The sequence below is a fragment of the Cyprinus carpio genome, chromosome B15 (assembly GCF_018340385.1).
Source record: "Cyprinus carpio isolate SPL01 chromosome B15, ASM1834038v1, whole genome shotgun sequence".
NCBI classification, from domain to species: Eukaryota; Metazoa; Chordata; class Actinopteri; order Cypriniformes; family Cyprinidae; genus Cyprinus; species Cyprinus carpio.
In genome coordinates, this window is record NC_056611.1 from 3,123,578 (window position 1) to 3,195,666 (window position 72,089).

General features: G+C 38.4%; 1 protein-coding gene across 1 annotated transcript; it reads right to left on the reverse strand.

The window, feature by feature from the left end:
- Positions 1 to 28,941: 28,941 nt before the first annotated feature.
- On the reverse strand, positions 28,942 to 44,086 carry LOC109056930. Its single transcript, XM_019074120.2, has 5 exons — positions 43,880 to 44,086; positions 41,032 to 41,290; positions 40,826 to 40,859; positions 39,699 to 39,873; positions 28,942 to 31,190 (listed from the first exon to the last, which is right to left on the reverse strand). Exons 1-5 carry the CDS (start codon positions 43,920 to 43,922, stop codon positions 30,835 to 30,837), a joined length of 867 nt encoding a protein of 288 aa, XP_018929665.1. The 5' UTR covers positions 43,923 to 44,086; the 3' UTR covers positions 28,942 to 30,834.
- Positions 44,087 to 72,089: the final 28,003 nt, after the last annotated feature.

Here is a 72,089-nt window from a genome sequence, read left to right on the forward strand (position 1 = left end):
CATAGTGCTTATAAATAAAAAAGTGACTGATATCAAGCACCAAGCCATATATTCTTTCTTCCTCATTCTGTAATAATCAGATTTTTTTCCCATCACGACTGGTCATACCTTTCACCTTTGTTATTATTTTTTTAAGGCGATACCGCTTCTACCTACTGAGTTCATCAAAAGTTGCTTTTCTCATAGCAACCTTGCTAGACACCAAAAAACGCTTCAAATCCGGGAAAAATGGCTCAATTTGTGGTTTACGAGCTCCTTTAGTTTAATCAAGAAAATCACTTATTTGTTTTACTGTATACAACTTGGGAATACTTAATCCCGTTCTTTCAGCATCTTCTCCGTCAGATAGACTCTCTAAACCCTCTAGATCACCGTCCGAATCATTTTCAGATTGAACATATTCTGAACTCACCGCGGACATCTGAGTGTAGCTTTCTTTAGCTGCCTCACTTTCACCATTTACTTCATTATTCTCCATCTCTGTTTGTTCTTTTTCTAATCGTGTGTCATCCTCACTAACATTTGGTGTGGACTTTTCCCCAACACCAGCTTGATTTTCCATCGTTTCAACACTCTCACAGCTCTCCGTGTCTCTATTAACATTACTTTGCTTTGTAGGCACTGTTTCAACTACCGCTATGTGTTCATTTTCTAGTTCAGCACCTTGTTCGGTTATTTTCGAACGAGACGGCTTATCTGTTTGTTTATTTGGGCACGTTTGCCGCACATGCCCTTGTTCCCCGCATGAAAAGCATCTCATTTGATCAGAGCTAATAAAGATTGTATAATCTTTGCCTTCATTTGTTAATTTCACAGCCAAATTAAGCGGATCCTGTTGGTCATTCAATATCATGTACGTATATCTCCGAAAAGACATGACGTGTCTGATATCTGGATTTTTCAAACCTAACGGGATCATCTTAATAGGCCCTGTTAATTTGCCATATCTTTTAGAGTACTCCCTGAATAACTTCATTCTTAATGAACGGAGGAACATTCGATAACACAATTTTCTTTGAAGGACTCGATAATGGCAGTACTGGTAAGAATGTGTCATTAATTGTAATTCCACGTTCAATCAGATTATCCACTATTTGAACATCGGTAAGAAAGACAACAACGGCTTTATTCATTCTAGAGGCTGACTTGATATTTAGCCCACCAACCTGTTCACTGACTGCAACCAACACGTCTTCCACAGATATGGAGTCATCTGGTGTGCATTTAAATCCATGTCTGAGAATCAAGCGTGAGAAATCTCCGCTTGATCCCATCTGGTCAAGCTCACCTTCGCCAACCTCCGTCAGCGCATAAGCTAATTAAATATTTTTAAACTAAATTCGTATAAAATCTAATATATATATATATATATATATATTATATATATATATATATATATATATATATATATATATATATATATATATATACAGTATATATATATAAAGCGAAACAAACTCTCAAAAGCGTGCTCCAAATTTCCAAACTCCTCCCACTACCCACAATCCCGAGAGAGAGAGAGAGACAGACATAGTATACTGAGTATATTCTTCTAACCTTTTCATCCATCTTCACCACCTCTCCTATTAGCTTCGTGAATATCATGTCCTTTGTGTCATTGTCATCCAGGAAAGCCAGGTCTTTGAAGCGTGGATCAAGGGCTGAGGCATAGTGGAGGAGGTCTTGGAGATATGTGTAGCGGCCGTCAAATTCCTGCCTGAATCGCTCCTTCATCTGGGAAATTACTGGTAAATCACTATCATCTGGCTGGAAATGTCTCTTTAATTTGGCCTGAATTGGGGAGATCATTGAGATGGTGGGGTTTTTTTCCTCACTGAGGAGAGTGGTTGCCACTTTCAGTGGAGACATCAATTTGATGACATCTTGAATTATTGCCATGTCTTCCTCTGTCAGGCTGGCCATGCATTCACTTCTCAGCAGGGTGTTCAACACAGCAGGCTGTTGCTCCCAAAAACGCTCCAACATGTCAAGGGAACTGTTCCATCTTGTGGAAACATCATGGATTAGCTTGTGGTTTGGCAGGTGTAACTGGGCCTGCATTTCACGCAGAACTTCAGTTGCTTTTGGGCTTCTGTGAAAAAATGTTACCACCTTCCTCACTTTCGCCAAAAGCTCAGACACTCTGTCCAGTTTGAGGGATTTTTGAGAGGCCAGATTAAGTGTGTGCGCGATGCATCGCACATGGGGGTCCATTTCTGCACCCACTCCGGCCAGCATCATATTTTTTGCATTATCCGTGACCAACGCTGTGTCCTTGTTGTTGATGTTCCACTCGCGGCAAACGTTCTGCAGTAAAACTGCTAGATTATTCCCTGTGTGAGCCTCATTGAACACTCTAGTCTGAAGAACATGGTTTTGCAAAACCCACTCATCGTCAATATAGTGTGCTGTGACAGTTACATATGAGTCCGTGGCACAAGACGTCCAGCCATCAACCGTAATTGCAACTCGTTGGGCATTGCGTAGTGACTCGGCTATCTCTCGTCTAACTTTGTCATACAAAGCAGGAATTTGTTTCTCAGTAAATAGCTTTCTATTTGGTATGTGGTACCTTGGCTCCAAGACGTGGAGGGGGTACTGGAATCCCTCGTTCTCTGTAACGCTGTAAGGCTGAATGTCTTTACAAATAAAAAAGGCGATCGCGTCAGTTATTGCTTTGGAATGAGCAGAGCTGACAGCCAGCGGGGAGTGAAAAAAGTTCTGCTAGCGGTACCACAGCTGCTAGTACTAGCAACAGCTGATCCCGAAGGGGAGGGAGTCTCTGCTGCACTCACATTGTGTCGGCGCTTCAAGTGTGTTATTAAATTAGTCGTACTGCCTGTATATTTTATAGTTAATCCACACATTTTACAAATTGCATGGGTTTTGTCAAGATTTCCATCTCCCTTATAAAACCCAAAGTGTTTCCAAACACTGGATTTAAAATGACTTGGTGGAAGAAAGAGTTCCGAGTCTGCCATGTCAATCCGTTCCAGGTGGTAACTCTCAGGAGGACACCTCTCTGTCTCCGTAGTGTTGTTGTGATACGTCATAATACCGTAGCAGCTGCAGTGGTGATGAGAGAACGTGCTTTCGCAACAGTTCAGAAAGGAGAAATCAATCTAAAAGTTACATAAAATATTGGTCGCTTTATAAATAGTAAAAGAGTAGCGCATCTACTAATAATTATATATGAATAAATTGTTTTTTACCGATGCAGATATGTTAGAAACAATGCATCGCGATACAAATGCCAAATGAATCCGATGCACGCTTATTTAAATTTTTACAATTAACATTACAAATAACTAAGTAAGTATTAATGAAGAATTATAATTAAGTTATAAGTAAAATATAATGACGTTATAAGTATTTATAATAAATATAATGACGTTATAACATTTGGGGTTTAAAACAACATACTCTAATGCAATCATAAATTCAAAGAGTAGGGTGAGTTCAGGTTGATTGGGACAATTTTCCCAGCCATTTTAATGGCAAAAAGTGTCCCAATCATTTGATTTTGTAAACTATCTGATATACACAATAATAAAATACTGTATAGTTATATAGTTATGTTATATTAAACTGACTGTCAAAGTGCAAAATTGCAACAAATGCAACATCAATGCAAGAACAAAATGTATGCAACTTAAACTGGATACGGAGGAGTCATAAAATAAGCAGGTCATGCGGTATTTACTGACTGTGAATGGAGCCGCTCTGAGACGTCAATCATCAGCTGCGCACGTGAGCAGTGCTTAGTGTGAAATCCCACCGCAACTATCCATTGCCAAAAAATAAGCACTCTACTATATCACAATTTTATTTCCTTTTCAATTAGTGTTCATTACAAAACTGTGGGAGGACAGATTATATTAAGGCCGTTCATCATTGTAAAAATAGACATTTGACCTAGAGTGCCATACAGAAGAGAAATTAATCCGTTTGAAAAGGCTATTATTATTCCTGTATGTGCTTTAAGTCTTCTATGTGGCCCACATTTTAATCTTTGTTTTGCATAAATTACAGCTGATTCATGCGAAATATCCACTCCTGTACGTACTTTGCAAAACCATCAGATGATCTTTTGTAGGTGTACAGACTGTTAAGCCACGAGATGCATGAAATCACAGCAGATGGCAGTAATAAAAAAAAAAAATACTTTGTGATCTAGTCATAAGACATTGTTTCAATGCATTACAGGCTCGTGACTCGTCAGAAAGCTAAACAGAATGTAGCTTTTGGTTGCACTACATCACTACTTGCTGGAAAAAGTAGTTAGCTACTGGAAAAGCTACACTGTTTTAAAAGTAGCGTTGCTAGTCTAAAGCTACTGAAAAATGTAGTTATGCTAGTAGTGTCACTACTTGTAGCTGGCCACTCCCCAACAAAGCCATTGTGCAATTGCTGGACAGAATCATCTCGGTTTCCAGTTTTGCTCTGTATATACATGCATTGCTTTATCTTGAAGAATTTGCATGAATGATAAAGCTAATTATTCATTAAACATTGAGCAGCTATTCGTTTGACCCACATCCACGTGCTTGTCTTTGACACACAAACCATCGCTGATCTTTGCGCTGTTGTAACCCTCCACTAACAGGTACACTCACACAATATCACCACAGATACCCTTGACTGGCCCTTTCCCTGATGAATGTATATTTAGGTACTACAATAATAACTTCTTGTTTTATAGCGTGTTGCCACCACTTAAGAAAACTATACTCATGTTTGAGAATATATAGACATTTTTCGTCAGAGAATCGAGTGAGACACTATCTTTAGGTTTTTGTTTTTGAACTTCTGTTTTTGTGGTGGCTCTGTATATTTCTATAGCATCACAGTTGAAGAGTAATTAGCAGGTGAAGTGGATTTACTTATTGTAGAGTATCATTGTAATGTTTGAAGCAGACATCATAACAAATGTCAGTAGACTGCAAATATTTTAAAACGATCTGTTCATTCTTAAATTTGTATGACCTTATGTTCACGCTGAGGAAAAACAAACCGGGAGACAGAAGAGAATGAGTGCAGCACTGAAAAGGGTCTATACGTTTTCCTAATATCCTAACTAAATTCTAGTGAAGCAGATAGACCCCATTAGAGTTATAACAAACCCAGAGGTTTATTGAATGAACAAACAAAAGAAACAATAAACCACAAGACAGATGGAAACTTAAATTGGTATAGGAAAATCACAATTCATTACTCACAGTGCTACCATACTTTATGCGACACCCCACCCCTTCAAAAAATGCAATGACTAAAAATGGTCAGACCAAGGAAAGAAATTCCATTAACTCAAATACAATAAAATCACTCTTCTTAAAAATCCATTGGGACTTGTTTAAACATAGATGACTCTTTATCTGACTTGTTTAGTCCAGAAAGATTGACTTGTTTGTATTTAAATGACTCTTGTATTGACTCGTATGTAACCAAATGACTCTTAAAGGGTTAGTTCACCCAAAAATGAAAATTAGCCTGTGTTTTACTCATCCTCGAAGCAACCTAGGTGCATCCTGACTTTCTTCTTTCAGACGAATCCATTCTGAGTTATATTAAAAATTGTCCTGACCCCTCCAAGCCTTTTAGTGGGGGTAAGCGGGTGTTTGTTGTCAACAGTTCAGAAGACATGAAATAAAGTGTGTGCATCCATAATAAAACATCCCTCACACGACTCCGGGGCATGAATAAAGGCCTCGTATTCAATTCCCAGGGCACACACATGCTGGTAAAAAAAAAAATAAAAAAATAAAAAAATTATGGTCTGAATGCACTGTAAGTCACTTTGGATAAAAGTGTCTGTTAAATGCATAAATGTAAAATCACAAATAGCTGCATTTTATGATGTTGAAGTTACATGAACAAATTTTGTTTATTTTACTTAATTGACTGATGCTTAAGTCATGTAAAATCAACATACATTTTTTTTTAGTTTATGATCTTAGTAGCATCTGCTCAGTAGTATATAAAATGTGACAGAATCAGACAGAATGTGATTTCAGACATAGTGACATCCCTGCTATAAAAAAGAAAAAAAAGAAAAAAAGCTAAAAACCATAAAAGAAATTCTAATGATTTCTACTACAAATACAATTACAACCATTAAATACCATTAATTAAAGGGTTGCTATTATGCTTTTTCAACTTTATTTAGTCTGTAATGTTGCTGTTTGAGCATAAAAAAAGATCTGCAAAGTTACAAAGCTCAAAGTACAATTCAAAAGGACATATTTTATTTAACAGAAATAACTTTTCAAAAACTACAATGAACGACTCGTTTGGACTACAGCTAACATTTTCCAGGATTTGTGATATCACAAAGAACGTTGAATGGGAGGAGACCTGGTTGAGCTGCACTAGAGAAGGCAAGTGAGTGTTATCACTATGTCAGAGATGCGCTAGTGTTCCCAAGACAGAAAAGCTTAGAGTGGTTACAATCAATAGGGTTTAAATTGCGGTCAAATTGATTTGATATTGATGCAATATTTAAACTGAAGCTCGCAGCAGGCAGCTATGGTAAGAGGCAGGACATTTCCGGACCAGAAGACGAGTGGAGCCAATCACAACACACACAGGCCCAGCTAACCAATCACAGCACAGACTGGCCCAGCTAACCAATCACAGCACAGTTTGCATTCATTTGATGCAGGAACTATTCAAGCCGTTCATGCCAGACTAGGGAGAGAGGTATTATAATAATGAAAAATAATGTGTATTTCGAACAACCTAGTATGAGAGCCTGTTCTAGTACACCCCTAAAACAAAATCAAAAATTTTTAAGAGGATAATAGGACCCCTTTAAAACCATTATAAATTGTTTCCTGTAGTGTGTTTTGGGACATATTCCATTAGGATTTAGTGGTTTTAACAAGACACCAATAGAAGGCAACCAATTACCAGTAGAGACCAGTACATTGCATTTACATTTAGCAGACACTTTTATCCAAAGCGACTTACAGTGCATTCAGGCTAACATTTTTTACCTAACATGTTTTCCCTGGGTATTGAACCCACAACCTTTTGCGCTGCTAATGCAATGCTCTACCACTGAGCCACGGGAACAATAGGCTCCATTACAGCTGGCATTAAAACCAGTACCCATTGTAAGTCCCATTATAACCAGTAAAACCATTACAAATTATGTGATGGTTTCTATTATTTTTGTTTGTTTGTTTGTTTGTTTTAGCAGGGATGTTGTGTCCCAATGTGCCTACTTAAACTACACCCTTAAAGTATGTTCTCTTTTGGTGAAGAAATAGTACACACTTTTGAGAGTGTAGAAGAAGAGTAAGCAAGCTGTGGGACATACTATCACATCATACAACTCCGTCTTTAAAGGACCACTCTCTTGCATCCTGTCACTGTAAACTGGCTTGCCAATCATATTGTCACCGTTAACATCCTCCACAATTACAAGCAATATGATTCACATCGAAGGGTATAATCTCTTTAGGATGGATCATGTGGGTAAAGGAGGGGGAGTAGCCATATATGCTAAGGCATCGTTGGAATGTTGTTAAATTGAATCAATAACAAAGCCAAAATTCTTCGAACTATGTGCCATCAAACTAAATCTCCCCAATGGCGCTTCTCTGACTGTGGTAGGATGCTACCGCCCACCTTCGGCTGCAGCTGGAGCAACTGCCCTGCTGTCTGACTTTTTGCATAAACTGCCTAACGAGTATATTTTCCTAGGAGACTTGAACTGGGACTGGCTATCGACTTCATCACCGTTAAGAGATATATGTTATGCGTTACATTTGACGCAATTAGTACAGTCACCTACACGCCTAAATCTAAAACGAATGAACAAATCTACATTAATTGACGTCATTCTGACTATTGCTCCACATAAGTACTCGGCTACTGGAGTTTTCTGTAATGATGTCAGTGATCATTGTATGGTTGTCTGTGTTAGAAATTGCAAATTGACTAAAACCAAGCCACGATTTATTTTTAAATGAAATAACAAATGTTTTAATGAACAAGCTTTCCTTCATGAAATCTATCAGAGTGATTTAAACTTAGTTTGTGATATGGATGATGTTGAGCTGGCCTGGAATTATTTTAAAAAGACCTTTTTAGCCATAGTTGACAAACATGCCCCTATTAGAAGATACAGAGTGAGGGGCAGAGATAATCCTTAATTTAATGACTCTATTGCAACAGCTATTAGAGAACGGAATGAAGCATGGATCAAAGCAAAAAGAAATAATAATGATAAATGTTGGTTAAATTATAGGGTATTAAGAAATAAATGCACAAGACTAATAAAAAGTACAAAAAGTGAATATTATTTGAATTTAATAAATGAAAACAATGACCCCAATTTTTTTTTTAAAAGCAATTAGATCTTCTTCGGGTGAGGTGCGACCCTCCACTATCCCTGAAGTTATAATAGCAAGTCATGGTGAAGTAAGGGGTAAACAAAATATAGTAGACACTTTTAACAAGCACTTTATTAATGCAGGAATAGTTACTCAGTTGACACTTCAAGCCAACTCTGCAGATAGTGTAACCTCTATCACAGACTCATCTAGTGTAAGTTTAAATAATTTTAACTTTACTCCTATATCTGTCTCTGAAGTACGAGAGGCACTGTTAGGCTTGGACTGTAAAAAGTCTGCTGGCCCAGACCAGATTGAGCCATATTTCCTCAAAACTGCTGCAAACTTGATTGCTGATCCTATTTCCTCCATTTTTAATCTTAGTCTATACAGTGGTTCTATCCCCAAGTCATGGAAATTTGCATTTGTCCTCCCATTATTAAAAAGTGGAGACCCGTCCGCCTTAGACAATTATCGACCAATCTCCAGACTACCTGTCTTGGCTAAATTGTTTGAGTCTCTAATAAATGACAAACTAAAACATTTTTTAGCTGACAACTGTATTTTAAGTATGGAGTTTTGGTTCCTTGCTCCTGTCGTCTCTGGCTTGCTTAGTTGGGGACACTTCATTTACAGCGATATCGTTGACTTGATTGCAAATTATTGCACAGATACTATTTAAACTGAACTGAGCTGCATGATGACATCACTGAATTCAATGATGAACTGCCTTTAACTGTCATTTTGCATTATTGCATTGTTGGGGAAGTCGTGGCCTAATGGTTAGAGAGTCGGACTCCCAATCGAAGGGTTGTGAGTTCGAGTCTCCGGCCGGCAGGAATTGTGGGTGGGGGGAGTGCATGTACAGTTCTCTCTCCACCTTCAATACCATGACTTAGGTGCCCTTGAGCAAGGCATCGAACCCCCACTGCTCCCCCGGGCGCCGCAGCATAAAAAAAAATGGCTGCCCACTGCTCCGGGTGTGTGTTCACAGTGTGTGTGTGTGTTCACTGCTGTGTGTGTGCACTTCGGATGGGTTAAATGCAGAGCACGAATTCTGAGTATGGGTCACCATACTTGGCTGAATGTCACGTCACTTTCACTTTCACTGTTTTCCTAATTAATGTTGTTCAGTTGATTTGACGCAATCTTTTTTGTTTAAAGCGCTATATAAATAAAGGTGACTTGACTTGACTTGACTTAAGTCCCACTCAGTCTGGTTTCCGGCAAGGACACAGTACAATTACGGCTGTAACCTCTGTAATGAATGATATTGTTAATGCTTTAGATGACAAAAAGTCTTGTGCTGCTTTATTTATTGATTTATCTAAAGCATTCGACACTGTTGACCATCATCTTCTTCTGCAAAGATTGCAAAACATAGGTTTTAGGCCCCGTCCACACGGAGACGCGTTTCTGTGAATACGCACAAATTTTTTATCGGATAGGCGTTTCGTCCACACGGATCCAGCATTTTCGTAAGGTGAAACCGCTATTTTTTGAAACCGGGACCCAGAGTGGATAAATCTGAAAATGCCGTCTTTGCGTTTTCGTGTGGACAGCGAATCTGAATATTTTCTGAAACGATGACGTCATCAGCCCACGTACCCCGCTAGTCAGACACCTCTACGTCACGTAACAGCAACAAAAACATGAACAAACACTGAACGATTGTCTTTTTATTAACTAACATTAACACAGATTAATAAATGTATTCCATGTTTGTTTGTGTGCCAAGCGCAAGGTTTATGAGCATAGTCCATGTCTTCTTCTCCATTTTTAGTGTATCTCTGTGGCAGAATTACAGCGCCACATGCTGGTCTGGCATGTATACTACATCGTTTTATGGTTTCGTGTGGACGCGGATATTTCTTGAGACGAGAAAAAAAAAAGATCGGATTGGGATAAGCTCCAGCTTCGTGTGGACGTAGCCTTAGTAGCAATGTGCTAAATTGGTTTTCTAATTACTTGAGTGGTAGAACTCAGTGTGTGGCATTAGATAACTGTACTTCATCCCTGCTAGAAGTAAAAATGGGTATCCCTCAAGGATCAGTTTTGGGCCCTATTTTATTTTCCATTTATATAAATAATTTAGGTTTGAATCTGAATCAAGCTAAGGCTCATCTGTACGCAGATGATACTATTTTGTACACCTCTGCTATGTCATTGAAGAAAGCAATTCATAATTTACAGTCTGCCTTTAGTCAGGCACAAAAATCTCTGGTAGGATTCAAGTTGGTATTAAATGCTAAAAAAACATAAAGTGGTACTCCAATAGAGAGAGTGACTTCCTCCAAATACCAAGGTATTTGGCTGGATGATAAATTGTCTTTTGGGGTCCATATTGAGAGCCTTTTAAAAAAACTCAGACCCAAGTTAGGTTTTTATTTTAGATTAAATAAGTGCTTTCCTTATTCAGCAAGGAAAAGGTTGGTGCAGAGCACATTTTTATCAGTTTTGGATTATGGTGACCTAATTTATATGCACTCTACTTCAATTTTATTAAAAAAACTAGATGTACTATACCACTCAGCTTTACGTTTCATTACAGGTGCAGCAGCTAGGACTCACCACTGCACTCTGTATGAGACTGTACAATGGTCCTCCCTCTCCCTCAGAAGGAAAATCCATTTATTGATTTTTATTGCTAGAGCACTAATGGGTAAATTACCCATCTATATTTCAAATTTGCTTATTTACCAAAATAGTGTTTACAGGACAAGGTCATCAAAGAAAATACTATTAATTATTTCATCAACCAAAACAGCCATTGGTAAAAAAGCTTTCTCATCATATGCACCAAATGCCTGGAATGAACTCCAAAACACTTTAAATCTAGTATCACTTCCATCTATTAATACTTTTAAAAACCTTTTAAAGTCAACTCTGACTGAACAGTGCAATTATTTTTAATTAGGTATCTTATACAATTGTATGTTTGTATTTGTTGACGTTGATGTCTTGTTTTGTTTTCTAGTATGTATAGTGTATAGAGATTTGTGGTGTATTATGTAATTTATGTCCTGTCTTTTATGTATTGAAACTTTTAGCCACCAGTCTTGGCCAGGACTCCCTGGGAGAAGAGTTACTGTAACTCAGTGGGACCTTTCCTGGTTAAATAAAGGTTAAATAAATAAAAATAAATAAAATTTAAATCATTTCATTTAACTTCCTACTGTATCGGAGAAAAAAGAAGTAGCAAGTTGGTCTGCCAGCCATGGGTGTTTATGCGGAGAACTCTGCTCATATTTTTTGCATAATGAATTAAATGAATCCTTCGCCAAAGCGCAATGGATTGTGGGCAATATTAGCCATTAGAGTGTGCACGGATCCACACTTCAAAAATCTATCTGAAATAGCAGACCAGAGGATCTGAAGATTTTTTTATAATTTTCTTTTTTACTTTTCAAAAGTTTTTAGAATAACAGATATACAGTGTGATCGTTCTGAAAAGCACTGTATGTGTGTGTGTGTGACAAGGCCAATGCATTAAAACTGTTCCGTTTTATCACCGTTCTATATTAATGCATTGCTTTAATTGATGTGTGCAGCCACGCACACACACACACCACTCGCACACAGAGATCTGAGATCGCGCTGTTCAAAAAGTAACATTCAGCAGCTCATAAACTCAATGCACAAAACTCAGCATTTGAATAGTCAATAGCAAATACTTAAACTAATTACAAAACATACTTACAGTAGCTGATTCAGAAGCGCCAGATTCTCTTAGTGTGATAGGATGAATGAGGTAAGTGGCTGTGATTGACACATGTGAGCACCAATAAGCAGCGAGTGCTGAGTATTTCAGGACGTGTTTGGTTTAGCCTGGGATGCTAATTTGTCAGCTTCTTCATTCCCTAACACTCCAGTGTGTGCTGGAACCCACAAAAACTTAACCCTCTTATTTGTCTCTCGCATCGTTAATAAAATCTGTAGGATTTCTAATACCAGATCTTGTCTTGTTTCTGACTTTTGTGCCTCCAAACATATCAGCGCAGAACTTGCCATGGCAAAAGAAAATATAGATATGGATATTAAGCATAGTAAAGAAGAAATCAAATCAATCATTAAAAGGGAGATTAAAAAAAATGGCAAAATTATTGGGACAATGAAAGTAAAGGAAGACTGCTTCATTCAATTCAACCACTGGTAGGAAGGGTAAGGAGTTCGAGTAGGAAAAGGAAAGAGGATTGCATTATATCAAGATTGAGATTAGGGCATACAGGTCTTAACTCAACAATGCATTTAATAGGAAAACATCCTAATGGTGTGTGTGACAAGTGTGGAGTAAGAGAAACAGTGGAACATGTAATTATAGACTGTAGTAAATATGGAGAAGAAAGAAAAACATTAATGGGAGAAATGCAGAAGGAAGGTGATCAACTGGTAGCATTAGAGGATATTCTGAATCCGATAGGAGGATATAGTATATTAATACAATTTCTGAAGGCAACCAAGTTAATTCATAGAATATAGGAATAATCTTTTTTTTTTTTTTTTTTTTATTATTATAATTAGCGTGGGTGGAAGGGAATTGGGCTTTTCATGGAGGAGCTGAAACACGCAGCAACATGAAGGGCATCACTCCCAACTAGCCACTATAGTGAGGATTTAAGTCTCTGATCCATTGCCTACAGTAGATGGCGGTAATGCTCTGGAAAAGAATGCGAACCGCCAATAAGCACGAAGAAGAAGAAGAAGAAGCCTGGGATGCGTCACGTCCGGATCCTCACCTTTTTGTGTTGACGGTGGCTTCAGGTATGCGCTGCTAAAACAGGAATAGTAAATAGAATTTAATTTTTTTTTTTTTTTTTCCAAAGCCAAGTACACTCCACACTCCAGATCAGTAGGTGGCGGAAATGCACCATTTATGTTGGTCTGCCAAACCGCCATTAAACACTAGAAGAAGAAGAAGAAGAAGAAGAAGGTATGCGCTGCTGACAGGTAGCATTCGCTTACCTTTAATGACAAACACTGATACTTATGATTTTGTTTGTTGCACCCCAGCCTGTCTGTTTTATTAGTGTTTTCATCTGTTGCTGTGGACTGTATGATTGCCCTTTTTAGGTAAGCGAAAGCTGTTTTATGGTTAAAGAGCAGGTCATATGGTATTTTAAAGTGTCCCAATATTGTATTGGAGTCCCCTACATCAGGTTTAAATGCATCTAAGGTCAGAAAACATTATAATTTTCTCAGAATATACATTTAATATTAGAGTAATTTGCCAATGATTAGGAAATGATTCGTTTCAAGCAAGTTCAGGGTAAACCCCTCCCTTCCTCAAGCCTACTCTGCTCTGATTGGTCAGCTGGCCAAACCTGTTGTGATTGGCACAGAGATGAGTCCTTGAGCCAGTTAGCCAGCGCTACCATTGACAAAGCACCTTTACATAAAACAATAATATAGTCAATCCGTTCTTATAATGACATAAAATACAAAAACACTTATGCAAGCGAATCGTGCCCACAGCTAAAGTTTAGCTGCTAAACTGTGAACACTAGGTGGATACGTTAGCCGAGTGCTAACGTGACTAACTGATGAAACAATACAGTTTGTAAACCAAAATATGTCTACTGTAATGTCTGAAGAACGACAGACAAAAGACGCTTGGTCTTAACTTTTAATCAGAACGCAGAACAGTTGTATCACAGGAGCACTCATCTCTCCCGCATTAACCCTGTAACTGCCAGTGCAGCACAATAAACAGCAGTTTCACATTATTATAAAGTCTGTGTGCTACACTACATTCTTAATTATTAAACAAAGTAATTAGAACAACGTCAGTCTACAATAATCGACATATTCTTAGGTTCACAGTGAATTATCAGAACTACTTCAGTAAGAGTAATATCGTGCTTTACCGGGAAACCTAAAGCTGCACTAGGTATACATCACATATTGGCACAAAAAAATTATATTTTGAGCACTCAATTGAAAATGTACACCTAACGTATCAATCATACTACTTACAGGTCGTGGTTCAGAGAGCTTGTTAGTCCAAATTAAGAAGATTAGAAGCCAACGAAGATAAAAGCCCAGATTAGAGAAGCAGTTCTTGATAAAATGACAAGCACACAACAAAAGGCTCGAATTGTATTTCTGTGGTATCCTTGAACACCGCGTCTTCTCAACATGATGTAAACGCACTAATAAGGATTGCTAATGTGTCGTCATCATGACGTATTCCCAGTGGTGAACGCAAAGCATTTTGGGAAACCGCGGCACAAACATAACGCGCCAGACTTCTATGCATGGAGCGAAGAACGCTGTGTTATAAACTGTAATAGTCGTTCTCACGATAGAAGTGGCGTAAAGCTTAAGAACGGAATATCCTTTTATCGTTTTCCAGCGTGGAAAAATAATAGTACAAGCCATGTTTCAGAGGTGACAAAAAGTTGACGAATGGCATGGATAACGTTAGCAGCAGTAAGGAGCCCAAGATTACCTTCGATAACACTCGTGTGGTGTGTTCAAAACATTTTCACAAAGGTAAGTTACAATTACTCTCTGTAAATGTTATGTTGTGGGCAAATAACCAGTGTGTTTTGTTTGATTTAACCAGACCATTAGATTTGACGTTAGGCCAATGTTAACTGTTAAGTAGCATGAAATGGCTAGAAGATGAGCTTAAGTTACCAACGTACTAAAGCGTTATGTTAATCGGTTTTAAATGTTGTACATCTAGGCTACATAGCAATTTATTTGGTGACTGTGTTTGCAGGCAAACCTGCCTATGAAATGTTGGAGTGTGATCCTGACTGGACCCCTTCTCTGTACCTCGGCCATACTGAGGTCAAAGCTACGAACACAGATCGGTTCAAGCCCGTTTGGAGAATTATATACCATGCTCACATCTAATATGTAAATGTTTATTGTTTTCCAAAAGATTTTGTAATGTCTCTTCTCACATGTAATAATTTTTAGCCATGTCTGTAAATAAAATACACAAAGACTGAATGGAATTCTGCCTCCTTTATCTGTATTAAGGAATAATTGTGCAAAATCAGTGTTCTTTGGTTGCAAACACAAGTACATAACTTAAATAGTAGTAACAATCCAACTTAATTTCAGTTTCTTTACATATTTAACATGTAAACACATTTAAATGAATACATTTACATTATAAAAAGTCCATAGAAAACTTTGTGTGTGTATGCACTAACACTTAGCATCATGTAGTTGTAAATATATGGGTGCTGGAAGTTGGGCAACAGTTTGACGTCCCTTGACCAGTCGCTCTGCTCGTAAGGATCCAGGCCTTTGATTCCCTTTTTTTTCTCGTCATATCTCGTCTTTGCATTAGGATTTAGTTTTAGGCGGTATGGTCCGACAATGTTTTCTTTAGTCCGCTGCATTTTGTACGATTATATTCTGTTTTCCACGCTAATTTTTCATTATTTTCATGCCAGAACACTAGCCTGCTATGCCAGCCCATGTAAACTGGCCAAACATACCCATAATTCTTTGCGTTCTGATGACGTTGCCGCCCAGTTGGTCACATGTCTTAGCGATCTCTATAGCAAAAGTGTTTGTGGGCAGATCAGACTCTGTTCGTATTTTGCGGGCAGGCGGGGATTATGCAAATGTGTACCCAGTGACGTACACCGGTAACAGGCAAAAGAGTCGAAAATATAACGACTCGTTACGGCGATTCAGAATCGACTCTCTCTTTTGAGAGAAAATATCTTTATTTATCATGCACTTTTTTGATTAACAACTTTGCAGATTGTTTTCATTTAAGGATAGCTACGTTATAAACTGCAAAAGAGAGATTTTTCAAAAACCCATATGACCTGCTCTTTAACGGTCTTTAACGGGTGGGTGGTTTTGATATGTGTGAAGTCCCAGTACTTCAGCTTTGTAGCGGGGTATTTGAACGCTGCGTGTCCAGCCTGCGAACTGATAGTAAGCTCATCTACTCTCGTTGTGCTCATTTGGTAAGTCAGTGTGTTTGTTAACGGGGAATTCCAGCGGGTGATGTGTAACTATTAGTAACACTGTTTTTGTCATCCGTATTTGCAGTGGGATTCTCCCTCTTTTGTCCTGGTGATTATCGTCGCGACTCTTTTGCTCTCTGCTACTGTTGTACACTTCACAAACACTTCCATTACTATGGCGTTATTTCCCTGTCAAATGTCGAGAGCGCATTATTGTAGCGCGAAAGTACATTAATATAATGTGCGGAGCGCAAATCTCTCTGCTCGCACGCGCTCTCAGATACACGTTGCTCTTGTAAGAATTTTCTCTGGGCTCACTCAGAGAGTATGCCTGCACTTAAAACGTGTTCAGTGCAATCGCGAATCTCTCCTCTTCGCTTAAAGTAAGCGTGTATGTGCTTAGACTGTGTCCCGTGCGTTCGCACATGGCCAAGTACTCTTCTCTTCGATTTCTTTCTCTTTGCTCTTGGCATAAACGCTGTCAAAACGGCAACAACCAATCAGAAATAGGCTTCAACAACTGACTAATGAAAACGCGACATCGTACATGGAATCTTATTGGTTGATATTGAACCGCACATGGAATAAGTTCACTGAAGTTCAATCAAGATGAGCCGAGATGGATCCGCCGAATCGACGATCTCAGGTAACCAGTTTTATTTGTTTTGATGTTAAATATGTCAAATGTATCTTAGAATTGTCTGGGAAGAGGGCGATTGGATTATTTTACATATAAATTACCTAGACTGTCAACCACATTGTTCACACTACGTGCCATGCCCATTGAAAGTGAGATTTTTTAGCCAAATATATTTGAAAGCCGATTCCAAAAGACAAAAATAATATTTTACGTCTGATAATTAACACATTGTCTCTTGCAATCACACCAGCAATTAAACATTAAGTACGTAGCGAGATCAACTGCTAAATTCAAATCTGAACAAATATTTCGGGGGAATAAGATAAGGGGGCAAAATGCCCCAGTAAAATTATGTTATCTATGGCTGTCACGAATGAAATGATGTGAAATTAATGAAAAGTGTCATCTGCAATAGATTTTCTTTATCGCGGATTGCAGCGTTGAGTGTTATAATCAATCACGCACTGTTTTTTTTTATTTATTTATTATTATTATTATTTTTTTAATCTAAAAAATCTAACCTTCAATGGGCATGGCACGTAGTGTGAACAATGTGGTTGACAGTCTAGGTAATTTATGTGTAAAATAATCCAATCGCCCTCTTCCCAGACATTTCTAAGATACATTTGACATATTTAACATCAAAACAAATAAAACTGGTTACCTGAGATCGTCGATTCGGCGGATCCATCTAGGCTCGTCTTGATTGAACTTCAGTGAACTTATTCCATGATGGGTCGTTCGCAAACTCTTAAGAGCCCTTGTAGGTTCTTGTAGGTGAACGACGGGAGCTGGCTCGCATATCTGAAGAGCCGACTCTATTTAAAAAAAAAATATAGCCTATAGAAATTAAATCATTATGTAATAATGAAATAATGGATGCATTTTATTTTATTTTAAAATAATTGACTAATTCAAAGAACAAAAAAAATATTATATAGGCCTAAAGGGGCACATATTCGTTTCGACTGTCTGATCAGCCTCACATTCTGTTCCTGTCAATCATACACGAGGTGTCAACCAATTATATGACATGAGGGAGGGGCCGAGCCATCACACACACACCACACACACAGTGTCAAACTCGAAGAAAGGAAACCGCATCAGCCCCTCGAAAGTAAGTCAGCATGCATTTCTGAATGCAAATCTCTCATAAAATAAAAATATGATCAGCATTGTGTGTGTGTGTGTGTGTGTTCATGCTAGTTATACAAAACATAACTAGTGAGATAGTTCATGCTGGTTATATAACATGCCAAAAAAGATGGACCAGTTTAATCCTTTCATTCATTTATTTTTCTTTAATATGGGTTCTATTATGTTGTTCAGATTCAGATTGTATTTGTTTTATAATGTTGTTGTTTCTATAGCTTACATTAAAAAGTTGTAATTTAAATGCAAATGTTTAATAGTATTCTTTTTTCATAACAAATCAATGCATTTTTAAAGAATGATTTCATTTAATAATTTAATTAGAATTGTTTTCACACCTATCATAGTCAAAACATTATTGTTTTTTAAAGAGCCGTTTGTGAGCCAAAAGAGCCAGCTCTTTTCATTGAGCTGAGTCAAACGAGCCGGCTCATGAAAAAGAGCCTAAATGCCCATCAACCAATAAGATTCCATGTACGATGTCGCGTTTTCATTGGTCAGTCGTTGAAGCCTATTTCTGATTGGTTGTTGCTGTTTTGGCGAGCCCAGAGAAAATTCTTACAAGAGCAACGTGTATCTGAGAGCGCGTGCGAGCAGAGAGATTCGCGCTTGCACATTATATTAATGTACTTTCGCGCTACAATAATGCGCTCTCGAGATTTGACAGGGAAATAACGCCATACATTACCACTACCTAGGAAGACTGCTGCTGTCGTTATGGTTGTTCATGCGGATTGTTAATTCTCTTTAGATAATTCGGGGTGGATGAATCTTCAGCTCACGTGACCATACTTTGTTATGGACTGCGGCCTCGTCTGAGCCCCTTTCTCCTTTCGTGAACTGTGTGGGCTTGTGCTTGAATACTTGTGTATTGCTGAGCCCTTATTGTAGTGGCTTTTACCCACATTGTTATGATTGAGTTGTAATTCCATATGACTGGTTTCTGTATGTATTTTCATTTGAGGTTTGTTTATTTTGTTTTTGATTTCATTTCAGGAGCTGGGGTCCCACGGGTGGAGGATCTTTTGTGGTGGTGGTGGTGGTGCTGCTTCAACGTTTGCCGTGTGACATTTTTTGAAGTGTGTGCGTGTGTGATCTGAGTTCACGGTGTGGTGTGTAGAAGTGTGCTTTTGGATAACTAGTGCTGGTGATCACTTCGGTGGGTAACCTTAGCCCTGTAAGTTAGTGTATTTTGTTTCTTGTTTTTTTTTGTTTGTTTATGGTGAGAGTATAAACTGATTTTGTGTGATGTTTTGTTTATTTCTGATGTAAATTTGTTTTGTTTCAATTAATTTAGTATTATTTGATTATTTTCTTTAATGTGAATTTGTTACAATTTTGTTTTGTGTATTTGTTTTTCATGGTCATTGGAGAGAGTTGCTGCCAGAGAATGCTCCCCATGACCAGACCATTTCAAATGCCTTTTCTATTTTAAAATTCAGTGTTTCAATAAACTTTTTGTATTTTTGATATCCACGTTTCCCGCCAACCTTAATTTATGAGAATCGGACCTGTGTGACCTAATAACAAACTTTGGCGTTATTTTTATTTCCCGGGTGACCCGGGTGGCGTAGTCGACAAACTCAAATGTGTGTTTAACCTGTACCGCTCCCTCCGTCACATTAGCAAAGTCAGAATTAACTCCTCTCCTAGGTTCACGAAACAGTCATACATAAATGTGTTGCTGTTCTAAGTACTCTTAAAGATTCCTAAATGCATCTACTTTCGAAAGGCCAAATAAAGTGCTTTTGCTTTCTCCTAGATACACACAGCATCTTCCTGACATGGCTGCTTCAACAATAACTGCGGTTACTGAAACCACACATTCTTTCTTTACATGAACATTTGGACGGCATTACACAAATATTTCCACATAGTGAAGTAGAGATGTGGGGGCAAGTTTGAATGAGTCTGTTTAGGGGGGCATGGTATGGGATCAGAATCCCGCCAAATGTATTGCAGTCATAGATCGAAAAATAATAAGCATAAATAAAATATTTAAAAACACATGTAAAATAATAACGCACAAAACTGAAAAACAAATGCAATTTTTTTTTAAAATAACAAACAACGCGGTCATTGATCGTAAAATAATAAGCGTGAATCAAAAATGTAAACATTTAAAATTATATTGCACAAAACTGAAACATGAATTCAAAAAATTTCCAAATCGCAAACAAAATCATGTTTCCTGCTCATATGTTATTTTTTTGTGTGCTTATGGTCTTTTCCCCTTTGCTCTTGTTTCCACGTTCTGCGCTTGCGTTTCTAAATGTTGCAGTTAGAGTTTCATGTAAATTAGGGCGGGCTTCAGCGTCACCATTGGGCCACAAGTTCTAGATTGACAGCTGCTTCTCTAGCCAATCAGTCCAAGGGGGAGTTGACGTCACTCCGATGCGACTCGTGGCTGCTGTGGCAGGTGTGTGAAGCAGAGCATGTGAGCGGAGTGGAGCGGGAGCGAGCGGGGAGCGCGAGCGGGCGGGTCTTAGCGCAGAGCGGCATTTTTAAAAGGACGGAGCCGCTCTATTTCCTGCTCCTATTTCGCTCCAATTTCGCTCCGCTCACCACGAGTCTGAAGCATGCTCAGTCAAGCCTGACCCAGAATCCATCTGTCTTTTACTGTCATCAACAGACTATTTTCATTCAAAACGTGGCTCAATAATGGAGTTCAAAAAGTACTTCAAAAAAGAAAACGAGAAATCATACAGGTGTACTATTAAAAAACGAACTAACAGTGATTTGTTTATATAATTAGGCCCATTAATTAGTTTAATTTTACAGCAGTTTTTTTTTTTTTTTTTGTACAATTGATATAAGCCAATTCAAATTTTAATCCTGTGCGCTGCGCAAAAGTTCTGTTATAAGAATGTTGGCCTAAAAGTTAATTTACTTTTAAAACGTTTATGTATATTTTTGTTTATATATTTTTTATTTATATTATTAGGCCCATTTATTCGTTTAATTTTACAGCAGCAGTTTTTTTTTTCGTACAATTGATATAAGCCAATTTAAATTTTAATCCTGCGCGCTGCTCAAAAGTTCAGTTATAAGAATGTTGGCCTAATAGTTAATTTACTTTTAAAACGTTTATGTATATTTTTGTTTATATAATTTTTATTAAATTATTAGGCCCATTTATTCGTTTAATTTTAGGATTAAGGATTAATTTTTAATTAATTTTAGGATTCCTACAGGAATTTTTGTGACTAATTTGTCATTTGTAATTTGAAATAAAACATTTCTATTTGAAAAATGTTGTTGTTGCTCATTAGTTCTTTAGGAGGTAAGGCTGTGGTCTAAGCTAAAAGTCATATATAATTTTTTTTTCTTTTTTGGAGCGAGCGAGCGGCCAGATGTAGCTTTGAGCGGGGGAGCGGAGGGGTGAACAGTTCCGTGAGCGATGAGCGGAGATTCTCACCGCTCCACTCAGCTCACATGCTCTGGTGTGAAGTAGAGGGTGACACGGGAGTGGATTTTCAAATCTCTCCCCTCCCACTCCCGCAAAAAAAGATCCCATCCCGTCCCAATCACACAAAAAAATACTGGGGGAAAATCCCATCCCGTTTCAATCCCGGAAGAATGACTCACGTTCCCTCCCACTAGGTTGTATTTCTTTTTGGCCGGAATCTGTCACAAAAAAAATAAAAATAAAATACAGTACAGATCACAGCATGCCCACTTTAGTTAAATAAAAATTCAAAATGTAGTTTTTTTTGTTATTTTATTGAACTGAAAGCCATCTTAATGCACAATGTGCATTGCACACACATTAAATTTAATGTAAAACATCCATGCTAACACACACGTTTTCTATTTTATTTATTTTTTTCATTTGAGGGTAGACATTTCACTGTCTATAGATTTATTTTTCATACACAGAGTTTCGAAGTTTCTCGCTCAAGTTCACATGACCGAGACGACAGAAACCGCATCGTTTGCTTTAATTATTTTACAGAAGCACGTTCCGTTGTTATTCTAATTGCACACAAATGAACGTATACGGATTCGAAAGATTTATTACTTTTATCTGTATGAACAAAGATTACGGAGTATTTTAAGAGCCAGTGAGAGCACCGGTGCCTCCATCTGTCCTGCTGTGAGCGCGCTGCTGTTCAGTTTGCGCACACACTTCAATAGCGCACATTTCTGTGGGTTAACATTAGATTGAGCGGCCATGTAAAGTTATGACTACATACATCTTTTAGATGAAAAGCTATATTTGAGGTCTATGAATGATAGCTGGGCTTTTGGATGTCCTGCCCGATGTAGGCTACTGTATTACCACATAGACCAGCCATTAACGGTCTGTCCTTCACGCGCAGGTCATTCACTGAACCAGCCACACCAAAGCAGACAGGAGGAGAACATAAAGACACAGGGGAAGTAGAATTGAGTTCAAAATTAAAATATAAGTCTACAGTTTATAGTTTTTATTTAAAAGGTAGGCTATATTTGTGTATAAAGTTGGGGATCAAAGTGTTATTACGATTCCCGGTCCCGCCCACTCCCGCTGACATTTTTTCCCTGTCCCGTCCCAATCCCGTGATTAACAGTGTGAAGATCTAGTGTGAGAATGGATAACCAGTGTCAGAAGGCAAATCTCCTGGACGATCTCAGGTAATTAGCCATAAATATTTTGTTAATGGGTGACAGAAACATTCACTTTGTGTGTTATGATCTTTTCTGCAAGCTCTATGTAGTCCGACTAGGCCGATCTAGCTCGTTAACAGGTGTCTTGTTAGTTTGGTTTAGTAAGCAATACTTTATATTTTAGGCATTGTAGGGCTGCACGATAAATTGCACGCGATATGCGCGTCTTGTCAGTAAAGGCGGTGTCCTGACATTTCCTACCAGGGTTTACTGCGCATGCGCACATCAATATCGCGTCCTTTTTCTCGTGCTAAACAATGATTTTTAATGTATATGCATTACTGTAAGGGTAGGTTTTAGGGTTGGGGTAGGTGTAAACTTTAATAAAAACACAATCTAATTGCAAGAAAAAAATATTTAATGTTGGTTTCCTGTAGCTGTATCCCTTCAAGCTACAACCACAAATATAACACATAAAATACTGTATTTGCATTTCCGGTTCTGTAATCAGCAGTAATTCTCCATCACCTGCGCGCTTTCACATGGAGCAGCATAACGGCTAGTAAATGCAGCTCCATGAAAGTGCGCAGGTGATGGAGATTTACCGCTGATTACAGAACCGGCTTTACTGACAAGCTGCGCATCAAATATCGCGTGCGATTTATAGTGCAGCCCTACTGCCTAAAATATAAAGTATTGCTCACTAAACCAAACTAACAAGACACGTGTTAGCGGGCTACATATCGGCCTACTTGGACAAAATAGAGCTTGCAGAAAATATCATAACACACAAATGGAATGTTTCTGTCACCCATTAACAAAATATTTATGGCTAATTACCTGAGATCGTCCGGGATTTGCCTGCTGACGCTGGTTATCCAGCTTCACACCCCTGCCACAGCAGCCACGAGTCGCATTGGAGTGACGTCAACTCCCCCTTGGACTGATTGGCTAGAGGAGCAGCTGTCAATCTAGAACTTGTGGCCCAATGGTGACGCTGAAGCCCGCCCTGATTTACATGAAACTCTAACTGCAACATTTAAAAACAAGCGCAGAACGTGGAAACAAGAGCAAAGGCGAAAGACCATAAGCACACAAAAAAATAACATATGAGCAGGAAACCTGATTTTGTTTGCGACTCTGGAAAATTTTAAATTCATGTTTCAGTTTTGTGCAATATAATTTTTAAATGTTGTTTACATTTTTGATTCACGCTTATTATTTTTCGATCAATGACCGCGTTGTTTGTTATTTAAAAAAAAAAAATTGCATTTGTTTTTCAGTTTTGTGCGTTATTATTTTACATGTGTTTTTAAATATTTTATTTATGCTTATTATTTTTCGATCTATGACTGCAATACATTTGGCGGGATTCTGATCCCATAGCATGGCAGAGTCTTAACTTTGAAAAAGAATATCTCTTTGGATTTGAGACTTTAGTCTGTGCAACTTTACAGATCTTCTTCATGCACCAAGATCTTGTAACACTCCAAAGACAAAGGAAAAATTGGAACTGCATCATATGACCCCTTTAACATTAAACTGATGCTTCATTTTCAATTTTTTTTTTTTTTTTCCTTTATTTCTAATTGAAAATAAATGCCTTTCCAATGTGATATAAGTGAAAAGGGAAAAACAAGATCATCAAAAGGCGAATTTGAACTCGGGTCGATCACATCACTGGAGCTGTTTGTTGTCTGCCATCTTTCATAATGTTGTCTAGCCCAGCCACACACTGGTGGGTGAAGTTAGTGTAAATTGGCTATAATTTAAATGGACAACAAGATGGGCTATTTATACTTAGTGCAAAGATATTTAGATAAAGATATTTATGTCTGTAAAGGCTTTCACACCAAGAATGGTATCTATAAAGATAACTATAATGAAAACTATATTAGCTCCACACTAAAGCACAATTACATTCTGAAGCTCTTTAATATCTGGTGGAGTCTGATTGGCTGTCAGTAACAATGAAAGTGATTCCAACGATATTGTTCCTCCGTTGCGTTAGCGTTATATTGTGGACTTCACTCTTTTCTTAGAGTTAGAGCAATTAATTCATATGTCCTTGGTGTGAATGGACCTTTAAACAACAGATGTGCATTTTTCCAACTTCAAACACACCAGATCAGGAGCATTATGTATCATGGCTTCCTTTTCCTTATATCATCACATAGGTAATACAGAGATCTGCATGACACGAAATGATATGAAAGAAAGGTATGTGCATTTGTCTCCATTAAATCTGCTTTATCATCCTCTGCTTAACTTTTGGCTTAGTCACATACTGCAATGTAAACATAATCCTTCTGACTCAGCAGAATGACAAATGAATTGACTCACACTCACTATGACATGACATTTTATACAAGTTTAATACAAACTCATCTATGATCTCACTTAAACTCACAATCCCAGAGAAAGTATGTGAGCAAAAAGATGAGGAAAAAAGTGAATATAATAATTCTGAAGATCTATTTTGTTTAGAACAAGAATTATGCAAAGTGGGCAGAAATCACAGAAAGGGGCACATGACAAGTTTTTAAAAACCTTGTAAAAGTAAATGAATCTTTTCACAATAAAATCCTTTTAAAGTCCTACAGTAATAATGACTACTTTTGCAATCAAAATAAATTACATTACTGTATCCACAAATGTCTGACATATACATAAAACCCTTTCATTTGAATTAGATAAATAAGAAATAATACTAATAAAAAATGGGTTAAGAGTTCTAAGAGACATTATTACAATAAAGTTATTAAGCAACATTATTATTATTACTATTATTATTGGAACATAATGTGTATTATATTTGAAACATACAATAGCCACAACATACAAGTAAAAAGGGGCACAGCTGAATGACTTTCACAAAACCTGTCCAGGAGATATCTGGGTCTTATTTCATGCAAAAAGTAGAAGAAAAATATTAGAACTAGTATTTTGTATAAAGGGGGATGTGATAAATTCTCATGAACATTAAATCACAAAGCATAAAATCATAATAGTCCTAAAAATAGGCTTCATTTTCCAATATAATCATTTGCATCTTCACATGTTCTAATTCTAATTATTTTTGTTTACTGCTGAAAAGAGATTAACAAACAACTTTGTATGTGTCACAGCACAGGCCGGAGACAAGTGGTTAGTGCAATAACATGTTTATTGAATGAGTTGCAGAATGTGAATGAAGGAATGGTGAAACGGTGAGTAGAAACAGGTTGAACAGTTCTTGGGTTCTTCTGAGGTGACTGGTGTAGTGTCCTTTGTAGGTTGATCGGAAATCATGCTGGAGATGAGGAGAACAGGATCAGGAGAGAGCTGGAGCATCTGGGGGTAATTACAGACAGGTTAGTATCGTGAGAGAGTCGGGTAAGTTCGGGTAAGTGAACTGTAGACCGTACGATGAGATACTGAGTGCGAATCATTTAAGAAGAGGCTTTGTTTACAGAGTGCAGGTGATCAATAATCAGGTGACTGTATGGGGAACGGACCAATATAGCGGGGACTCACGGCTGGGAGAGGCACAGATCCCGGCTGGACAGCCATACCTTATCCCCTGGTTGGTATGTGGGGTTGTTGGATTGACGGGCATCTGCAAAGGTCTTGTGCCTCTGCACAGCGCACTGGTGGTGGATGTGAGCTGAGTCCCAGACTCTCTCACTCGCTCGGAAACCAGTAGTCCACAGCTGGAACCTCACAGGGCTCTCCTGTCCAGGCAAAGTGCAGGGGTTGGAAAGCGAGTACACACTGGAAAGGAGTCAGCCTGGTGGTGTCTTGGCAGAGTGAGTTTTGGGTGTTCTCAGCCCAACGGAGGAAGCGGCTCCAGCTGTGCTGGTCGTCATGGCAGTATGACAGGAAGTAAAGCTCCTGGATCTAATGCTCAGTCTGGCCATTTGTCTGAGGATTGTAGCCAGTGACAAATTCACTGTCACTCTTAATAGCCAGAAGAATGCTTTCCACACGTGTGAATTGAATTGGGGACCCTGGTCTGAGATGATCTCCTCTGGAAGACTAAAGTTCCTGGAGATATGGTTAAACAGGCATTCCGCGGTTTCCAGGGCTGTGGGGAGACCCCTGAGGGGGATAAACTTGTAGGCTTTTGAAAAGCGGTCAACAGTTACCAGGACACAGGTGTTGCTGTCGGAGTTTGGAAAGATCCATCACAAAATCAATTCCAATATGGGACCAGGGTCTAAGTGGGGTGGGCAACGGGCAACATGAGCTTGCCTATGGGGAGGTGACGGGGCCTCTTCAACATGGCACAGACTGAGCATCTGCAGACATACCAGATGACGTCACGGGTCATACTGGGCCACCAGTACTGAGCTTGGAGGAGCGAGAGGGTCCATCTGCTGCCTGGGTGTCCAGAGCCCGGAAGGTTGTGTACTGAGCCCAGAAGGGTTTGTCATTGTGATGTTGGGATGTAGGTCTTCCCTTCTGGGCCTCCCAGCAGGGCCTGTTCGTGAAGACACAAATGTTCTCAGAGAGGTCCCACTGAATGGGACTGACAATTAAGGCCTGAGAGATAATCAGTACAATTCAAGAATGATAATCCATAAAACTCAAAAACTAAAATTACTCAACCTTACAATATCGTTAAACTGAACACTATGAAAAATAGAAACCAGAACCCTTTGAAGAATATGGCTGTGAATATGAAGTGTGCTTGACAGGGGTTTAATCCTTTAGCATCTCTCAGGTACTGAAGGTTCTTGTGGTCAGTGATAACTATGAATGGATGGTGTGCTCCCTCCAGCCAGCTAATTTGATGGCCAACAGCTCTCGGTTACCAATGTCATAGTTTACCGCCGCTGGGGACTGTTTCTTGGAGAAATATGCACAACGTTGGAGGCTAGAATTCTCACCAAACTGCTGGGATAACACGGCCCCAACTCCGGTGGTAGAAGTGTCAATCTCCACTACGAATGGTGCTTGTGGGTCTGGATGACGCAAGATGAGGGCCATGAGGCATGCTTCCTGGAGTCTTTCCAGGGCTTTTATGGGCATTTGAGGTCCAGGACAGGGACTTGGGCTTACTGCGAAGGAGTGAGGTGAGCGGAGCAGAGAGCATACTGTAGTTTTTAAATGAATTGACGGTAGAAGTTGGCAAATCCCAGGAATATTTGCATTCCCGTATGGCTTGAACTTTTCCCTGGTCCATCTGGTCTCGGCCGATGATGTACCCGAGGAACTGTACTGTGGAGCAATGGAATTCACATTTCTCCAGCTTAAGGTAGAGGTGATGTTGTTGGAGTCATTGGAGGACCTGCTTCACATGGTTGTGATGTTCAGCCAGGTTCTGGGAGTAAATGAGGATGTCGTCGATGTACACTATGACAAATCATTGGAGGAACTCCTGGAACACCTCGTTCATGAAGCTCTGGAAGACCGACAGTGATTTGGACAGCCCATCACCTTGTACTCATAGTGCCTGGATGGTGTGATGAATGCCGTCTTCCACTCATTGCCCTCCCGGATACGAATGAGGTCATAAGCGCTCCGCAAAAAAAAAAAAAAAAAAAAAAAAAAAAAAAAAAAAAACAAAATACACCAAAGGACGCTCCGCAGGTCTAACTTGGAGAAGATGTGAGCTCCACGAAGTACCTCAAGGGCAACAGGGACCAGAGGAAGTGGGTATGGCAGCTTCACTGTTTGGGAATTCAAAGCACGGTAGTCTATAGCCCCTTTCACACTGCGATTCCGGAAAATACATGGGTAATGTGTCCCGGCAATTGTTCCCGGGTCGCTAGATTTTGCCCCTTTTAAACTGCCAGTGATTTACCGGAATATGTGCGTTTGTTCACATACAATCCGTAAAGGTCCCGTAATGACACATGGCATCATGATCAGACGTGTAATGTGTGAGTCGAAAACGCTAGGCACTTTCACTTTAGCTGGCGAATGATCTCATCTTTAGCGTGGATAATGAGGAGCTAACTGATCTCTGCTTCATTACAATTTGCACATATTTTTTCGTCGCAAACGTTGATCTGCCTTCAAAAACCTGGTAAAAGAGTCACACGATAACATGCATCATCACTACGACACACTCTTTACAGCATTGATTCTGGCTTTTGTTCACACAGAGCTCGTTCCGGGACTGAACCCGGCAATGTTACTAGGTCCCTACCCGGGATCGATCCCGGAATCAATCCCAGGACGTGTTTGCGTTCACACAGAAGGCGATCCTGCAATTTTCTGGCAATTTGCCAGGACCAACGTGCAGTGTGAAAGGGGCTTATGCAAGGCCTCAAGCCCCCATCCTTTTCGCCCAAGAAGAAAGAGCTGGAGGCAGCAGTCGAGGTGGAGGGTTGTATAAATCACTGATGCAGAGTCTCCTGGATATAATCCTCCATAGCCTTGAGTTCCGGGATGGACAGCGGGTATACTTTACTGTTGGGTAGCTTGGCCCCAGGCAGCAGATCGATGGCACAGTCCCATGGCCTGTGAGGTGGAAGGTGGGTGGCTGTCTGCTTGCTGAAGACATGGTGGGAACTTCAGAAGTCTTGGGGCTCTCAACTAGGGTGGATGCGATTTGGGCTGGAATCAGAGTAAAACTAGGCTTGGGTACCGTGGTGAGACAGTTTTGCTGGCAGAACTCGCTCCAGCGAGTTATTTCACAATGTTCCCATCTGACATCTGGAGAGTGGATAACCAGGGGTGTTCCAGGATGATGTCCACAGTGGGTCCCTCCAGTACCAGAAACATGACTGTCTCCTCATGCAGACATCCAATGCGTAACCTCAAGGGGGGGGGGGCTTTATACATCACCCTCCCATGCCCCTGGCTTTCACTGGATGGTTTAGACTCAGAGCTCCTGGGCATGGCGTTTTCGGGGCAGGTGTAGATGGCTTAGGAGGTCTTGTGATATAAAATTGCCAGAGGAGCCCGAGTCGACGAGGAGATATTTAGAAATAGCGTGGAAATTTCTGGTTCCAATAGATAAGTACTCACCACAGGGCGGGGGGAGTCTAACGGGAGAGTGGCTGGTGAGTGGCTTCAGTGGGTTGACAAGTGCTGAGAAATGCGGGTGGCTCTTTGCATAAAGCTTTCCAGTCCAACCGTGTCATCATAGATAGACATGGCTGCGCGGATGCGCGGATTCAATCCTTGACGATAGGCACTGAAGAAAGCCACCTCATTCCAATCGCTAGTAGCTTCTAGCGTGCAAAATTGCAGAGTGTAGTCACTGGTGGAAGAGGCACCCTGTCACAGCCGCAGCAGCTGATCTGACACCGACATCGCTCCGGTAAGCTGAACTAAACACCTCCTTGAAATGGTAATTGAAAGCATCATACTAATTGATTTTCGATACTATTGGCGTTCCATATTGCACAAGCCCACAGCATAGCTTTGCCAGTCAAATAGAGAAATGAGAAAAACTACCTTGAAGTGTCTGGTGAGAAATTTCTGTGGTTGCATCTCAATGAACAGAGCCACTTGTAGCAGGAAGCCACCACACTCAGCTGCATCACCAGCGAAGGAGGCAGGCAAAGCCATGGGTCTTAGAGGCAGCAGGCAGAGAGGAGACTGGCGTGAGTGAAGTCCAGAGGGTATTGACTATTTCCTCCAGGACAACAGCAGGGATCCATGGAGGTGAATGTTAAGGTCCGGTCTTCTGTCACAACACAGGCCGGAGACAGGGGTTTAGTGCAATAACAGGTATGTTTATTGAATGAGTTGCAGAATGTAATGGCAGGAACGGTGAGGAGGTGAGTAGAAACATGTTGAACAGTTCTTGGGTTCTTATCTGAGGTAACTGGTGTAGTGTCCTTTGCAGGTTGATCGGGAATTGTGCTGGAGTCAAGGAGAACAGGATCGGGAGAGTGCTGGAGCATCTGGGGGTAAGTACAACCAGGTTAGTAGCATGAGAGAGTCAGATAAGTGAACTGTAGACAGGACAATGAAAGACTGAGTGCGGAGCGTTTATGAAGAGGCCTTGGTTACAGAGTGCAGGTGCAGGTGATCAATAATCCGGTGACGGTGGCGGTGTGTAAAAAAACTACTATGTGTAAAAAAAAAAGAACAATCCTGTAGACATATTCATTACAGGAATTTTCATGACTTTTTAAAGAGATGTCTTTCTGGTCCTGAAAATAAAAAAATGTCAAATTCCCTAACATTTCCATGACTGTGGGAACCCTGCGAATAAGGTAAACATATTCCATTAAAAAGCAAACCCTCCACAGTCAAAAGCATCAAAATCTGAGTCTCCCTCAAAGTCGAAGCTGTTAAAATGTGGCGACTCTATGGCTTGGCTGCAGGCATGGTAAGAGCTGCCTCCACTCATCTCTGATAATGCTGTGGAGTGGGTCACTTCAGGAGCATGGACGGCCATGTTGGAGGTGGCGGGTGGACAGGAGTTGAGGTATCCCAGGGCCGAGGATGAGGCTGCTCCACCCATCAGCAGACAGACCGCTCTCACAGCCCGAGCGTCGCTGCTGTTTCCGTGCCGCAGACAGTCTGGAGAGCGAAGGGGCACAGCCGTGGTGGGGCTGTGGGGAGGCCGCTGGTTTACACTGCCTAAAGTTCACAACAGAAACAGTTGTAGATAAGTGAACATCATAAACACGCTGACCTTGTAGGCACAATCACAGAGGCTGTTCATTATGTGCTGAGTCAATGTTTACAGAGATTAGAGAGCAGTGGCAGCACTTGAGCCTACTTTATTACTGTTATTGACAACACTGTTCTTGGCACAGTTAAGCTGCCACCTTTCTCCTACTCAACTTCAAACAAAACAAAGTGACCAAGCTCAGATGATGTTATTACAATATCTAAAATCCTAATGGCAAAAAGACACTAACACTAACATGTTTTACAACCAACCGAAACGAACAGCATGTTATAGCAACCCAGGTAGCCAGCACAATAGGGCCAATTGCGGCTGAGGGTCGGATACCTCCGTGAAGTTGGCCCCCCTCCCAACGCAAAATGTCAGCAAAATTGTCTCAATCATTTGTGCTCCGTTTGTGCTGGTTTGTGCTGTAAAAAATTGTGTTTGTGCCGCTTTGATTTTTTAGATATTAAAATAATATTTATAGGTCATTCTGAGGTCACTCAGCCCCCCCACAAACTCCAAATTCACCCCAAATAGACTCGTTTGTTTGTGCTTCGTTCGTGCCACTCTCCACATTTAAAAGTTCTGCTTCTGTTTTTAAGATATTAAAATAAATTAAAATAAACTTTAGTGGTCATTTTCTGATGTCACTCAGCACCCCACATGCTCCAAATTTACCCCAGATTGTCTTGTTTTTTTGTGCTTCATTTGTGCAGGTTAAAGTTTCATTTGTGCTGCTTTGGTTTTTTAAATATTTGATAATGAACTATAGGGGATGATGTCACTCAACCCCCCACATGCTCCAAATTCACCCAAAATAATCTTCTTTGTTTGTTTCATTTGTGCCGTCAAAATGTTCATTTGTGATTCTTCGTTTTTTTTAGATATTTTTAGTGGTCATTCTGAGGTCATGCTCCAAATTTACCCCAAATAATCTTCTTTGTCTGTGCTGTATTTTTATATATATATAAATTATTTTGTGCTGCTTCGGTCTTTAAGATATTAAAATAATATTTAATGCTCATTCTGAGGTCACTCAGCCCCCCACATGCTCCAAATTTACCCCAAATAATCTTGTTTGGTTGTGTTTCGTTTGTGCTGGTAATATTTTTGTTTTTGCTACTGTGTTTTTTTTTAAAGATTTGTTTCCTAGTCAACTTGTCCCATATTTATATTAAATTGATTATTAATATAATAACCTATTAAACCATCCTTTAATATATAGGCATTTATAGCCTATTCCATTTAAGACTTATATAGATTTATTTCTTGTCTGTGAGCCGGTTCATTGTTGTGACGTACTCTATTGACAGAGACCGCATTAGATGACAGAAAGCACATCCAAAAAGATTCTTTCTGCAGGGGGAAAAAAAAATGCAAGGGATTACACGGGCGCCTCCATATCATACAGTAAGCGCGATACTCCCACACTCCTCATAAACACTAGAAATGCGCCTATATCGATTTTATATAAATTTATATATATTTTATATAAAAATAATAATAATAATACCCTATTTTGGTCATATTCACTATTAATTGCCCAGCTCCCCATCAACGATCTAGTACAGGGACAGAGATATGGTTCTAATAGTAATAAGTAATAAATAATTACAATGTCTTCTTTTTCCCCTACGCATTCAATCAATACTTTCGCCAGTGCTTTCGGTAAGCTTTATGCGCGCGCTTGAGCGTGGTTTAGGCTATAAATGCCTATATATTAAATGATGGTTTAATAGGTTATTATATTAATCAATTTAATATAAACATGGGACTTGTTGACTAGGAAAAAAATCTTTAAAAAAACAGTAGCAAAAACTAAAACATTACCAGCACAAACGAAGCACAAACAAAGATTATTTGGGGTAAATTTGGAGCATGACCTCAGAATGATCAGTAAAAATTTCTAAAAAAATGAAGCATCACACACGAATATTTTGACGGCACAAATGAAACATAAACAAAGATTATTTTGGGTGAATTTGGAGCATGTGGGGGGGTTGAGTGCCGTCATCGTCTATAATTCATTATCTAATATTTTAAAAACCAAAGCTGCACAAATGAAACTTTAACCTGCACAAATGAAGCACAAACAAACGAGATGATTTGTGGTAAATTTGGAGCATATGGGGTGCTGAGTGACATCATCACCTATAATTCAATGTCTAATAATTAAAAAAACCGAAGCAGCACAAATGAAACTTTTACCAGAAAAAAAACCCAGCACAAACGAAACACAAATAATAGAGTCTATTTGGGGTGAATTTGGAGTATGTGGGGGGCTGAGTGACCTCAGAATGACCAATAAATATTATTTCAATACCTAAAAAACCAAAGCGGCACAAACAAAAATTTTTACAGCACAAACCAGCACAAACAATTGAGACTATTTTGCTGACATTTTGCGTTGGGTGGGGGGCCAACTTCATGGAGGTGTGTCGGATCACTCGGCTGTGTTCTTGTCGGCGTGATTGTTGCCCAATGCCAGCAGTTTTGGCAGCCGGACTTGGGCCAGTGTATTTGGGCCAATTCTGGGGCATCATTCATCCCATGTCCATGCCGAATCTGGCAACCGCATCTGGGCCGAATTATTTTTTTGGCTACCTGAGAAGAGCTGAACTGCATGAGTGTATTTGACTGACTAAATGACAGAGATGTTTTTAAATTCAAATTGACAGGTAATTGTACCCAGCATGTTATGTACATGCTGTGTACAATTACCTGTCAATTTGAATTTAAAAACCTAAGAGGATTCCAAATAGCTCTTTCAGTAAGGAACTAAGGGTAGGAATGGAAAAACTACCCATAATCCTGAGGTCAGATTCAGCAATCAGGGTACATTTCCTAAAAAGCATCGTTAGACAACTAGGGTCATAAGATCCATTGTTACATGTTTAGTGGTTCCCAAAATATTAGTTCAAACAACTTAGGAGCATAGGTTCCTCTTCAGGAATGAGACGCTGTGTCGAAGTGCTTTGGGAACGACCTCTGCGTGACCACAATCTGAATCACATGTGTACTAAAGTCCAACTTCATCAACCAGGAAGCTTAAAAGCAGGTGTGGTGGAGCCGGCGTCAACTTTCTGTCATTCAGCTAAGCGCTCTGTGTGTGTCAGTCTGAAACTCTGTATTTGTGATTCTTATTTAGTGTTGTCTGTCCAAAGAAACAATCTTATAAGCTCCACTATGTCCAAAGCTCAGAAAAAATCTATGCATTTGGAGGGGGAGAGCAAGACTGTGTGCCTTCCAAGCCACTGCGTACAACATCAGCGCTGGTGGACAAAGGGTACGCGGCAGAAGGTCAGGTCAGTGCGTGTCTGCACACAATGTCTGTGTTACAGGTGTACCACGCAGACCTGCATAAGAAACTTTATGAGGGCGAGGAGCTTAACTCTGATAACATCACAAAGTTAAGAAGAACAGCTGATCCAAGATGTCTTCCTCCAAGATGCCCCGTTGTGCCTTCTGGCCTGTTTGGAGATGCCGTCAACTCCAGGAGGTACCAGGACGTCCGTAAACAGGCGGAGGTCCGTAAACGTGTTTCAGTGGTTCCTCCCTCGCCATGTCTCATCTCTGGGGGCTGCTGGGTGGGAGCAGTCCCCACCGCATACCAGCTCCTCATACAGAGAGGCTCAGAAACAGGGACTTCTAAGCCTAAGCTGGATCTGCGGACTGTACTTCAGGCTAGGAAGTCCTCGGCCAAAAAATCCTGACTATTGGGGCTCAGGACTGGTGAGGGCAGGCCCTTCTGGGGAAGAAAGGTTCACACTGCATTACACGGTGCCCGTCTCCCCCCAGTGCCCTCAGGAGATCGATCTGCCAACCCTGCTGGTGATCCAGGGTGCAGCGGTCTCCCGCGAGTGCTTCTCTCACCGCCCAGAGTGCTTCTCTTACCGCCCAGAAATGTAATGGTGCTACAAAGCTCGCCACCTCTGCGGAGGTCCCCAGAGTAGCTGGTTTGGCTATCACATGCTAATGTGCCACTTCAGGGCACCGAGCTAGCTGCACTGGTTACACCAGAGGTCAGTCTCAAGAGACTGATTCCCTTAGTAGATAATTTAGCAGCGTGGAAACTACTGCCAAATGTGTGTCAATGGGTCCTGCGTACTTTAGAAAGAGGCTACAGAATCCAGTTCGGTTCTCCCCCGCCTCGATTCAACAGCGTTAGCCCCACTCTGGTGGGGCCCAAGCCTCTGGTTTTGGAACAAGAAGTAGTTACTCTCTTAAAGAAGGAGGCCATCGAGGTGGTCCCTCCGCACGAGAGAGAGTCCGTGTTCTACAGCCGGTATTTCATTGTTCCGAAGAAGGATAGAGGGTTGCATCCTATTTTAGATCTGCGTCAGCTGAATCACTCAGTCATGCGACTGAAGTTCAGGATGCTCACACTCAAACAAGTCATGTCTCAGATCAGGTCAGAGGACTGGTTTGTCACGATCAATCTAAAAGACACATACTTCCACATCTCCATCCTTCCTCATCACAGGAAGTTCCTTAGGTTCACTTTTGGATGCAAAGCTTACCAATATCGGGTTCTTCCTTTCAGCCTAGCACTCTCACCCTGCTCTTTCACGAAGTTTGTGGATGCTGCTCTGGCTCTGGCTTCTCATTGCGACTCCAGGGCATCCGCATACTCAATTACATTCATGATTGGTTGATATTAGCTCCCTCAGAACAGGCAGTGGTTCAGCATCAAGATGTTGTTCTCACTCACATAATAGAGTTGAGGTTAAGACTAAACTCCAAGAAAAGTGTGCTTTCTCCATTATAGAGGACCACTTATCTGGCTGTGGTGTGGGATTCGACCATGATGCATGCACGACCTCTTAGGTCTGGGAGAAAGTGTTATAGTGCTCAAAACATGGCCAGCATCTCAAGACAATTGCTATGCCTTGACCTCCGCGTGACCTTGAGCATGCGAAGCGGGTTTCTCCTCGTGGAGAACCCCTTGGTCTTGAGCCACCACTGTAGGGGTCTCATGTACAGCGGGCCAAGAGGTATCATGTTGGACGCAGCTGCCATCAGACCCAGCAGACTTTGAAACTGCTTGACAGTGAGTGACTGGCCTTCTTTCACTCTCTTGACTGCAGTGAGGATCGACTCGATCCAAGCAGGGGACAAACGTGCCTGCATCATCTTGTAGCTTCCAGTCTCTCAGCTGAGGTTGTTGAGACCATCCTCCAATCCAGAGCTTCCTCAATGAGGAAACTGTACACCTTAAGGTGGAAACTTTTGACCCTTTTGTGTCCCAATGTGGGACCTTGCTGTGATGCTAGAAGCTCTCTGTAAGCCTCCACTTGAGCCAATCAAGGAGATCTCTGATCGCCACTTCACTATCAAGACTACCTTACTTCTGGCGATATCTTCTGTAAAGAGAGTTGGGAATTTACAGGCCCTCTCAGTGGCCCCTTCCTGTCTTGACTTTGTGCCCGGCCTGGCCAAAGTATTTCTATACCCTCGAGTGGGGTATGTCCCTAAAGTCCCCTCATCTGCACCACGGCTTGTCATACTCCAGGCCTTCTGTCCTCCTCCCTTCCGGGAGCCCAACCAGCAGAAGCTTAATTGTATGTGTCATACAACATACATCCACAGAGCCTCCCTGTGGAGGAGGGCGGACCAATTGCTTGTTTGCTACGGTCCCCTTAAGAGAGGTCTTCCAGCAACTAAACAGACTCAGCCGGTGGACAGTGGATGCCAAATCCATTGCTTATGAGTCCTCTGATCTCCCCTCGCCTTTCGGGGTCAAGGCTCAATCGACCTGAAGTATGGCAGCCTCCAAGTCCTTTCTAGCATGTGTGTATATACAGGACATCTGCGACGCTGCGGGTTGATCCAAGCCAAGTACCTTTGTCAGATTTTATGGTCTAGATATGCGAGCCACTCCAGGCTCTTTTGCTCTCATGCCATACGCAGGCATTCTCGTTCCCAAAGCCCTTCGACGCAGCTTGAGTTCCTAAAGAGGAATGTCTCCAGGTTATGTATGTAACCATGATTCCTTGAAGGAATGAGACTAGCTTCGCTGCAGCTTGGCGCCATACTTCCGGCATCCCTGCCAGCACTTGCTTTATTCCTAGAAGCTGACACCCACTCCACCACATGTGCTTTTAAGCTTCCTGGTCGATGACATCACCTGCCCGTGACGTCTCACCTTCCATTGGACTGATTACACATGTGATTCAGAGTGTGGTCACGCAGAAGGCATTCCCAAAGCGCTTCAATGCAGCATCTCATTCCTTCTAGGAACCATGGTTACATATGTAACCTGGAGAGGTTGTTTTTTTTCTCTTCTTTTTTATTGGTGCTTTTTGCCTTTATCTGACAGGAAGGGATGTGGGAGAGACAGGATCGGGAAAGTTCATGAGCACAATGGGCTGTTTGATGACACCAACAGAAGCATAGTTTTCAATTAACATTATGTTTGAACTTCAAGAGATAATGCCCTTGGGCACAATAAGCAAAGCTAACATGCAGTACATTCTGTATCTTTCATTCAGTTAAATTTTTACCCTTCAATCTATATATTTAAACATGTCTTCTTTTTCTTGTGTTCTTTATTGGCAGTTGGCAAACCAGCTTATGGTGCATTACAGTGCATTGTTACCATGGAGACAAAAATTGCAGCAACAGAGCTCATGATCACCTATTGCACTGCAGTGACCTAAGTGAGTTTCCCTACACTCATAAACAACTGATTTGTGTCATTTTATTTTGTAATAAACATCTTTATATTTTGCTTTTACATATAATAAATTGTTTCTAATTAAAAGTTATATATTTTAGTGAAGTGGCTGATAACATCATAATTGAGAATAACATAAAGCACACAGTATTGCACCTTTGAACTGTTTTCATTTATTTATTTAAATAATATAGTACAGATGTACAGTACTCTTTAAAACTTGGTTCATTTGTTAATGTTAATTTCTGCATTTACCGATACATATTTAACATGAAAAGCTATATATATATATATATATATATATATATTATATATATATATATATATAGTATACAGTACAGACCAAAAGTTTGGAAACATTACTATTTTTAATGTTTTGAAAGAAGTATCTTCTGCTCATCAATCCTGCATATATTTGAACAAAAATACAGAAAAAAACAGTAATATTGTGAAATATTATTACAACTTAAAATAATAGTTTTCTATTTGAATATACTTTAAAAAATAAATTTATTCCTGTGATGCAAAGCTGAATTTTCAGCATCATTACTCCAGCCTTCAGTGTCACATGTAACATCCAGTCTATCACATGATCATTTAGAAATCATTCTAATATTCTGATTTATTATGAGTGTTGAAAAACAGTTCTGATGTCTAATATATTTGATGAATAAAAGGTTAAAAAGAACTGCATTTATTAAAAAAAAAAATAATTCTAATATATATTCTAATAATATATTTTCTTTACTATCACTTTTTATCAATTTAACACATCCTTGCTTAATAAAAGTATTGATTTTATTTAAAAAAAAGAAAGAAAAAAAAATTACTGACCCCAAATTACTGACCAGTAGTGTATATTATTATTACAAAATATTTATATTTTAAAAACATAGGTTCTTCTTCTTTTTTTTTTTTTTTTTACTTTAATTCATCAAAGTATCCTAAAAAAGTATCACATGTTCTGAAAAAATATTAAGCAGCAGAACTGCTTCCAACTTTGATAATGAATCATCATAATTAGAATGATTTCTAAAGGATCATGTGATAATGATCCTAAAAATTCAGCTTTGCATCACAGAAATAAATAATAATTTAAAGTATAATAAATTGAAAAACAATTACACACACATTTTAAATTAAATATTAGATTTTGCTGCGACTCATTTGTAGTCTTTCGGCAAACACTATTTTAAGAGAGATCTAAATACTGCACATAGCAGAAAGAATAAGCAGAAAAACATGCTTAAACAGATTATAGCAGAGAGAGGATTAACATGGAATGACTGACATCACAGGAGATTGTTGTCCTTTAATCAGCAACATGTAAGGAGTATTTATGAGCTGTAAGATATAAAAAAAAAAAAAAAAAATAATAATAATAAAATTAAATTAAATTAAATTAAATTAAAACCCTTGGACAGTGATGATTCGATAAATACCATTATCATCAAGATGTGGCTTCATAACTACCTACTGCAGTGCTGACCACTAGAGGCCTTAAGTGATTTAACACATTGACTTATTATAACTCATTATTATGACTTTATTATTATTATTATTATTATTGTTGTTGTTGTTGTTGTTGTTGTTGCTCTTCTTCTTCTTCTTCTTCTTGACCGAACAGTGTCTGAGGTTTTTTTTTTTTTGTTTTGTTTAATGACATTGACATGAACAGGAATGTTAATGGCTAGTTCTTCTGACTGTATTGTGCTGCTCCAGAGGGAACATTTGTGTAAAAGGTATTACCAAAGCACCATTAGAATATGAATATGGTTACCAAGCCTGAACCCACCTCTGTGTCTGAAGGAGTTTTCTCTGGAGCGGACCAGCGGGGAGCTTAGGCCCTTGTCGCTGAGGTGTGGGGACGAGGGTTCTTTTTCACTGGAGACTTCTGGAAGCGGCTCTCTGTCCGTGATGCAGGGTGTGATGCTCTGCTGTCTCTTCAGGGCGAGTGGTGAAGTCACACCCTGAGCAAAAAGTGGACGCCATTGAAACATGCAAACATACTGCACACCGAGTGCTCATGGCTTCCTATTCCAAAGATTAAAGAGGGCAAAGTGTTTGGTTTGGCCCTCATGAGCGATTACAACACTTATCATTGACATAGGATCTGGCAAAGTCACTGCCACATGACATATTACGTAACATTCATCAAGAATAATCCTGCTGTTTGGCCCTGTATAAAATCCATTTGAACTGCATTCATGGGGAGTGCATACAGTGTTGTTTTCCCTGTAAAAAAAACTATACTTAATTAACCAAGAGTGCAAATTTGCTAGAGCCAAGAAACAACAGCAATAATAATAATTAAATTGACTTGAATAATGAAGTCAAACCAAATGTCTGTTTCAAATCTGTGACAAGAATTACCAGAAATGAAATACTAAACATAACATAAACCTGCTAAAAATGTAACACAAAGTGGTATCAGGAACCGTTTAATTAAAAAAAATAAATACATAAAAAAAAATATATATATATATGAAGTATTATTATTAATTTAAAATATATATTTTCAATGTGAATATATTGTAAAATATTTTTACATTATTAATTGTAGAATTTATTGTAGAATATTGTAAAATGTTTTAGCATCATTACTCCAGTCTTCAGTGTCACATGATCTTCAGAAATCATTCTAATATGATGATTTGCTGCTCAAGAAACATTTCTGATTATTATCCATGTTGAAAACAGTTGTGCTGCCCAATATTTTTAATGTGTTCTTGCTGAATAAAAGTAATAATTTATATTGCATAAGTGGGTCCAAAATAATAAGAGTACACATGAAAATGCTTCTATGTGCGGTCTTTATCTTTTTTTCCTCATAACAATCTGAGTAAACGGTTCAATATCTGTTTATTTACAGGTTTATAAGACTTTATGTATATTTGGTGGTAAAGAAATGTAAGAACTCACCTCTTTCACCTTCCTGAGTAACTTCAGCCATTGACTGTTGGAGACAAAAACTTTAATATCACATTCACTAACATTTGCTGAAATTTCTCTTAACATAAAATGAAATTAACATCTACCTGTTGAAAAAAGGTAAAGTGCATGTTTTACCCACAAAGGATAATCATTTAAGAAGCTAAAGTGCATGATTGATTTTGACATGAACTCACGTGCACTCGTCTGGACTGTCTGAGAGCAGGAGGAGGAACTTGTCTTGGGGCAGGATAAGGGCAAAGCAGCTGTCTCTGCGGCCTCCAGAGGGCAAACGAGGCAAATCCAAGATTTCTTTACCCTCCACTATGGACTCACAGTTACTCTGCAGCGCCACCACCTGGTCCGGTGGTGAGTCTGCATCTCGGCATACCATCAGATTTCCTTCCACCGTCAACACCAGGTACTTTTCCTTCCATTGTTTGAACATGAAGCCACCTTAGAGAAAAACAGAAGTACACTGTTTCCCTATTCTCAAAAATAAATAAATAAATATAAATAAATTGTCTAAAAATACTAAGAAAATTACATTATCCCTTCTGTTACTGCCAAACCCTCTAAAAATATAATTTTTTTCCACTTCGTGCTGAAAGTATCAGGTTCATAGAGATTCTTAAAATACTGTATGTAAGCTTAAACTTTTTTTTTTCTCAGTTCATGCTTTTTTGGGGGGGGGGGGGGGATTGATTGATCTACTGTATGAACTATAGAAAATGTTATTATTTTATTATCTATTTAATTATTTCAACCCCCCTCAAATTGGCTTATATTATAATAGTCAATATTTGTGTACTTACAGTACGTGTACTTAATATTTTTTTAATTTATAAAATACCTTTTTTAATTTATAAAATTTTCAAAATATGTGAATTACATTATTGAGGCAGTGGAGCTATATTAGACCAATGTGAGTTTAAATATGATGAAATACTGAAAGGCAGTAAGAGAAACTTCTGTACAGTTAAATGTAATAAAAAAGACTTTCAACATGTCACTCCCTTAAGTATGATGTTAGAAACGTCACATCTTTTTGTAAAGGGTAAATATAAAATAACAGTGAAGATAGAGATTGAATTATATTTTACATGATATTTTAATTAGAATAAAAGCAAAACTCAAGCAGAATTTTACTCTTATGTTTAATTTCTTTCTCTTGACAATACATGCCAGAAAGCACTTTTGATCAATGGCTGCTAGGCTACTTTTAATTTTGTCATTTCATCTGAATATTAACTTTTGTGAGATTCAGTCATTGGAAGGTGATTGAGATTGAGGCAAGACGGGCTCACAGATTTGGCACAGAAGTGCCCTAGGTGGCATATTTATACTAGCTTTATTATTTTAAAAATTTAAATACTTATTGTTATTGTTCAAGTTTATTATTAAATATTTGTAGATTTACATTTAAGACATCTTTGCATTTCATTAAAGCCTATAGGTTAAATAAGTGAAATCATTCATGTTAACTTCATAATGCTGCTATTATGAAATATATTCAAATAAATATGCAAATATTTAAATGAATCTCTTTTACTGGATTCTGTCAGTTAATCAATTATTCAACTAAATGAGATCTTTGAATAGTTTTACATTTTGTGCTGTAAGAACTAAATGAGCAACTTTTTCTGTTTGTTTACTCTAATAACACATTGGTTGATGCATTATCATAATCATCATCATCATCCTGCACATGCTAAACTACTGCATACTGTTCTTAATGGGAACACCTTCCCTTGTCTTACCTTTCATACTCCATTTAACCCATATTATGGTGATAAATAAAAAATAAAACATAAAAAAAAAAATTAAACTGTTTAAATATATTACAAAATTGAGCATGTGTTTTTTTCCTTTGTTAATTATTTCAGCAGTAAGTCATAAGGGCACAAATGAAGCTTGGAAGAGCTTTTTTAGACTATGCTGGTCAGGGTTAGGAGTTTTTTTTTTTTTTTTTTTTTTTCAGGTTTCATCATAGCTGCGTAGGGACACTGTTATTCTGTCATACTAAAACTAAGTCATTATGAATTTGCTCATTTTCATCCCCATCATCATCATCATCCTCATCATATGACCTAAATACGAGACATACAGAGGGTAGAAGCAATGTGGATAAGTGGAGTTGACACACTTTATGCTGTGAAGGCAACAGATAAAGCGCACAAACAGATCTTTTGTGCTCACTGTCAGAAGATAATATACTGCTGTTAAAGTATAATGATGGGTATCCATTTTTCAATGGACATGTTGTGTAGATCACAACAATTGAATACATTTTATGAATGTCTGCTAACAGAGATCTTGTCCTATTATATAAGTAAAATAATGTCAAGCTGTGAAATGTCATAGCTAGTGATTTTATGTTAAATATAGTATGACATTCTGGACTGAATGTTGGCAGTGCAAAACAATGTCATGCTTGTTTAATCTCCATTCAACGTGTCGAGTTCTTCTACAAGAACACATCTCCACTTTTGCATCAAATAAGCTATTCAAATACCTTTCAAAAGTAGTTATAAGTATACAAAGTCTACCATGACTACAACCAAAAGAGCACAATGAAAATATAAAAAATGTACAGTGTCACCAACCATCTGTGCAACATAAAATGAGATTTAATGCATTAATTAACAATAAGCAATACTCTCTAACGGTATTTATTAATCTTTGTTAGCGTTAGTTAATACAAATACAACTGTTTATTGTTAGTCCATGCTAACTCAGATCCATTAAATAACATTCATAGATACAACTTTTGATTTTAATGACACATTAGTAAATGCTGGAATCAACATTAACTAAGTTTATTAAATGTTTTATAAGTATTTTCCATTGTTAGTTTGTTAATTACTGTAGTTAACTAATGTTAAAAAATGGAACATTATTGTAAAGTGTTACCAACAATTTTAAACTGTATTGATAAATAGCATAATGGATGGCACACAAATGTGGCTAAAACATTTCGAAACAAGATAAGAAACAAAAAGAAAAAGAAGACAAAAGATAAAAATGAGAAAGTGTAAACCTTACCATATTTCCTGAGGAATCCTCTGTGCACCACCGCCGCGCTCATTCCTGCACCCAGCCAAGCAGCAGAGATATGAAGAGATGCAGAGCTGTGGCTTTACTCTCAATCTGAGAGAGAAACTCACATAATCCGCGCTTATTTAGGACATTCCAGCAGCCAGCGTGCTGAGCAGGGCATTATGGGATTGTAGCGACCACATCTAAAAAAGGGAAGACACAACAGTGCTCATAAACATCACATGCACACATAAGCTGCCAATCATAATCAGAACCCAGAGAAAATCCCATCGAGCTGGAGGTTGACAAATGACATGTCAAACTCTGAATATAGAGTATATATACTCTATATCACCTATTCTTAACCATAGCACCTGGAGGGCCGCAAAACACTTTAAGTTTTTCACCTGTGGGCCGTGGGACCAAACAAGTTATCAAATGAAGACACCAGAATGACCACTGTTATCCATGAGACAGTTACAATACACCATTCCACCACTAGTGGCAGTAATGCCTCAATTAGTTGTTTAACAAGCGCTAATAAGCAGAAGAAGACACTGTCAACTGTAGCCTGTAGCAAAAGTTATGGAGAAATGTTTAAAGTGGAAAAGGGGAGACCAAAGTTGCGCCAACCAGCCCCAAAAGTTAAGATTTTGCCGCAAATACAATACTGACTTTATTAAGTAATGATTTGTGAATGGAGGTGACGAGGCAGAGCCGAGAGCCCAGTGTGTGGAGTGTGGGCTAATGATGTCCAATGAAGCACTGAAACCTTCAAAACTAAAGCGGCATCTAGAAACCAAACATCCATCGCTTGTGGGAAAGTCGGTGGAATTTTTCAAGAGAAAAGAAAATGGGCTTCAGATGCAGAAAAGGTCTGTTGTGTCACTGACTGGAAATTCTAAATGCGCTTTGAAAGCCAGCAACCTCGTAGCCAGACGAGTGGCACAGACTAAGAAAGCATTCACGATAGCGGAGGAGTTGGTTTTACCTGCCGCTGTAGATATGTGCCGTGAGATGATCGGAAAGGCTGCTGCAAAAAAGCTGCTAACCATCCCACTCTCAAATGACACTGTTAGTCACCGTATCGCAGACATGGCCACAGACATACAGCATCAATTGTTAGAAAGAATAAAAAGCAGATCATATTTCTCTTTGCAACTAGACGAGTCTACTGACGTCACAAATGCTGCACTGCTACTGGTTTTTGTTCGCTATCGCTGGGACAGTAGTTTGCACAAAGACATACTGTTTTGTGGAGAGCTACCCACACAGACTACGGCTCAGGAATGTTTCCGCTGCATGGATAACTACTTCAAAGAGAATGGCCTAGACTGGCAGAACTGTGTTGGGGTGTGCAATGATGGTGGAGCGTCAATGACAGGCAGGCATCACGGTTTCGTCAGGCAGATACTTGATCGTGCCCCAGAAGCTAAATGGACCCTCTGTTTTCTTCACCGTGAAGTTACATGAGGTGATGGATGTAATTTGAAAACCATAAACTTCATTAAAAATAATGCTGTGAACTCCAGATGTTTTGCCAAACTTTGTGAAGGCTTGGAAGCAGATCATGTCCAGCTGCTCTATCACAGTGAGGTGAGATGGCTCTCAAGAGGACTGGTCCTCAAGCGTTTGTTTGAACTGAGGAATGAGGTCCTATCTTTTCTCACTGAGAGAAATTCTCCTTTTGCACATTATTATGCCAATGCACAGTTCACAGCTAAACTTGCCTACCTCTGTGACATTTTTTCACTGCTGAACCTGCTGAATATCTCACTTCAAGGGAGAAATAGCAACCTATTTTTTGTTGCAGATAAAGTTCAAGCTTTTAAGAGGAAACTTGCTTTGTGGATTAAGAGAGCTCAGGAAAAATGGATGGACATGTTTCCTCTTTTGTCTTACATTTTGGAAAACTCCCCCCAGGTGAAGATTAGTGACTTAGTCTCACAGCATCTCTCATAACTGGCAGTGAAATTTGATGACTACTTTCCTGAGGATCCCAGAGAGGGACACATGTGGATTGCGTACCCATTTTCTGTGGATCCCACTAAAAATTATGTTGCTTTGCCCTCACATCTGGAATCCCAGCTTCTGGAAGTAGCCACTGAGAGTACTTTAAAGTTGCAGTGGGGCAAACTGGATCTGGGCTCCTTCTGGATTGCTGTCTCAAAAGAGTACCCATGTCTAGCACTGAGGGCTGTGAAACTACTCCTCGCATTCACAACTACATACCTGTGTGAATCAGGATTCTCCATTGTGGCCACAGCTAAGACCAAGACCTGAAACAGACTCAAAGCAACACTGGAGGCTACTCTGAGAGTGAGCCTTTGCCCCATTCCACCCAGGGTGGATCTGATAATGTCTGTGAAGCAGGCCCAAGTGTCTCATTAAGAGGGGAACATAAATAGGGAGTTGTAGCTTGTTCAAATTGGACTGTTGTGACTGTTATTGTTCATTTATAACAAATATGAAGAGCAACTTCAGGTTCTGCCATGCAAAAATGTAGACTGCTAAAACAATTATCAAATTATTTTGCAGATTATAAAGCTATATTTTTTGCATTTTATTTCAATTTTCATTTACAACTTAATTTGAAAAATATTATTTTGAATTTATTTATTTTAGCAACACATTGTTTGTATTTTATTTATTTTTATTTATATACATTTTCTATTTTTTGTAAGTAAAATTTGTCAAATCTAACTGATTTTTGTGTTAATATGCCTGACTTGAGCCTTTAAATTTGTTCTTGATGCAGATTGATTTGTTCCATGAATTGTTGTGTGTTTGGCATCTTGTTGTATGTGCAGGTTTACATACACATGAATAATAAACTGTTAAACTGCAAGTGGATTTCATTTAGTTATTGAATACAAATTAAACCAAGTGTGAGATCAATAAACCAATACAGTGATAATATTTGATTGGGCCCTGGGCCACTTTGTACTGTAAAATTTGGGCCCCGACATCAAAAAGGTTAAGAACCCCTGCTCTATATAATACTTAAATTCATCAGAATGTTGCACAAAAGTAGATAAACACAGTCTGCTTAAACAACACACAAACAATAATATGCTTCCGCACCCTGTGTACAGGTGGAAATGAGGTGCAGGGCTTGGACTGGGGGCCCCTGGGCTTTATTTTTGGGCATTACCTACACTACATATGACCTCAACTAGAACATCATTATGGAGCAGCCAGGACTGGCCCTAGCGTTTTGGGGGGCCTAAGCAGATTTTAAAAAGGGGCACCCACTACCTACATTTCACCTACAAACAGACTGTGAATGGCTGTTTGAGAACATGTAAATACAGTTTGACTTCTTTCTTCTCTTTGACAAGCAGGCATCAGAAACAGAAAGTTCTGTTTGTGCCGTGCTGCATTGTGCACAGTGGTAACCATGGTTACCACTGCATTTCTGCTGTTTCATAAGCGCCACCTGAGGTCAGTGATTAAACTTGCATTTTATTCAGCCTGTCTGCTGATTTAGTTCAGCTCAATGCAAAAATCAGTATTACACATGTTACTAGGCTAGCCACCCATCCCAAAATACCTTATCATCCCGTATGTAATGGTAAAATGACGTGTTTCGTATCAAATCAATAAGGGACACGATTTGTCCCGCATTTTACAAAGACCAACACAGTTCAATCAACAAATAAGTATTTTGCACTGTTTATAATACTAATAGCAATTATAATGAAATCAATTTCATAAGAAAAATTTGCCACTCTGGCTCCCTCTTCAGCTGCTTTTCTGTCCTCAGAAATGTTGCCTCAACTCCACCCCTATTATTGGGAAAGGAAGCTGGATTTTCAGTCCAGGGGTATTTTGAATGCCAATGAGGAGAATTGCTGTGCACATCTTCCTCTACATAGGCAAGACACTCTTTTATAATCTCAAGTTCTCTTTCCTCTGCCAGTGTCATCTCCTAACCACCTGGCTTACAGTTTCCACAGCGACAGGCTCCACACATCGGTTCACAAGCTGCCCCAATGCTATCCCATTTCCACCATTCCAAGAACTCACGGTTGCTAGCAGCTGCAATATTTGTCTCAGCTCTGGCTTCCTGAAATAGTTGTAATTACTTAGACATCACTTGCAATTCAGTTCCTCCCACCGTCTCCTCATATTTTACTGCGGCTGTTCTCATTGAGCGAGCAAAATGTGTCTTGGACTCATATGCAGCTACATCTATTTCTTCAAATAAGTCTGGATGTGCTCCGCCCACTGTCTTTCCCAAAGGAATGTCCCATAAGACAAGATCCCCGACAACCAGCACACTTTGTGGGGCTAGCCTTCCTTCTCGGTGGCTAATAAGTAGTTCAATCTCTTTTGGTCTTACCAGCTCCTCAGGTTTGACTTCTGGGAAGAACCTCTGCAGTTGCTTAGGTCTGATGACTTTATGCACTTTAGCAATTTCATCAAAGCTATAACAAAGGAGCTCATGCGCTTTTTCTTTACCTTCCTCATTCTTAACTCTGAGTCTGAGAAGATATCACTTGGTTCTCCTTTAGAGACCTTTTCTCACCACCACTCATGGATTATTTTCTTGGACAGAGGAAAAAATGATGATCAGATCCATTTTCCTTTCTGCAGTCTCTGTTTTTGCAAAAGAATGTGTCTCTGAAATCAGCATCAACCTCATGACATCCAAGACACTTCTTGCATGCTCCAATCGTCCTCACAGCAGCTTTCTTTTCAGCCAAGTTTAGGTCCTTAAACTTCTTACAGAAGAAAATCTTGTCTTTATGGTTTACAGCTCCACAAACAGCACATCCAATATCAGAAAACTTCTTTGTAGTTTTTGTAGATGCATATTTCTTCTCAAATCTTCTTTCTGATTTATCAAACCTTTCTACCTCTCAAGAACATCTTCCTGTTTCTTTAAAAAACTTCAACAGGAGGTCAAAGTGATTCTCTGGAGTTACACCATTATCAGGATCAATCATAAAGACAAGCCAATCTCTTATTTCAAATTCAGGCAATTTACTTTCAATAGATTTGGTTACGAGAGGGTTCTTTATTGCACCTGTGTTCCCTAGATCTGTAGACCTCTGCTGATCCAGTTTGTTGTCCTTGTTTCTGCAAACTTTCCCAATCCTTCTTCCAATGGAAGAAATCTCTCTTGATACCACTAAATTTAGGCAAACTAGCTGCTTTTATTCTCACAACTGGTGTAATCAGCATAGTTTGGAGAGCTGCATTTGGGTCTATAGGACTTGCAAACTGAGAACTTCTTTCAGCATTACATGCAGTAATAAACTCAATCTTTCTTGAAATAAGTCCATTATTTTGGACTTTTAAATGCCTCACTCAAGTCCTTCTTCTCTGTTGTAGGAATCCATCGCTCCCAGCTGGATAGAGTTTTGACTGCTCTGTTCACGAGCCTTTCCAAGTGAATTAGTTGAACTTCATATCCTTCACAATTGACACCAGCAACAGGTTAATGAAGCAGAATGGTCACAAGCCTTCTCAGCTTCCTGGACTCCAGCAGTTAATTCCTCTTGGCCATATCTTACTGGAGACGTTAACCGTTTCAAACGATTCAATTTAATTTGAACAATTTTTCACACCTCTTCGAGCTTTGTCTCACAGTCACTCACACTCTTCTCAATATCTCCTGCCTGCTGCATTTCAATCTCCACTTTCTCATCACTCTTTGCACTAGCTTCCAGCTCTACAACCATCCTACAACCCATCTTATAAGCAACAAGCTCTACAACCCATCTTATAATCAACAAGCTCTACAACCCATCTTATAATCATCATTTGCATCAAAAAATGCTCTTGCACTAGAAGAGAGTTTCTGGAATTCCTTCCTGAGTTCAGATTCAATCATTTGACTTGACTCTCGAGTGAGAAGGTTTACTTGCTTGTAAAACACATCTTTGCAGTGGTTCTCATCTTTGCAGTGGTTCTCGCTCTCTTAAGAGCCATATATGTTGTTTGTTTAGATAAATGGAACATCAGATGGCTGTGACCTGTAATGTCTGTACAATGTAGTGATGCAGTTACAGACTAGGATATTAATATGTACAAATCATACAAATATCCCATTCCGAAACATTTCTAGCATACTTACATTGTGAAGAAATTAAAGCTCCATTTTTGATAGCTGAAAGACTTTTGTTACGTCCATAGGGACGTCTGTGTATTTTCATTTGCTGGTGTAAAATGTAGTGTTTGTCTTGGTATGCTTTCTGTTGCTCCTCCTTTCCACGTCACAGGTTTGGAGTGCCACCTGAATTGTGTTCCAGCTCGTTAAGGTGTGGGTGGAGCACTATATAAAAGACCCAGAAACTTCCAAACGGAGAGAGAGGCTTACTTCTGAGAGATTGTCATCTTCCGGTCCCAGCACGTATCACTGTCTCTGTCTCTGTCTCTGTCTCTGTCTCTGTCTCTGTCTCTCTCTCTCTCTGTGTGTGTGTGTGTGTGTGTGTGTGTGTGTGTCGGTGTCGGTGGGGTTAGCGGTTAACTTGTTGGGTGGTGTAAACACTAAAGAAGGTATGCTGTGTGCTAACTTCTTTCGAGTATGGTAACTCTGTGTGAACAGTTGCCATTAATAGTTGGAGTGTTACAGTAAACCCCTAGTTGTATGCAGTTGTGCTGTGTTGGCTGTGTGGCCAGATTTACCATCAAGATTATGTTTGTCAACTTTGTTCTATTTTTATTGTGAGATTATTTGTAGGGGGAGGATGCGCTTTAATTTGAGAATCTGTTTTCTATTGTGTTTGACTAGAGAGGGATTAAGGGAAGAGTCTTCTGTCTTTTATTTCTCTTTTTCTTTTAATGCTAGGTAAGGTATTTTCACAAACCCTCAGTTAGAGTTTCTTGTCAAGTCTGCTTTATTGTCAATTCTTCCACATGTACAGTACATACATACAGAGAATCGAAATTGCGTTACTCTCAGACCCCCGGTGCATACAGATAACACTAACAATAGAGCCTAAAAATCTAGATCAAATACAAAATATAAGATACAACTATACAATAAGGGAATGTAAAAAAAAAAAGACATAATAAAAAATAAAAATAAAGTTAAATAAAGCAGCACATGGCAGATAGTGCAAACCAGTGAACAAACAGTACAGATAAAAAGATTTTTAGTGCAAAAAAAAAAATCTTATTCAGCCTGATTAAAGTGACAAAATGGCTCAAGAGCAGTTATTTTATTTAAACTGACTGATGAGGTGGTAGAATGACGTTAGTTCCATGGTGAATGAGGTAGTGAGCAGACCAATGCTGCACAAAGTGACTGCTGCATGTCATCGTATGTTAGAGGGAGGGGGGGTGGAAGGACCTGGGGATGATGGACCTGGGGGGGGGTTCATAGTTCAGTGGTGCCTGGGGCAGAAGAGGGACAGGGAGGCAAGTTCGGGAGGGAGTTCAGCTTCCTGACAGCCCGATGGATGAAGCTGTCCTTCAATCTGCTGGTCCTGGCCTGGAGACTCCGCAGTCTCCTCCCTGATGGCAGCAGACTGAAGAAGCTGTGTGACGGGTGGGTGGGGTCACCTGCAATGCAGAGGGCTTTTCGAGTGAGACGGGTTCCGTAAATTTCCTGGAGAGAGGGGAGAGAGACACCAATGATCTTCTCAGCTGCTCTCTCTATGCGTTGCAGAGTCTTCCGGCAGGACGCGTTGCAGGCGCCATACCACACACTGATGCAGCTCGTCAGAATGCTCTCGATGGTGCCTCTGTAGAAGGTGTACATGATGGGGGGTGGGGCTTTGGCTCTCCTCAGTTTGCGGTGGAAGTAGAGACGCTGTTGTGATTTCTTGGCCAGTGCTGCGGTTTTGTCGGTCCAGGAGAGGTCCTCTGTGATGTGCACACCCAGGAACTTGGTGCTGCTCACTCTCTCCACAGACACACCGTTGATGGTCAGAGGAACATGCTGTGTGTGCGCTCTCCTGAAGTCAACAACAATCTCCTTCGTCTTCTCCACGTTCAGAGAGAGATTGTTGTCACTGCACCACCCGGCCAGGCGGCTCACCTCGCTCCTGTAGTTTGTCTCATCTCTGTTGCTAATGAGACCCACCACAGTCGTGTCATCAGCAGACTTAATGAAGAGGTTGGAGTTGTGTGAAGGTGTGCAGTCGTGGGTCAGCAGAGTGAAGAGGAGGGGGGCCAGCACACATCCTTGGGGGGGCCCCAGAGTTTCAGTGTGATGGTGCTGGATGTGTTGCTGCCGACACGTACTGCCTGAGGTCTTCCAGTCAGAAAGTCCAACAGCCAGTTGCACAGCGAAGTGTCGAGCCCCAGCTCGAACAGTTTGTGAATGAGCTGTTGAGGGATGATTGTGTTGAATGCTGAACTGAAGTCTATGAACAGCATTCTGACATATAAGTCCTTTTTGTCTAGATGTGTAAGTGCTGAGTGGATGGCAGTAGTGATGGCATCATCGGTCGAGCGGTTGGACCGATATGCAAACTGGAATGGGTCCAGGGAGGGGGGAGGGCAGGCTTGATGTGGTGCATGACTAGCCGTTCAAAGCACTTCATGAGGATGGGAGTAAGCGTAACAGGACGGTAGTCATTGAAGCAGGATGGAGATGGCTTCTTCGGTACTTGAATGATGGTGGTAGCTTTGAAACGTGTGGGAACAACAGCCTGACTAAGTGAGATGTTGAAAATGTCTGTGAAGACATCAGTGAGTTCTGCTGCACAGTCTCTCAGTACACGCCCAGGAATGTTGTCAGGGCCCCGGAGCTTTGCATGCATTGATCCTGCTGAAGGATCTCCTCATGCTGTCCGGGGTCAGCATCATCACCTGGTCACCGGGAGGAGGTGGAGTCTTCTGTGCAGTGGTGCTGTTTTGTTTCTCAAAGCGAGCGAAGAAGGTGTTCAGCAGAGAGATGTTGCTGTCACAGGTCCGTGGTAGGGGCTTGTAGTCCGTAATGGTCTGTATCTCCTGCCACAGGCTCCGAGTGTCTCTGCTGTCACTGAATTGATGGGTTATCCTCCTGGAGTACTGTCTCTTAGCCTCTCTGATGCCACGGGATAGGTTGGCCCTGGCTGTTCTCAGGCCCACCTCATCTACAGCTCTGAATGCAGCGTTCCGCATGTCCAGGAGTCTGTTGTTTTGTTTGTTGTTTTGGCTATTTCCCCTCCTGAAGCCTTCTGTTTGTATCCCACTGATTAATTTAAAATAAACCTTGTATGTCGTCTTATATTTAAAATTGGTGTGACAATTTGTGTTTGTCCTGGGACCTGGAGACGGGAGTTCTCTTGCTCTCTCCCTGCAACTTTTTGTTACACTTCTTTCCTACTCCTAGATTAGAAAGGGGGAACATAACAAGTGGGGGCTCGTCCATTTGGCATCTTACCCAACAGTGCAGATGAAGGACATCCTATAGTTGCAACAGAGGCCGTAGCTAAGGAGGTTCTTCCTGGTATAGATGTTATTGAGACTGCCAATTATGATCCCGTTTTGGCCATTTCATTTAGAAGAACTAGAGCTCAAAATTAAACAACAGGAGAATGAAAATGTGCTTGACTCAAAGTTGTAGAAGCAGACTGCAAAATTAAATTGCGCGGTTTAGATTTGCAAGTTGGCATTTCACTTACAGCCAAAAACATTTCCAGTAGCATTTTCACTGGTCAAGCATGGATCTATTCAGAATGGTTAAAAACTTTAGACAAAGTTTAATCCTGGAGCAAAGAGGAATCATTTCTAGCATGGAGAGATCACGATTGCACCTAGTCTGAGTGGGCACAAGCAATATGGAGTGAGAGGACAGGCAGTTCATTTGTGTTAGTTAGGCCTATTTGAGAGCTCATGTCCAATTTTCTGCGATTACATGACTGTGTTCTCATGTTACAATAAAGCATTAGGTACATTTGCACGGGAATTATTAAAATTATGAGGAATACCTGCAATCCCGCACAGACATTAAGATTCTGTAATTGACAGGAGATGGATGCATGTCAGACTCACTGTCGGAGAGGAAAGAGTGAGACGCAGCTTGTATCGGTTTATATTCAGTAGATACTGTGGAAAATTAGTAATTGAACCTTGTCAGATATTTCAGTATTGGTATAAAACTATAGATATTTATGATAACACTACCATATAGTTTGTTTCTCCAAGCTTTGAGTCCATAAATTATGCTGAGCTCCCTCACTGTCTGATCAGCTCTTCACCTGCTGCAGTGGCAGTTCAGATATCAGGGCTGTTATTGGTCCCTTCACGATCGGATATTTTTATTGGTTACTTAAGTGCTGTCAAAAGGTTTGAATATCAATTTAAATTCTGCGCATACTCAGTAAAAATCTATGATTTAAAAGTAATGAAGTAGATTATTTTTCTTAATTTGTACTTAAGTACATAATTACATAATTAATAGTACTTAATTACAGTAACGTGAGTAGTTGTAATTCGTTACCTCCACCACTGTATGTGATGTTACAGTCTCTATGAGCACGTCCAGATCAGTGGCAGCAGCTTCAAAAACACTCCAATCAGTGCAGTCAATTGTAAATTGCTTGTAAATCCCGCTCTTCTTCATTAGTCCAACATTAGTTCATTAGTTCAGTTTCTGCCTGTAGGTCAGTATAAGATGAACCAAACAGTGATCAGAGCGCCCCAAAGCTCCCTGTGGAACAGAATGATATGCATCCTTTATTGCTGTGTAAGAGTGATCCAGTATATCTCTGGTGGGACATGTAGCATGCTGTCTGTATTTTGGCAGTTCAGGGGAAAGATTTGCTTTATTAAAGTCCCAGAGAATGATTAAAAACAGAATCTGGGTGTTGCTGCTCTGTCTCTGTGATCAGATCAGCGAGTTTCTGTAAAGCCAGGCTCATGTGCGCTTAGGAGGAATGTAGACACTCACGAGAATGAACGAGTGAAACTCACGCAGTGAATAGAACTGTAAGTGAAAACACCCATGGACAAAAATATAATACAAATGGAATTATACAGTTTTCAATATTGCATACAGTTTTATACATATAAGAAGCATTTCAGAAATAAAAATATAACATTTAAAAGTAACATTTAATTTATAACATATTTTCATTTCCGAGGATGGGGAAAATACAATGACTTGGATATGTTTGCAGCTCTGGAAATAGCAAAGCGCTGTAGACTGATAAAACAAAAATTTAAATACACAAATAACATTTTTCAACCCCGATCAAACACACCTGAACCAGCTAATCAAAGGTGTTTAGTGCTTGATTATTGAATTATTGAATTTAGTGCTGTCTGAATTACAGACAGGTGTGTTGGAGCAGGCCTACCCTTGTGAAAAAGAAGTGTGCTTAGTTACAGTAAAAGTGTACTTTTTGTGTACTTTAAATTATTAAAAGTATACCTTTTAAAAAGTGCACTTGCAGATAATATAATTTAATTTAAATTAAAGGCCACTTAAGTGTACTTAAAGAGAGTACACTTTAATAACAATAGGTCTTAACATACTTAGGTGCACTTTTTAAAAATGCACTTTATAATTATGTCTAATTAAGTATTATTTAAACATACATTTTACATAATTGTGATTTTTATTTTGTTTTAAATAAGTACACTTATTTTTATATATTTATCAGTATACTAAAGCACATGCAAAATAATTGATTTTTGTTTCAACTTAAGTGTGTTCTCCAAAATTATATTTAAGTATTTTAAATGTATTTAATCTATAATATATACTATGTGCATTGATGCATTTGAAATGTATATTTCTTCTAAACTTAAATACACTTTTTTTATGCAGTATACTCCAATAAAACTTATTGTTGAAATTTTCATCACCAGCTCTTGCACTATGAACTCTATGAAGTTTAATTTTTGACATACTGTTTGACATAGTATGTCAAGTAGTGTCATTTATGAGAGTACTGTATTTGTATGTAATAGTACTGTACTTTACATCTGTGTACAGAATACTTTCAATATCATTATGTTGTTCTAAGTCACTTAAACACATTTAATTGCATTAATTGCAAGCAGAAGTTTAACAGATCTAAACAAAATGAATTTGCATTCAAATACATTTGATTTTAATTAGACTAGGCTACACTGCACTGTAAAAAAATACTGACTTTTAGTTGTGTCAATGAATCGTGAATGAGTCTAACAAAAGTCTTTGGTCTAACTACACAATGAATTAGGACAACTTGAACTTGAACAGAAATGAAAAGCCTGAAATAACATGAAACCACCTATGGCAACCACGCAGTAGCTCTTTTGTTTTATGCGCATGCACCAAAAATACTACGTCATGATGGCGCGCTACTTCAGCAGAGTTTGAAAAATGCGCTGCATGTTCTGTTTCTGGAGTCACGATGTATGAGGGAGCTTCGTTGATCAAACGAGAACAAAGGAGAGGCGCGATGCTTATGAGACTTTTTTTTTTTTCTCCAATTTTTTATTACAGAACAAAATAACAAGACAAGCTACAAACCCACCACCCACCCCACCATGCATTCATACCACAACCACAATCATCCACACAGTGTTATGACAAGAAAGCAAAGTAAAACGAAGCACAAAGCAAACAAAGTTAATAACATAAAAAAAATGAAAAATAAAATAAATCAATACTACTAATCAAAAAATCAATAAACAAAAAACACAATAGAATTGGCAAAACATTTATGCCATAACACATGGCGCACCTTTAAGAACGTACACCTAATATTTATATCTCTAACTCAAATAAGCAGACATTCCATTTATTTTCATGCTCAGTTATTCTGTTATTATTTGTTGCAATAATTGTTTCTAGCATATACTGATAAAACACTCTATTCTTAAAGTGTTTTATACATAAGTTTGATAAAGTTTTAGCTTTAAAAATAAAAATTTTACCCATCAAAATAATCATATTCAAAAAGTGTATGCATTTTCCCTCAAAGACACATAACAAAATGTTCTGAGGCGTAATTTGCAAAACAATATCCATAGACCTTAACCATAACTGTATACTGACCCAAAACTTAGCCACATGTGGGCAAAAATAAAACAAATGCATCAGGTCCTCCTCCTCATCCCCACAGAACCTGCAATAGGGATCTTGTTCTATCTGCCATTTAAACCGAGATTTTTTTGTAGCAATAATTTTATAAAAGATTTTAAGTTGAAATATTCTGGAATATGAATCGATTGTAGTTCTATAAATTGTTCTAAAGTAATCTTTCCATAAAATTGGGTCATTAAATTCATCTTCCCAAAACAGGCATGTTCTGTGTGGAAAATGTGCAGTGCCTGTAATATTTAAATTCCAAATATATATTATTTTATTTATCTTTACACCAGACAACCATTTAAAGCATCTTACTGGTGGGAGACAAACCATTAATTTATTCGTTTTTTCATTTTGCAGTTTAATTTTCCAAGTTTTAGGAATTGCAGAAATCAGCTGGTTGAATTGTAACTGATTGAGAGAAATGCTAAAAACATTTCTCAAGTTTTCATAAGAAATAAAATCTCCAGATAAATCTGAAAGGTCATTGACAAAAATTAACCCATTTTTGACACATTCCTCCCACAACAATGGCTTGTCTCCAACCGTAATGTTTGAATTCATCCATAGCAACTGTGTCTGAATGTCTTGAATTGTATCTGGAGGGTGGTACTGGAAATTCAACCAAGCTTTCAGTGCATCCTTGAAGAATGGTAATAACTCTTTTAAACTATTTTGAAATATTTTATCTATATGTATTACTTTTAATTGGTAAAAAGGAAATATATTATTCGAGAAAAAGGAAAAGGCTGAATATAATCTCTGGCTTGTGATCCATTGTTTGTTGTGATAAATTTTAGCAACCCAGGAGGCTTTCAAGGAACAATCCATCATTCGAAGATTTTTCAAATTCAATCCACCGTTATCATAAGAATTATATAAATACTGCCTTTTAATTTTATCTGGTTTATTGTTCCATATAAATTTGAACATTTTTTGTTCGAAATGTTTGAAGAACTTCATACTAGGTGAAGGAAGAAGCATTAGTAAGTGGGTAAATTGTGGAATTACTAATGTATTAATCAAAGTTACTTTTCCTTGAATTGTCAGAGAGTTCCCCCTCCAAGGTTGTAAAATTCTATCTGCCTTTTCCATCCCTCTCTCATAATTAAATTTAACAATTTCTTTAAAGTTGTCAGGTAGATGAATCCCTAGTAAATTAACGTCTCCATTAATCCATTTAACAGGAACGGAACTGTTAAAAATAAAATTTGTGTCTTTTAATGTCCCAATTCTCAGAATGTTACATTTCGCAAAATTAGGTTTCAAACCAGATATTTTTGAAAAAGTATTTAATTCCCTTATTAGTCCTTCCAAAGTGGATTGTGTTGGTTTTATAAAAAAGATTGCATCATCAGCATACATTGTTAGCTTAATCTCTTTACCGTTTGGAAATAGACCTGATATATCTGGATTGTTCCTAATTTTAATAGCCAGAATTTCAATACATAAAATAAAGAGATACGGTGACAAAGGACACCCTTGACGGACTCCTTGCGTTAATAAAAATGTGTCTGATATATGACCGTTATTAATCACTCGACTAACTGGATGATTATAAAGAGTTTCAAACCCACTGTATTAAGTTTTTTCCCAAAATTAAAAAAGCTAAGACATTGTTTTATGAACTTCCATTGAATTTTATCAAACGCCTTTTCGAAATCAGCAATAAACAATAATCCTGGTTCCTGATGGTTCTCATAAAAATGTGTAGTGTCCAGTATTTGTCTCAAGTTATCTCCTATAAATCTCCCCTTAATAAAACCTGCTTGATTGTTGTTTATAACATCTCCAATTATATTTTTTATTCTTAAAGCAATACATTTAAATAAAATACGAGTATCACAACAGAGCAGGGTCAATGGACGCCAATTTTTTAACCATTTTGGATCTTTATATTTCCCATCAGGATTTTGTTTTAAGAGTACTGAGATAACGCCCTCTCTTTGTGAATTAGATAAAATACCTTGTTGAAATGAAAAGTTGAAAGATTCTAATAAGGGTTTTTTAATTTCTGTAAAAAAAATCTTATACATCTCGATAGGAATTCCATCGATACCAGGAGATTTACCAGATGAAAATGAATTAATTGCCTCCAATAACTCCTGCTCTGTTATTTCACCTTCACAGCTTAGTTGAGACTTTATGTACTGCAGATAATGAATCAAGTAAGTATATCTTGATATAAGCTTTCTTTATTCTTAATTTAGTCTTACCATTCCAGTGGGAGGGGATTAATCGTGTCCTATAATTTATCTATGAATGCATTCTGATATCGGAAAGTTATTGCATGCATGGACCAAGAAATTTGGCTGCTGAAAATACAATATTGTATTTTAACTGAACGATTTAAAATTCAATTTAATGCTACTGAACAAAATTCAGAGATCCGATCCTGTAATGTATATAATCGATATTATAACCACCAGTAATATATTCAATATTACAGTGACGCATTGCTGCCACACACATTTTTTTCCACTCAATTATGTCATAATAACGAGATGTTATGTCATTTTAATGACATCTTTTCTCGTTAAAATGACATATTTTCTTGTAAAAACAAGATGTTATGTCATTAAAACGACATAATCATCTCGTTAAAATGACATAATCATCTCGTTAAAATGACATAATCATCTCGTTAAAATGACAATCATCTCGTTGAAATGACAATTTTCTTGTTTAAAACGACATCTTTTCTCATAATAACGACATCTTTCCTCGTTAAAACGGCATTTTTTTCTCAAAATAACGAGATGTTTTCTCGTAAAAATGACATCTTTTCTCGTTAAAACAACATCTTTTCTCTTAATAACGTTATCTTTTATCGTTAAAACGACATAATTTTCTAGTTACGACATGGCATGACAGGCGTTTTGTTTCTTCATCCATAGCCAATGGAAAAGCCTACTGGAACGGTAAAAAATTTAAGCTTTTTGGGCTAGAGTCATGGCACATTTAAATGAACTGATTTGTTTTTACTTTCTCCTCAGTTTAAGTCACAAAGACATTTTATTAACATTGAGCCATGTCGACAGGATTATTATTAGTATGCGAACACTACATTGGCATCTTAAACATCTGAGACTATACAGATGAAAGAATCAAACAGATCTTTTGGAAGTAGCATTATTCCTCATGAATGAACTAGACCGATATGGAAAGCTACATGGATATAAACTACTACATCTAAAGTGTATTCAGGCTGGATTTGTTGTCAGTCAACGTGTAATTCGACATTTATTAGGCATCCTGGATCCCGATGGAGTAAGAAGGAGTACAAATAAGAAGGAGTCATCGCTTAAGACGTCGGATGTATGGAAATCCTGGCCCCAATTTTATGTGGCACATGGACTCCTATGACAAACTGAAACCTTTTGGTATCTGCATCAACGGAGCGATCGATGGATTTTCTAGGATGGTAATTTGGCTCTATGCTTATTCTACTAATTCTGACCCGAGGGTAATATCCAGCTATTTTATTAATGAAGTTGGACAAAGGATAGGGACACCATCGTATAGATTTTAAAATCTTGCTTATTACTTATAAAGCCCTGAATGGTTTAGCACCTCAGTATTTGAACAAGCTCTTGTTACATTATAGTCCTCCACGTCCACTGCGTTCTCAAAACTCTGGCAATTTGATAATACCTAGAATATCAAAGTCAACTGTTGGCGGCAGATCCTTCTCCTATTTAGCACCTAAACTCTGGAATAACCTACCTAACATTGTTCGGGAGGCTGACACACTCTTGCAGTTTAAATCTAGATTAAAGACCCATCTCTGTAACCTGGCTTACACACTACACACTAATACACTTCTAATATCCAAATCCATTAAAAGATTTTTAGGCTGCATTAATTAGGTAAACCGGAACCGGGAACACTTCCCATAACACCCGATGTACTTGCTACATCATTAGAAGAATGGCATCTACGCTAATATTAGTCTCTTTCTTTCTTATGAGACAGCGAAGATCAGGACAACTAGAGCCCCAGAGACAGATCCCCTGTAAAGACCTTGTCTCAGACGACCACCGGGACAAGACCACAGGAAACAGATGAGTCCTCTGCACAATCTGACTTTGCTGCAGCCTGGAATTGAACTTCTGGTTTCGTCTGGTCAGAGGAGAACTGGCCCCCCGACTGAGCCTGGTTTCTCCCAAGGTTTCTTCTCCATTCTGTCACTGATGGAGTTTTGGTTCCTTGCCGATGTCGCCTCTGGCTTGCTTAGTTGGGGACACTTCATTTACAGTAATATCGTTGACTTGATTGCAAATTATTGCACAGATACTATTTAAACTGAACTGAGCTGCATGATGACATCATTGAATTCAATGATGAACTGCTTTAACTGTCATTTTGGATTATTGACACACTGTTTTCCTAATTAATGTTGTTCAGTTGCTTTGACGCATTTTTTTATTATTATTATTATTTTTTTTTTAAAGCGCTATATAAATAAAGATGGCTTGACTTGACTTGACCATCCAGAATGAGGTCAGACCTGGGAACAAAGAACTGTTATGTGAAACAAATGCAGAAGTTCCTACACTATGATGACCACGACGAATATGAAGAAAACTGCTTCATCTATGTTTCAAGCAACCACAATCAGCGCATTGAGAGATGGTGGACATTCATGAGACAACAGCATGCTCAGTACTGCATCGTTTCCAGGATTTGAAGGAGAAAGATTTCTTCTCAGGTGGCTTCCTGGACAAGCAGTTAATATTGTTCACCTGTCTGAATATCATTGAGGTAAGTTCATGTATTAGCCTAAAATTAGGCCCAAAAGACCTCCAAAATCAGTATAGAGGCCCAAACCTGCATAAATGTACTATATAGCCTATGTATACATAAATGATAAAGAAAATCATAAATGAGGGGAAGAATTCAATATTAATTCAGGATTAAATGCAATTAAAATGAATTATATATGCATTTCAACTGCATTTAATCCTGAATTTATATTAGCCTACTTCTTCCCTTCATTTATTATTTTCTGTAATATTTTAAAATGAGTTTATTATTTTTTAACGTTTATTTATATTTATTTATTCAGATGTGTTAATTTCCATATTTATTTATTTATCCATTTATTTAGTTGTACTTTATTGGTTGAGCTCATTGTATATTGTAGGATATATGTGGCTATGTAGGAGATGAGTTCACTGTCTAACATACGCCTAATTCATCGTTAATTTTGTAATTTTGTCAACTAGTTTTTCTTAATTACACATCTTGTTTTGATGTTTTTATTCCATAATAACATTGCAAGTTAGACAGTTTTAAACTATTTATTTTTCTAGGGTCGAATAAAGAAAATAGGCCTAATATTATCAGTTTTATTTTATTTTATTTATTTTTATTTTTTTTGATCTGCAGTCTAATAAAAGTAAAAAAAAAAAATGAATTAGCCTACATACATATCTATAGAACACAGACCAATTCTATTTTTTCTTAACATTGAACTTTTACTTAAAATTCGTATTGAATAATGGGCCAAAATAAACTTCATAAAGAATATTCTTCATAACGGATTTTATTTCATAACCAATATAGAAAGGTAACAATTAACTATCCTTAAAAACAATTCTGCATTAAAAAATCACAAATATGACACCTGTAAATAACATAATTTGATTTATTTAGGCTATTTATTTATGTCAAATCAAAGAGGAAATTCTCTGCAGCTCTTCTGTCAGCTGCCGGAATGTGTTGTGTTGACCGCGCCAGCATTGGGAGCACGAACGTTTTCTAATAAAATGAAAATTTTAATATAAAAATATAATTTTAAATGACATTTGTTTCAGAGCAGTAGGCTAATGTTTTATTTCATTCTAACCGGTAAATTGGTAACTGTAATGAATGAATGAATAAATAAAAGCTTATACTGTTTTTACTCAGAACCAACTCATTTTCAATCAATGATTTAGGGATTCATACATAAGGATATTTTGTTGCTTGGCTAAAAGTTTAAAAACAGCGCTTCAAATGTTAAACTTCAGGCAATTAAACATATCTGAAAGACAATGAAATGTGTCCAGTAATAATTCCAAAAAGAAATAGAAACATTGGGCTTAGCCTATAGGCTAAATTGATTTCTAATTGGCGTAGCCTAGGCCACTATTTATACCCAGAAATGGATCATATGCACGCCAAAGTCAATTTCTGCATATAAACAGTACTCCAAATAGAAACAGAAAAACGAACTTTGCACCTTGGTGCTTTTTAGGCAAATCATCAAAAACATTAATTGTCAAACTAAAAAATAAATAAATTGCCTAATGATAGTAATTAATAATTGAGTAATTAACGACAGAATGACACAAACACTGGTTTCCTTTGTGATTTATTTAGTTTTTAGTAAATAGCCTACAATTGTGAAGATTGTTACTATGAAAACGTCAGCTCCAAGACTGCAATGTGACCTCCGCTTCCACTGCACAAAAACGCCTCCACTAAAAGAGAAAGCGGCAGTTGCGTGACAACTCCAAGCTTTTAGCGTTCCGCATGAATTATTTGGCTTTTTACATGTAGTGTGTCCTTTGATTCACTCATTCATTTGATCCGTTCCAATTTAATCATTTGTTCACCCGATTTGTTCAAAACCAGTGATTTAAAATAGATTATATCATTTTATAGATCAGTGTTCAAAACGCAGATTCATTTAGAAATTGTGTGTTACTTGGAGACGCACAAGAGTTATTTGCGTTGGCAAAGTTGACCAAAACCAGGCGATTATGTGAATATAACAAAATAGCCTATTAAGCTCTTATTTAGGCTATTGAACTGTTATAGCCTATAAAATCAATAGGGCCTAGGCATATTTGCACTCTGGTTATTGGGGGCACAAACAGTCCTTGTGTGTGATATTGCTATATAACTATATAAATGACATAAATATGAGATAAAATCTCATACAGGGACTTTTTCCCCAATATCATGAATTTTACGAGCATATAACTGCGTTAAATCAATGTCCTGCATCATGTTCGTCATCAACAGTAGATGTGTTCGGCTAAAAGCCGTGCTTTATGTCAATCACACATTAAATGTAAGATAATGTATGTAGGTATATAATTCTGCAGGTTTAGGCCTTTTCATTAGTGGTCTTTATAAGATGTTTTATTTTTATATTTCTTTACAAATCACTTTAGATCAGGGATGGGCAGCTCTGGCCCTTAAGATCAACTTTACTACAGAGTTTTGCTGCAACCTTGATCAAACTCACCTAAACAAGCTAATCAGCGTCTTCAGGAATTATAGAAAGCTACAAGCATGGATGAGTTTGATCAGGGCTGGAGCTAAACTCTCTAGCTGAATCTTGAGGGCCAGAGTTGCCCAGCCCTGCTTTAGATTTAACTTCTGTCTGCTAATGAAATCATGGAATGTGTTTGTTTATTTCACTGTTACAGAAAGAGCTGCAACAAGTCCTGAATTTGTGGAATACTCACAGAATTTGTAGTTGCAGAAATGCTGTGGCTCCCAATGGCCGTCCTCTCATGATGTATCTCAACTTTTTGGAGCAAGAGATTACCTGAAGCCAGTCTCTCAGGAGGCTGTAGAAGCCTGCCGAGAGGAATGCCTTCAGAGAGGGCCATACTCATGTGATGAGACAGTTTTTACTTTATCCTGTCTTCTCATGGAAGAGAACCATCTTCATCCACCCACAACACCTGATGAATCGATTGAATTGTACCTATTTCTGAGGAGCTGTATAATTTAAAATATGTAAGCAACTATTGTAACATGACACTGTGGCTCATCTGCAATATCATTTTATTTTTCTTATTTGTGTTTGTTGTAGTAATCTGTACCAGGTAACCTGCTGGCTATCTTTGTGACTGCAAGAAAATGTGTTAATTTAGAAATATAAATCAATGAATGTCATTCAATGTGTATTCAGTATACATAAGGTGTATCATATGAGAAGGCGCACACACATATAGTAAAAATACTAAATGCATAGAGGAAACCATACTCTGTAAGAAAATTGGGGTTGTAATGAAACTTTAAAGAGAAATAATGTAAATAATGTAATAAAGTACAAATTGATTTAAAAAAACAAATTTATTCCTCTGTAACTCCCAATTTATTTAACTGTAAATTTAACCATGGCTTTTTAGAAAATTTCCATTAGCTGCCACACTGAAATGTTTTAGCATAAACTGTGACAGAGGAAGGTTTTAGTTGAATTACATTAGAAGGTTTGACCATAAAGTGAGCAGTTCAACTTAAAACAAAATTAATGCTTATCTAAATGTATCCACTAAAAACTAACAATTCTAAGCAATGAACTTACAAAAACATTGTAAATGTGTCCATTACCCCTAACCATGGACATAGCAAGCAAACACAAATGAGTTAAAACAATTCTTAACAATTAACTCTATTCTTCTTTTTTGGTAAACTCAATAACAAACAAGCACCATATGTTCCAGTCAACATTTAGGTCATGATTTAGACAATGTCCATGACAGGCGCATGTGCACTTGACAATATACCTTCCATTTCGGAGCGCAGCTCTGGATAAGAGCTGTAGGTGGAATGAAGCTCCAGAACTGGACCGCAGGTATGAGCAACTGGTCGTCTTGCCAATCCATCCAAAGATGTGAAAATCACTTGTATTTTGTCGACGCAGACAACATCAGATCCTGTTACAAACCTGAGCATCTTGCTCAGCCCCACTATATCCAATCCTCTGATGTACTGCTGTAGGAAACGCAAACACTTGCTCTCTGCTTGACTTTGAGGTGAGACATTGAGCAACTTCAAAAACCTTCTTGTTGTTGGTCTCTTGTCTCCATACATCTGTAGAACGTCAACTGGACTTTTGAAGGTTTCTCTGAAAATATGTTTGGCTTCTCTAGACATGTTGTCTAAAGCATATTTAGGTAGTTGGATGATCTGTTTGTGTCCAGCTTTCAGCATCAGTTGTTTTAGGTTTTGTTGTGTTGGCATGGTGGTCACACCCAAATGATCCAAAAGATCCAGCAGTTCATCTTTGTCATCTCCAAGGAGATCTTCTTTTAAGGCACAGGAGACCAGATCTATCTCTTACTGACTCAGGTATAAAAGGAATGAATCAATCATCCTTTTATCTGTGACTGAATGCTCTCCAAAAATGAGTGCCACTGTGAAAGCTGTTCCCAGATGAGTTGGAAAATATACTTGGTCTTTGTATCCTTTGGCCAAGATTCTTCCGATTGACTTCCAGTCTTCCTCCTGCCATTTTGGAGAGAGTGATGGCACTCTCATGTACTCCCCTTCAGCTGCACGATCCAAAAATTCAGACCAGAAGCCTGAGTACACATCTCTGGACACACCATTTTCATCAGCTCCCATTTCATCTATGATCCTGTACTTCAATTTGTACATCATTATCCTTGGATCTTTAAACTGGCCAATCATCTCATCCAAAAGAGTGATCCTGTGCAGTTTTATTGTTAAATGCAGGAGCTCATATTCAGAACCTGAAGAGTTGACTGCATGAGCTCCATCATCCACTTGATCTGTGACAGGACTTAAAGCCTCCTCTGTCAAACTCAAATCAGTCATACCGACTATATCACTTGTAAATGGATAAATTACATTAATGATTGCTAAGTCAGAGTCTTGTGTGACAGGCAAGTGCATCGGTTCATAAAGAAAAGTGTCATCCAGATGGCATACAATAGATTCACCTGTGTATGGGCCTATTATAACTTCAGATGACTGAGATAAGGAGTCAGTTGATTCAACAGAAATGATAGGAGTTTCACATTGTTCTTGTGGTTTATGCAATTCTGCTTGTGTCTCAGTATCACTCACATCAAGTTCATCATCATGTGGGATGCATGCTTCCTTACTTGTTTACCCTCATGAAACCATCCTATCTCAATTTTTCTTGTTTTCTCAGCCATGTTGTTGTTCTTCAAGTGCCGTCTGTGTTTAGGTTTGAAATTCTCAGAAGAATCTTCATCAGCTTCTGTTCTGTTGTTTATTCCCATCTTCTGTCTTAGCTTTTCAAGCAGAGTCTGTCTTGTAGCATGTGATTCACTTTTGTTGCCATTTTCCTTACAGAAGTGCCTTGCAGCAATCCTATCACCATAGATGGGAATGTACCTTGACAAGCTGTCATCATCAAGCTCTCCGATAGTGGTAGCATCTATCTGTTAAAATATATTAAAAATAAGATTTATAACTTAACATTATGAGTAAATTAAAAAAAAAAAAAAAAAAACAACATACATAAAAAGATAAATTAGTGTTGGAGTAACACAGAGAATAAATTCCGGATTAAATATTATTAAAAATGATCAACCATTATTTTATCATGGAATTTATTCCTTCATTTATTTACTGTTATTACATTGTGTTATGTTTTTGCTCTATTTAGCAAATTTTATCAAAGCCAAAGTGGAAGATGTATGAGCAACACACAACAGTGTCTTGTTACTGAATAAATCCATGGTATTTAAATTCCATAATCTATTCATAAGACAGTCAATTGGCTTGTTCTGTAGTACCCTTTGAACTATCTGTTTAATGAATGACTGAATCAATCAATCATTAAGACTGATTAAGACAGTGACTTGCCGCCACCTACTGGCGGCTGTAGTTTCATAAGTATCATTTCACCCTGTTTTTTTTTTAATAATTTAAATTTACGGATTAATACCATTTAAAACCTTTAACCTTTGTCCCTATTTATTTATTTATAATATACATTTATTTTATTATATAAATGTATTGTAAATCCCATATAGAACTAGTTACACAATATATGAACGACTGGCAAACACATTTATTAAAAGTAGCCTATACATTGCGTGCAACAAACATATTTTTTTCCTATTTTCAGTTAATGTACTGTGTAGGCCAAATGTGTTAAACTAAGTTCATGGAGGACTGCAGGCCTGCAGAGTTTAGTTCCAGCCCTGCTTAAATACACATACCATGTAGCCTAGTTTCTAAATAAGCCTGGATGACATGATTAGATGAATCAGGTGCGTTTAATTAGGGTTTAATCTAAACTCTGCAGGGCTGTGGCTCCCCGGGAACCGAGTTTTACACCCCTGGCCCAAACCTGTTTATAGTTTGCATTAGCACAATTCAGTAACTTACCTTGTCCAGCTGCATTTTTTGAATATCTTCCTCTGAAACTCCACGATTTCGAAGAAAACTCCAAAAGTCCATGTTGACGTCATTACAGTTGACTTTGATAACTGTTGACTTTAGCAGGTTGCCGTAATAGGCTGTCGTGTTGACAACCCCAAGCAGCTCAGTTCTGCAGCTCAATGGCTGAAATAGGCTTATGTTGTCACGTCACGTACAAAATACTTTGTTATAACGAGAAAAAGATGTAATTTTAACGGAAAACATCTTGTTATTGCGAGAAAAGATGTTATTACGAGAAAAGATGTCGTTTTAATGAGAAAATTATGTTGTTTTAATGAGATGATTATGTCGTTTTAACGACATATCTCATTTTTACAAGAAAATGTAGTTTTAACGAGAAAACATCTTGCTATTACGAGAAAAGATGTTGTTAAAACGACATATCTCGTTATTACGACATAATTGAGTGGTGAAAAAAAATATGTGCCACCTCTAGAAATAATGTTGTTGTTGTTTTTTATATATTTTCTTTTTGAATTTGAAGAGCGAGATGTTCCGTTACTGGTTGTGTTTGTAATATGGTATGTTTTTGTACTTATATGAAGTTGTTCATTTTACAGTATCAGTACAGATTTGTTACTGGAAATACAGTGTGGAGACACAGACCAGTACTGAAAAAGTGATGTTAGAAGTTTTTAATTAATTGTTGCCTAGACAGCTAACCCTGATCACACATGACAAGATAAAAGTGCTATATTAAGTCAGTATACCTATGGATTTTAAATGCTTTGAATCTTTTCCATTGTTCTCCAGACTCTTTCATTTGATAACACTAGTTTTATTGCTCCAAGGAATGCGGGCAGAGCAGCTCTTGCGCAAGTCTCTCTAAAACAGACACATAATGCCCATATAAATGGACTCTTCTCTTAGTTCATAGGAAAACCTTTCTTTGAAGGAACACATGTATCCTTCAGATCATTGTGTATATTATTTCTGTTTTTGTATATCGTCTTTTGTATTGTATACTGTTTTATGCATGCTAATGATATAACCACTCTTTTATGCAACCTTACCATGTTTGGTCTCTATGAATTTGTCTTCGGATGATTTAATTGAGAGTGTATATTATATGTTTATACCTATGCAACATATTAGTGTTCTAAGAACCTTTAGTAATTCTGCATCAACACCCAATGAGTTCCATATGCAAATTACCATGCTCTCACACAAAGGGTCATAAAACTCCCTAGTATTTCAGCCTTTCTCATTGGACAAGCCCATCCTGAGAGGCATGAATCTTCTCAGACCTTAAAAGGCTCAAGCACAGTTCCGCCTTCTCTTCTTCTGCTTAGTCTTCTTCTGCTAAAATCTCCTGATTGGGGCCCATGTGAAAAGCTGAGCCAGTGCGGGCGTGCCTGGTGGGCTCGAACACATAGTCAGCCCAGTCTGCGGTTCTGACTTAAACTGGTTCTTTCTCATCACCTAACTTCAGTGCAAGTATCAAACTTAGTCTTATTAATTGATACATTAAGTATCATTTGCACCTTTTACAAAGGTGTGTTTGAACTAAGAAAATGATGTTTCCTGTAGATCTGCTGAATATCAAATTGTACCATAGTTTCATGTTTTTATTTGTCTTCTCTTTACTGCTTAAGCTTTAACCCTTTCCTATGCCAACTGTATGTGTGTGTGTTAGTTAGTGTTTATGTAGTTAATATAGTCTTACTTGTAGCACACTTGAGGTTGTTCATTGTTTGCTCATAACTGGAGTCCCTAATCATGCAGATTTTTGCTACATGCTCTGAGTAGTATTGTACAGTAAGAAAGTTATTTTCCTTAACCAGGAAATTAAGGTTCTTAGAACTGACAGACAGTTGACACTGAGGTGTCAAGTAAATACTTACAGCCGATCTAAATATTTATAATTAATTGTAACTAGTTATGATTCATTATTCATATTTACCCTTTGAGCTGATTCACTACACTAATTAAACAATATTCTACTGTTTATGGTTATTTATCATATTACCTACAATGTTTTGGTCATTCCGCTATTGTTTACAGGAATCTTTGGTGGAAAACAGACCCCGTGCCCTGAAGCCTTAGCAGAGAGGCGATCAAAAGCTGGCACTTCAAAGAAGCGCATGTTCCCAAAATAAGCAGTAACTTTTATTCACATTTTATACCGTGCACAAATTACCTTACATGGATGCCCTCGAAATTGAGAACCACAAAATTGTATTAAAGGAGTAGTTCACTTCCAGAACAAAAATTTACTGATAATTTATTCACCCCCTTGTCATCCAAGATGTTCTTGTCTTTCTTTCTTAAGTCATAAAGAAATTGTTTTTTGAGGAAAGCATTTCAGGATTTTTTTTTCCATATAATGGACTCCTATGGTGCCTGTGAGTTTGAACTTAAAAAATGCAGTTTCAATGCAGCTTCAAAGGGCTCTAAACGATCCCAGCCAAGGAAGTAGGGTCTTATCTAGCAAAACAATCGGTCATTTTCTAAAAAAAAAAAATGTATATGCTTTAGACATGTGCTGGTATTCGGTAATGCGATATATCACGGTAATGAATATGCATATTGTTATTGATATTGTTATCGTGGGCACTTCTAAATACCGTGAATAATTATATATTACAAATTATTCAGAATTCGGAATGCATTTTAAGAATACTTTTCCCATCAGCTGGTCAAAATGCACAACAACGCTGTATGCTGCTTGAAAGACATGTGTGCGCTCTGATGTAAACAAGCACGCATGAGAAGCACATGAGGAACACGTGAGAGACGCGCTGAATGAAAGCACATTCACTCTCTGACAGCAGATGGCGCTAAACTGCAGAAAATGCACCCTGGAAACCCCATAAATAAAGCAGCTGCTCTACTTTCTAAAACATATTTAATTAATTTTAAATAGCCATTCAGATTTGTGGATTTGCTATGGTGTTCATCACAGAGCAAAATATTTAAATATTATAGACTTAATAGGCTATTTATTTTCAAGCTTTTTTACATTTTAATCTGGACTACAACATGCCCTAGATATTGTTTTAAAGTGTTTTGATTCTTTATTGTTCGTTCACACTTTACATTAGGGCTTCATTAGTTAACATTAGTTAATTCATTAGTTAACATAAACTGCCAATGAAAAATTCTTCTGAACATTTATTAATCTTAGGTATTCCAATATTTAATAACACGTTGTTAAAATCATAAATTGCTACTGTGATATTTAAGGAGCTAGCATGAACTAAGACTTGTATTTTTTTTTAACAAAGATTAATAACTACTGTAGCAAATGTAGCTATTGCTCGTTGTGAATGTTAATGCATTAACTAAGGTTAACTAATGAGGTCTTATTGTAAATTGGTACCTATTGGTCTTTATAGTTATATTCTTTTGCACTTTAATCTAAGTAAAAAAAAAAAATCTGTGTTCCTGTGGCTCAGTGTTAGAGCATTGTGTTAGCAGCGCAAAAGGCCATGGGTTCAATTTCCAGGGAACACACAGACTGGTAAAAAAATGTATAGCTTGAATGCACTGTAAGTTGCTTTGGATAAAAGCATCTGCTAAATGCATGTAAATGTAAAACTTTTAACTTTATATATTTTTCTGTATTGCTTTTAAGAAAATGACCGATTATTTCGCTTAATACGACGTTTCCTTGGCTGGGATTGTTTAGAGCCCTTTAAAGCTGCACTGAAACTGCATTTTGAAAGTTCAAATGCACAGGAACCATAAAAGTCCATTATATGGAGATAATTCTTGAAATGTTTTCCTCAAAAAACAACTTCTTTATAACTGAAGAAAGAAAGAACATCTTAGAAGACAAGGGGGTGAGTGCAGTATCTGTAATTTTTTGTTCTGGAAGTAAACTAATCCTTTAACACATGCTTTCTCCTGTTGTAGACAAATAACCTCTTTACAGGAGTGACTACTAGAATTCCAATCCAACGGAGACAGACTGTGGTGGATGACTTGAGGCATGAGCTGGTGAGGCTGCCATCCCGAACTCCTGTTATCTTCTCCAACTCCGGAGCTTCTTGAGCAGGGATGGGCAACTGGCCAACCACGGGCCGTTTGTATGAAAAGTCACGTAAAGATTTCTTTTATGATGTTAATACTGTCTCC

Bases quoted from the DNA above. Each gene is read 5' to 3' on its own strand.
- LOC109056930 (XM_019074120.2), bottom strand. From the start codon at position 43,922: ATGAGCGCGGCGGTGGTGCACAGAGGATTCCTCAGGAAATATG. The intron at 41,291-43,879 runs GTAAGGTTTACA...TTTTTCTCTAAG, and splicing joins AGGATTCCTCAGGAAATATG to GTGGCTTCATGTTCAAACAA. The intron at 40,860-41,031 runs GTGAGTTCATGT...TGTCTCCAACAG, and splicing joins GACAGTCCAGACGAGTGCAC to TCAATGGCTGAAGTTACTCA.